This window comes from Styela clava, chromosome 6, assembly GCF_964204865.1.
Source record: "Styela clava chromosome 6, kaStyClav1.hap1.2, whole genome shotgun sequence".
In the NCBI taxonomy this organism is placed as follows: Eukaryota; Metazoa; Chordata; class Ascidiacea; order Stolidobranchia; family Styelidae; genus Styela; species Styela clava.
This window is the reverse complement of record NC_135255.1, coordinates 6,020,952-6,079,914: the sequence shown is the minus strand read 5'-3', so window position 1 is coordinate 6,079,914 and position 58,963 is coordinate 6,020,952. Positions and strand designations below refer to the sequence as shown.

The 58,963-nt window shown below is 33.9% G+C and overlaps 1 protein-coding gene and 1 long non-coding RNA gene across 3 annotated transcripts; both read left to right on the top strand.

Annotated features, from left to right (window-relative positions):
• Positions 1 to 22,538: 22,538 nt before the first annotated feature.
• Positions 22,539 to 28,973, top strand: LOC120332177 (uncharacterized). The gene has a single exon (XM_078113800.1). It carries the CDS (start codon positions 22,539 to 22,541, stop codon positions 28,971 to 28,973), a length of 6,435 nt encoding a protein of 2,144 aa, XP_077969926.1.
• Positions 28,974 to 30,211: 1,238 nt separating this feature from the next.
• Positions 30,212 to 37,050, top strand: LOC120331248 (uncharacterized). Of its 2 annotated transcripts, XR_013476598.1 has the most exons (7): positions 30,212 to 30,300; positions 31,025 to 31,086; positions 32,098 to 32,213; positions 34,430 to 34,469; positions 34,646 to 34,698; positions 35,067 to 35,208; positions 36,941 to 37,050. It is a non-coding gene; the product is annotated as an uncharacterized LOC120331248 (long non-coding RNA). The 2 variants fall into 2 exon arrangements; XR_013476599.1 differs by lacking the exon at positions 34,646 to 34,698.
• The last annotated feature ends 21,913 nt before the right edge of the window (positions 37,051 to 58,963 follow it).

Sequence of the window (58,963 nt, the reverse complement as noted above, 5' to 3'; positions counted from 1 at the left end):
ATATATTAATAAATGAATGACAGTGATCAATATGTGCAAATTTCGTTATTCGCAATAATATTACCTAATATATTTTTATCTGAATATGCGGTTATTGCGACTACATTCCTAAACATTACAGATCATAATACAGGCATGAAACATCAAATATTGTCTTAATTGAACAGGCGTTTCGTAATATTCCCAAAATATTAGAATCTAGAATGTCAAACAAGTATAGCTGGTCGAAAGGACGAAAATGAGGTTGGTTTTGTCCCATGACTGGGTAAGAAAGAATAGCTCAAATGTAAAATTTCGCGTCACAGACACTCCCGTGCGCACCCATGCTATTAATACATAAAACTATTGCATCTTGTCTATAAAGACGGGCCATACATACACAGCTTAAACATTGAGATGCCTATGTAAATATGATTTATTTATACTATCCACAGATGTTATGGGAGTATTGGTAATGTACGTAGAATCAATATTAATTAATATTCAATAAGAAGTGTCATTTGCTTACTAAATGTAGCATCATATGATGAGGTGACACTCCAAAGAATACTCCTATGTCAATTTAACCTCTAACCTTTTGGAAACGCATCAACGACAGGAACAGCTATGTATGATCAGCAACCAGCTTCATGAGGATATTAAATATGACCACATATAAAAAGTTCATTCAACGTCAACATTAAGTGCACTATTATATTCACTGTAACGTTAAAAAACACTTCAAAAGTGAAAATCTTAAATGGGCTATATTTCAATACTTTTACTATACAATATGAACTATAATTAGTTTCTGTAATTATTATATATTTCAGTATTAATTTAAATTCAATATTAAAAATAATTTAGGGATTTACAAACATCATATGATCATCATGACATGACAATAGTGATTTACCACCGTCCTGACAAATTCAAATTATTATTATTCTACCAAATTTGTTTATTCTTTTATTTCATCAGAATCACGATGATACTTAAATTCTCGAATTAAATCTATTAAATTCTCAACTTTAGTCTTTCGACACGAAAGTATTTTTAACATTTATATGTCGAAACATGGGAGTTTTGTCTTCGTCAACAACAGATCACTTTTCTACAAGTGAAGAGGGGATTTGAGATTTGTTTAGACTTTAGGATGATCTGATATCGCATCATGACGTTCAATTATGTCGTAATAGTATCTATAAATGTTCATTTTTATTTTTGAAGTATTAACTTCCATATATTATTTGTATTTCGTCTTGATGTAACCAAACATTTTCGTTTTAAGCAAATAACTAATAATCGAAACGTTTCAAATATCCAGACGATAGAAATCCCCATGTTTCGTAAAATTCACCATTTTCGCATGGACATCATAACTTATTTTTGACAATTTTTTTTATAGAACAATATGAATATGAATTAATGAAATAGTGAAGTGTCAAAAGTGCTTTTTTATTTACATTCGTCGTAGTATTATGTGCTAAATTTTGACTAAGCCCCTTGAATGTTAACAAAAAACATGTTATCGATAGTGAATCTTCTGAAAAATTTGTAAATGGCTTTTATTGTGGTGATCGATAGTGCAGATTTGATTTCAAACTACCCCATTAAAATTACTTTAGAAAATTAGGAAAATTTTCCTGTTCATAAAGACGGGACAGTTACAATTTAGAAAATTCACCATTTGACTTCGTAATAAATGTTTCAAATTGTGAAACTTTTTTATTAATATCCTGTAATATTATCTAGTCTAAATTGTTGTTGAGGTAAGACATCAGAAGTTAAAAATAAAACAAATACCGCAGCATTTGACGTCAAACAATATTGATGACAACATTCGAAAGTGAAATAAAACAGTATGTTCATCAAAAACGAGAAAAATCGGTAAACGGTTTTCGCGTGCGTGATTTGATAGTGATAGTATGCCACCCATATTGGGTCATCCCACTAACGTGAATAAATTAGTCTGACATCGTGTTTGAGATTTTACAATTCACAGTCATACATAATAGATGAAGCGTCATGAAACGATTTCAGTCTTCCTGTGGTGAATTCAAAAGGTTTTATCATTCAATCTTAAATTTTTATTATTCATGCTGCACTTATCGAACATTGAGATAAGTGCAGAAGCGAGGTAGTAACAAACATGTGGCACGTGGTTTCTACAGTATCACAGAGGGTAGCGAATATACACGCGTTGAATTATAATAATGCACTATCGGCATTGTCTTTTCCCATAAAAACTAGATCAGGTGAAAAAAAATGGCATCATTCAATACCTTTTTGTAATAAAATCTGAAATGGCTCCCCTATTGATTATTTCGTTGCCAATATGGTTAATCTCAAAAAATAATTTTTCCCAATTGAATCCAAAAAATTCAGTTGCAAGACACCGGACAAAAACACGAGTAATGAACCAAACAAATCCGCTCGTTTTATATACATTGTACTATTTTTAACCGTACCAACAAACAAGCACGTTAGATCTTCCTGCCTTCCAATTGTATTCCAGGTATATATCATGTTCTACGTCTTTGAAAAACTACAACTAATACACTTTTCACTCGACTGCTTTTGCCAAGCCCGCGTCGATCCAAGAGTAAAACCCAAATATGATATAATCCTAAAAATTCTAAATTCAACTGCGTCAACCTTGTCTTACTCGTGACACGTGAAATAGCAAAAGTAATGTACAAGAAATAAATACAAAACAACGCACCATGGATGAGTAACCATAACTGCACGACCGAGTTCGTACAAGTCGCAAACGCAATGCGGGCTGACCACGGTATCTATAAATAGCTGAGATACAAAACGATATACAGTGAGACACTTAACTATCAAAGCGTCTGAAACAGAAGCCGCAAGAACATCAGGAACGACGTCTGTCATTGGAACGTACGTAAACGAAAAATAGGCTATTTTTGATACAAGACGCGTGGAACATTTTTTATAACAGTTGGGAGTTTTTGCTTTCTACTGATATGCTATTCTCCCATGGCTGAAAAAATAATTCATATTAGCTGTCTGAACAAAACGAAAATAACGCATATAACCTGTATATGTAAATACGGTACTCCTGAAGTATGCGTACCAAGATGGCGGACACCGGAACGTAGTATGTGTACAAGGTTCGGGTTAGGCCATAATTTTATTCCAATTTTCCTTATTTTTGTTCTATTACGAGTTGGGGGACTAGCCAAGTGACTCCCGTAGTATTTGTACCTAAAATTATGGCCTAACCCTAACCTGGTAAACATACTACGTTCCGGTGTCCGCCATCTAGGTGCGCATACTTCAGGAGCGCCCAAAATAATACTAATTTGCAAGTCACAAACTATGACATAACGCGTTGACGCATAATTCTGCCGAAATTCTGAATACAGGTTTGCTGAGAGCTACGTCACAACCGCAATGATCTTTTTCTAATATGTAATCTGGGATACAGCTCATAACACAATGAAACTTGTTATGAAAATGTGGTTTTCACTCGAATTCGATGTTAATAAGGTGAAGTTCGGAGAACTAAACGCTTGGTTGGATACTACATAACCACTAGGACATTTTACAAATCGAAAACATTCCTGTCTTTCCGGTGATTGTAGCCCGTGGTAATACCCGTCAACTCTCATTGATGTCTTCAACCTTTACTTTTGGGTAAAACCATGTGAAGCACAATGAGTTTAAAACCAACGTTATCTTAAAACAATTAGAACTTTTTCAAACAATGCTCATGATTCACTCTATACGTGTGGTAGTTTTACAATGAAGAGGTCACTCACCTACTTACTACCTCGCAACTTCGTGTTATGAAATACGAATAAATTTCAGTTTTTAGTCTACTTCCTGATTTATACCGTAAGAAAGTTAACTAACTGCATTGACTCAGCGTGGTCGTGGAAGGTAATACGCTACAGTAGCTTACTCAACACAGCGCACAGAACACAGCGTATTTTATGCGCCACACTATATAACTATATACTATATAACTGCACTAATGATTATGACGGCGTCTACATAGATTATTAACGAACGATCGGACCGACTATTATATCTGGGAGCCGCGTATCAAATTCTGTGCGCTGACGTCATACAATAAAGAGTCATATCAACACAGAACTTAAAAATTTAGGCTGGAACTTCCAAATCTTAATAGGCAAAAGTTTCCTATTGATCAATAAATCGGATTGAACCGAAGTATTGAAGGTAAGAAACTCATCGACCAACACTGGATTTTTTTACTAAGATTAAACATACTCAGGCTTTTTATACTTGCTAAGTTCTATGACTCAACTGCGTCAATAGGACCAGTAGTTTAGGGAGTATTTTATATTATATCATTCAATGTTATGTACTGTATATCATTAATTTCCACAATATAAATTCCAATTTATTTTTTTTTCGATTCCCAGACTCACTGGTAACAAGCAAATAGCGTCTTCTTTCTTCTAACTACGCTTGCTACTGTTTAAATTGCGAGTTTAAGCCCCTAAATCACGCTTGTAGAAGAAAGATGTATTTGTAACATATTTCATCCTTGAATTTGTATATAAAGCATTAAAAATAGCACAAAAATTGGAGTGTGATGTGAATGGATATCAAAATGTCATTCCTCAGAATACGTTGATAATATTTGTCGTACTGACGTAACCTGTCTAGCCTAAATTATAATTAAAGATTACATGACGTTTTGATGAATTAAGATTGAATGTTAAAAATAGAAAGAAACTTGTAATTTTTTTGTTTTATAACTTATGAGTCTCTACGTCAAATTATTGTTTTATCAAGCCGATGCTTCCGTGCCTTGAATAGAATGGTGTAATATACCTGTTTCTAGAATATCTTATTGTTTGCTGTTGACCAATCAATATAGGTATTTCATAAGTCGTCAACAGAATGCGCGCACCGCCATAGTCTATCTATACCCATGTTATCTATAGAAAGTTTATAGTATTTCTGCATGTATATATATAATATATAGCATGTCCATTTTTCGGCTGTACAAAGCAAAATATTAAAACATATTTTGAAATTTTTCACTAAATAATATAAATCTTGTTCTGTAAAATTCCCGATTTGACACTTCACTGATGGCACATCTGGCATTGCACTGAGTAAAACAAGTAATCATTCCGCGAATTTCGTTTTTGAAGAATAGAAGCCGCGGCTGAGAACACTTATCCGTCAAAACGCATCGCATACAGGAAACAGTTTCAATTTGAGTGTTCTATTTCGGAAGAGCTTACCCCAAATTTAGCTATCAATGAATCATAAGAATCAGGTTAATATTTACCACAACAAAATTGAAATATTCGATAATAATGTAAAAATGGGATATGCTAAAGCTGGAGGGAAGTAATGTGTCTTCAAGCGAACATGATACGACTTTGCTTGCGCGTTTTATTCAACTTTTGATTTGAGCATATTTCTATATTAGTTGTTTAACCAGATTAGCAAGATATGCTTAAGATGTCTATTAGGTTTAGTATTTTTCGACATTCGAGTGAAAAGTACGGGAACAACAAACTATCAAATCATCAGTAATAGTATGTAGCAAAAAAACGTTCTAGAATCGATTTGCGCAAACTTTTGTATACCAGTTCCAAACATAAAGTATAAACCAAATCGACCAAAATGCCATTTGTAAATTGAACAGAATCCAAGCCGATTCATTGCAAATCATCATCAGGTCAGATATATAAAAACTGATCGGAGACCAAGAATTAAAAGCATGCTACACAAAAATTGACTGATAGACATGCCACGCCTCTTCGATACACGTCCCTCCCCTAAGAATCAAACTGGCCGACGTGTTTTTGTTCTTCATGATACGTAGAGTCATTGAAAGGAATAAGAAACGTATGAATATTGAATGAATATGCAGTCTTCTGTATTTATCTGCCACAAATCCGAAAATTTGTTTTGATGAATTTGATAACATCAAGCAACGTGGTGCAAAAACATACCTTGGCGTCCTCCCGCCAAATTGTTTGTGGTTGGCGTCGTCAGAATTACTGATCGAAAAATAATATGCTAGAAGGCATATTTATAAAGCCAAGATTGTGAGTCTGACAAGCTACCATAGTGTATTCATCGCGGGCCAAATCCGCGCCTATGATATTTCAATCTGACCCGCCCAATGCTGTCACAATCAAACTAGAACCAAAATTTGATGTTTTAGATAAGAAATAACTCAAGAAATTTGTTGAAATTGCGATTTAATTTAGTTTCGTCACGAGGATTATAGTTTTCCACTTTTGCTTTTGTAACACTGTAAATATTGTTCATAAAATGTAACTTTTTACGTCACACTTACATGGGCCTCCAGTCTAGATGGGCAAAATTTTTGTCCCCAGGTCCGAAAACCTTGCCCACCCCTGGACTAGAGTCACCTTTCCAAAAACTCGAATCGATTCGAGTAATCTACACGGAGTCAAGTTATTGTGACTCGGACTTGACTAACCGCCAAAGAAACTTGGGGCTCTTAGATGATTTTAAGCCAGTCTTTAAAATGAAAAAATAAAATTCAATTGAAATACCATTTTCATTGTTGCATTAAAAAAAATCGAAAATTAAAAAGCTTGTAACAGCACTGGTGGTTTGGTATCCGATACTGGATACCAACAACCATACTAAGAAAGATGTATTGAGAGTTATATACTAAAAAGAACAGGTGAATTGGGCATGACATGGTTTCACAGTCACAAACAACAGCATGTAGGCTAATTTGTATAAATGATGTTATGGAAGATGCGGCAATAATAGCTGCCAAACTTAATTCGTTAATCTAACTGGATGTTTTAGTGTAGCTGTCACGATAGTGGCTGTACCTATTTTTGTTAACGATCACTACATACATGGAATGAATACAAATTGACATTTGGAAAATCCAATTCAAATCGGATACAGTTGTCTGGAATCTACTTCACTACAGGTACTTTTAAGAAAATCAGCATACATTGGAACATTTTATAGTAATTAAGCTTCACATTGAAGTATTTGGAACAAACCATTTTATTTTTATTTTAATTGCTTTTTTCGTTTATTCAACAATGTAATTATACCTGGAAAATGCCATTCAAATTTATGTTTTCTTTCTACACACATTAACTAAATGTCTGTTGTTCTTATTTCCGAAAATTGAAAGCTTTGAGAGTAATTTTAAATTGCTGTAGACACTGGTATCGATTAACTAATAAGTCCTAATTGAAAGTGAATAAAAATTCTTGTAATTCCATAAATATTCGATTTCTAGACCAAAATGAACATTTACAGTATTGCTAAAATAGAAAATGATGAATGTAAGATGATTTTTAAAAAATGGTCCGATATTATTCGATGAGGAACGGATTCGGTATGTTATTACGCCGCATTGTTTTACTTCATCTAAACCCTTTTACATTTTTGTTTGATATACAAATATCTACATATAGTTATACATACCAATTGTTCAGAGTGTATCGACAATCACTCCGCGTGTTTAACGCGTTCACGCAATTAATTAATAACAATGACATGTTGTCAAACTCAAATGAACTACTCTCATAACCAACAGTGGTGCTGACAAGTTGAATATTAACGCTAATCTTCGTTATGTGTATTATATTAACTGTATATCTACCTCCCATTCACATTTAATAATATGTACTATTTCTTTGACATTGTGCATTCAATTGTACCAACTGACAGCGCTGTAAACTTACTTAAAATATAGACATGGGCAAAAAATTATTAAATTGCAATTCAATACTGAACTCGGCTAAGGTCTATCTACAATTATGTATGTTTCATCTATACCCTCCCTTGCTGTAAGATTTCGCATGGTGCATGTCTCATAGATTGACACATGCCAAGGCAGTCAAGCGTATATATCCCTTAGCGTTGTGAAGGACTTCAAACTTTACTCAAATACTACTATGCCTGGTTACCCTTGAATTCCCATCAAAGAGACTAACTTGCATTTCGGTCGCTATTTGTCAAGACGCGCTATGCAAACCGCTGCGGCTTAAACAGCTTCGACTCTCTTATTCCACGTATTAGACTTGTCAATGCAGAACAATAATAATTCGTTACTTAGGTATTTTACGCGCAGATCATTAGGCATACTTTGGGCTATACACGATTATGATTCTTTATGTTAGTCTAATCACATAATGACTCGAGGCGCTGTCGCCACGGTTCAAAAAGTACGCCGAGCCCCTGTTTGAAAGAGTAATGCCGCTTCGTATAATTTGTAGCCAAAGCCTATCAGTATTCTTGATATTATTTTCACAAAGTTGCTGCAAATCCAATCAAACCTTCCGGCATGAGAAGCAATGAAAGTATGTCATTTATGTATATGTTGGGACATTTTGAACGAAATTTAAATAGAATGCGGTCCGTGCTAGACATGTAGCAATGCCACATCTGTCGAGGCTGATATACCCTTGAAATGTACAAACTCTCTATCTTTCTGAAACGTACGTCGCATTATATAAGTGATATGATACTATCAAATCCTAGATACTTGGCTCAAAACGTATTATACCGTTATCTAAAAATCAACTCTAATTCTATTAACGTTCTTGAACATTCCAATGTGAATCTGGCATTCAATTTTATGATTTATTCTCCACTAATACGAATGGAAAATATTGGCAACAAGACGACTCAAAATTTCCGAAACGATGTTACTAACTTGCCGGTATTTCGCATAGCCGAGACTTCGCTTCATATGTATTTCTCACATTTTAATTTACTGTTGTTGATTGCGAAGTCAAGGCGGGTCAATACCGTAAATCAGCGTTCATTACTGCATTCGAAATTTACAATCTCTCATTTCAAAAGTTGTGACAAACCAGTATCATAGATAAGCATTGAAGGCAAAAAATATTAACCTATAGCTATCCCATGAAATACATATCAAGTATTTAGTAAAATTCCATACTTTAAATGAGCGCTTTCTAATGCAAATTTAGCTTCAGCTATGACTTTACTCATATTAGATATATGAAACACAGTTCTAAAAGAATAACACTGATAATATTATCTACAACGTCATTATAGCATCATTAGGAAAATGGACAGACAACTATTGCTACAAAAATAACCAACAATTGACGCACATCGAAATTGCCCATTGATTTTTAATAAAATCAAAAATAGCAACATTGAATTATAGCCTATTTTACAAATTTATTTTTCAAAAAGAAATAAACAGATTAGATCAAAAACGTGCCATTGAAATACAAATTTGCGATAAAATATCCCGCAAGCTATAAATACACTATCGCTATGCTGAAATTCCTTTCAATTTAATGTATTCGCTTAGAAAATGTCATTTCCGTGTCGTTCGCTATAAATGTTTAAACATATATTTAATTTTCACAATATATAACATTTACGTGATTTCTCTATCTTTATTCTGAAACACAAAATGTAAAATTCTCCATAAAAATTACAATAATTATAGTCAAACATTTGACATTTTACTGGTCCTGTTTTGATTTTAAATTTTCATACAAAATCTAGTATTATTCCAAAAATTGTATAAATACGTATACGACAAAATGAAACGAAAATTAGTTTATACATATTTTCCGAATAATAGGTTTTTCACGATTTCCAAATTTATTGTGTTACGAGATGTTGTTTTGGTTTTCATCTTTCCGGCAAAATAAAGCTTCCATCAAAATTGGGTTTTGAACATTACCCCGATGACCAAAAGAGTTCCCAGATCAAAATCAGCGAATGAATAAAGAAATAGTTGGGAAGAGAATTCCAAAATATTTATCTAGTTCTAGTTAAGAATTGACAGTCATATATGAATATGAATAGTTTATCACATTCGCTTAAAAATTAGTAACATCATTTTCATGTCGCTCTCTCAAACTACCGGCATTCAAAACATTCCTGCTTGATCAGTCGCAATGTCACGTCGAAAAATAATTCATTTAATTAAACCACACGGCAATTTATTTTTCACCCACTTCTCTTCTTTAAGTAGTCTGCGTGCACTATGTAAAACTAAATTTCGAGATTTGAGATAATATCACTAACGGTAAACAAATCCTTCAACAGCAGGCCTCTTTTCTGACTGAATTACGTCATGCGCGTCAGCGACGAAATACGGAGTAGGTGGGAAAACACTACAGCGGATGTAATTTAAACAGAATTTTAATGGTAAGTAAGTTGCGGTTTCGTAATCCCGTGGTATCCTATATTTACATATTTACAAGCAATTTTTGGATTTAAATAGTATATTTTGTTGTTTTCTAACGTTCAAAAACAGCGCAGTCGAAAGCATCCCTATTATATTCCTGTGGATTTATTTACCTGCAACCCAGTAAGTACATTTGAAAGCAGTTTGTGACTGCGGTGCTACGGCCTCTAACCTTACCTTGTCCTTTCTCAGACTTACGACCGAAGATACGAAGAGTGAGCGACTTTACATCCCAACCTGCCGGTAATTATCTGAAAATGTCTCAACGTCGCTCAATCACATTATAATCCGCAGGACTTTATTTTTAATTTTTGACGTCATGACGCAATTTACGTCTCGTCGTTCGAAAGTATCAGAATATATTTTACGACGATTAAGAACAAACCAAAAGAGACTTTAAACAACTAGATAATTACTTGAATAAATAGAAATAAACCTGACACGATTTGGTAAAATATAGTTCTTTCATTAAGTTTTTATAATGATAAACTGTTTTGGCTAATTACAAGCATTATCTGGTAGAAAAACATTATTTTGATATAACTAGAAGCAGTTTTGTCTTATGTGGTCCATACGTATATAATATATTCATACGTGTAATGTGCCGTTATGCGCATTCAGGAAATACGCACTCGAAATAATAATTTTTTAAATAATGCATCTGTAAATAAAGTATCCAAAATAATTTGACGAGTTCATTTAACCAATTATCCAAGGCTCTGCGTGAATAATCAATATCTGGATTTATATTTATTAGCCATTATAATTTAAAAACAAAGGAGCACTGCTAAATAGATAGGCACAGTCATATATACATTATTCACATTTGTTATAAAAAGTGTCATCGTGAATTGAAAAAAAAGCAATATTTTCGGTGAAATATCTGGTTCAATATTACTCTGTAAATTTATGAAAATAAAAGTACTAGTCTTATGGTGGCTTCTTTTAAGTACTGTACCTTTGGAATCGATCGATTGGTCCATTAGCTTCGGAGAAAGCGATTTATTGGCAACAATAACAACAAGTTAGCAACAAAATTTTACTTTTTTCGCAAACTAATGAATTCTATAAAGTATGTTTTTATACAAACTCAACTGTTTTGTTTACTTTACATCCACTACCCATATATGAATGGTATTTACCTTTATACAATTATTCACCAGCCTGTTGACGTCTGTTAATGTATTAAGACGAATAAAGTGCATTTGCGTCAGTCTTTATGGATAAGGTTCATAACATTCGGCACCTATCTGACTTCAAGTGCACCTCTTTAATTCAAGTCATCCATCATGTTACCCGGACAAGCAAATACACGATTCATCCAGTTGGTTTTTCTATTTTATGTAAACTGTTACCAGCAGAAGATCGTTTGATTTGAAGTAAATGTCTTGAAAATTGCCTCGGCGTTTTGTTAATACTCTCAATTAATAATATGACAATTACAGTGTATATTTATATAAGCCATGGGGCTTATTTATTCGGTTGCATTATTTCAGACTGGCTTCAAAAATGTATTTTTGAGTGTGATCTGAGATACTGAAGCTCATTTACCACTTTACACCATGTTAGGGACAAGGATTGAGATGGATAGATATATAGCAATAATTCAGTACTTCAAATTAATAGCACGGTATACAATATTTGTATATTCACAGTTTTTGAATTATATATTATCATATATAAAGTTTAAATAAAAGATTTCTACAGGAGTTACAAGAAATAAAAATCTTAACTTTTTCGTCCAATGCCATGAAGAATTAATGATTGAAATCAATAATCTGGAATTCAACACAACGAAGTATTAAATATCATATAATAATAAATTTTGTTACATGTACCATAGTATATTAGTTTGCAACGAAGTAGGAATTTTATCAAAGTTTAGTTTTTATTTCAATATAATCTTTAAATTTTGAGAATCCTTTCAAATCCACTAAGTGACTAAAACATAACAGAACCGAACAATTAGCTAACAAATGTATATATGTAGGCAAATATTTTTGTGGTGTTGTTACGCAATCGCTTCACACAAGCACTAGAAAAGCGTTCAGTACTGTTTTTTTTTTCGATAGGGAGCTACATTTTGGAAAGAGTCCGGTCTTATCAGATTCTGTCTGGCCGGCTTAATTTGTTTCCCCCGGTCTAAATGCAATGTAGCTGTTGTTTCCCCCGGTCTAAATGCAATGTAGCTGTTGTTTCCCCCGGTCTAAATGCAATGTAGCTTTGTGATCTGCAAACCCATAAACGGCACTGTAATTTGATAGCACTGAAAACTAACCATTTATGTTGGATGCCGTTATTAGTATATTCTATAGCTAAAATGTATTTACAGAGTGAAGTAGAATTAAATAAAAATAGCAATCTACATTCTCCTATCATTGAATTTCAAATAGATATCTGTTCTGTGTCCAGGACGTCGAGAATAATTTTAAAAGAGCCCATTTACACTTTAAAAATTCATTATTTAGTTGTCGTTTCCTTTTAAAAATTCATGAGCTACTGACCAAAATGCGGGACGTTAGTTTACTAATGAGCTTGATTAATTTTGCATAATTTTTTGCCATTGCATTGGTAGTTTAGTCCAGTGATTCCCAAAGTGGGCGATACCATACGCGAAAGGATTGCTGAAATCGTCTCCGCCGTAAGGTACGGTCGTTTGCGTATCCCAGTGGTCGGCAAAATACGGCCGGAGGAAAATAATCTGGCCCGGAACGCTTCACTGAATGGACCTTTTCCCGACCTTTGACCCCGGAAAATTCTTCCTACACTTAACCATTTTAAAATTTCCGGTTATTATTTTGAAAGTGGTTTGCGAGTTGTCGCCTGTAAAATGGGGTATTTGTTTCAAACTATCATTCTAATTCATACCATTCAACAATCTGTTTTTTTAAAATTACCGGTAAAGAATTTTAGCCTATAGTTCATCACAGCTATTTCTACACTATTTTTTGATTACTGCAATTAAACTGAAACTCTTAGGAAGACAAAGTGATCATTGAATTATTTGATTTATATTAATTTTCCGAAACACAACTAAAAACTAACGAATATAATTCAAAAACCGAGAAATTGAGGTAATGTTTACGACCACGCCTGGAAATTTATCTGGACGAGAAACTGTCTGAGCGGATGCGAAAAGGGGCATTGTTACGTTTATTTTTGCATCTTGCTGATTGGCCTATGTCCCGAAGTAAACAAGGAAGTTTATGCCCAAGAAAACATCCATTATACAGACAAAACGGCGGTTTTGACGATGAATTAATTTTATTTATAATCCTACGCTCGAGGAGTAAATTACATTTTTTACGTAACAGAATTTATCGTGAGACACGTTTCGACTAAATTATATTATATCCTAACAATTTAGTGAACAGCTACTCGTTTAACGAGCCTACAATTTAGCTATAAATAAACAAATGGCAACACGCAGAAAAGTTGATGCTGAGTGCAGGGGTTCAAAATCGCAGGAAATACTCAAATATATTACAATGCAATAGGGAAATAAAATTCACATTCTATTCGAGAGATTATCACTGCTCAAGTATTGTAAGGATGTATCTTCTTAAGGAGAATCTTTATCAAAATTTCACAAACCATGCGAAAATATTCACTCCGATGTTTGGAAGTACATATTTGTGCAAACAATTATTTTTGAAAATGAACATTACAAAGAACAGCAAAGAACTAGGATTAGTGATGCCCATTTATAGAAAATGTTCCTTGGTGTCATAAAGCAATCAAGCGTGATGCAGCAACAAGACAGTGTCACATTAAATGTCATTGTAATAATTTTTTGATAAGACGACTGAGTTGAGTTCATGAATTGTCACAGTTTTCGCTGCTGTTCCGTTTTTAATTTTCAAAAATATATGCGACCCGCAAAAGACTAGCAACACTTAATTTTGTCCCGCGAGCGACATGAAATTTGTCGATCCATATTCTATGGACTGGTGATCGGACTGGAAGCCGTGGTAGGATGGAGAATCGTCGAATCGAGGATGAATTTTTCCGAAGATCGTTATAATATATCATGTATTTTGATGCAGGTCATCAGGCTGTATAGGGATGAATGAGATGTACGAAAATCATTATTATAAGTTTGGAAAAATTCACTTTGTTTCCATTATTTTAATGTGAAATGGGGTGAATTTAGGGAGGTAAATGCTATAAGGCAAGTACACGGCGGTTTTTGAGGGGCTAGAATCTTGGATTCTTTCATTTCCGACCTCTTTTAAACGGGGCTAAAATGTGTAATTGCCAGGTCAGACCGCATCAGCTAGCGAATCCAGTAAACGTGCGTTCCCAATAGTCCTAATATGGTTTGAATAGAGTTTCAAGCTATGAAAATTGCTTTTTTCACATTTCAAAAGGCGGGTCCGACGCCGAAGCCTCTGCACGTATGGAATAATTTCTTCCGTAATAATTTTGACAGCGATTCAGAAGTGAAATGCTACAAATTTGAAAATAAATGGCAGATTATTACCGCATATTAGTTTCACAAACACTACCGAAACAACTATAATTACCGAGAATAACTATGACGTTCGAATATCTATTGCACCAGAACTTCGCTAACGGAAAACAAGGGATAATGAACAAGAACGAGAACTTTTCCCTTGACGGTACAGGTCAATTTTGTACTCTTAAATATTAGTACAAATACCAGAGACGTTCGTTTATCGAGCCATGTTTGTATTAAATGTTGGAAACAAATAGATCTACGTATCGCATCAAATGAGGTATGACAATACATGCAAATTTATATTGATTTCTGTGACCAAGAAAATCGGGTTTCACGTCATTGGCTATATGGTTTTGATCTTTGAGCATATTACTAACAAACACGCCTGTATCTCCGATTAACACGCGAGTGTTCGTGGGTTCGAATCCCGCAGGAATAATTATGTGCGAGAAGACGTCTGAATCATCCAAGACCATGCATTTGGAATAATTAACTGGTCCACTATTGCCATGGCCACACCCGACCTAACTGGTATAACTGAACTTGAACTTACTGTTTATTCGTCCTAACCCCTTTCCTCTCCCCAGGATGATATGAAATTTCTAATTCTATTCCATCCATTTTTAATGTAATGTAAGTTTACGTTTGTTTAAATAATAGACATATTGATCTCCATTTTATATCATGCCAAATAAAAAATTCTCGAAAGGAATTTGTGTTTATATAGTTAGAAATTTAGGTTTATCACTCCCTCTCGGCATAGCTAGCTGAGTTTCTTGAAGCCCTGGTGAGATGTTCAATATATAAGGGTATCACAAAAGATGAAAAATAAATTTTTTGCTAAAATCAGTAACACTCATATATTTATGCTCCACTCAGTTTAACTTTTAACAGCAACTTGTAACAAATAATCTTCTATGGCGAAAGGGCTTTTAATATCTGAACAAATTTTAAGAACTGTGTCTTATATATCGGTTGTATCTATTTTTTTTCTTTTCTGCACAAATCTTGAAGATAGTGTTTATATATTTGTGACAATAATTACACTTGAATAATATATATAACAGTGCTATACATTCCTGATTTTTTTTCCAAATTCTTCCTTATTTTCACAATATATATTCTCAATATTATGGCTACATACCAAAAAAGCTCATATAATCTGTATTCTGATCTACATTTATTCTCTGCGGTGGTTCGTTTGTAATCGTTGATAGAGTTGCCTGAATTATTTATTAGATATTACAGGTGAGTGACGTAAAACCTGAATTAAATCGAAAAGCCGTGAAATTCGGCTCAATTTTCCATTCTATTACGAACTACTTGACATCTGTTGATTCTCGGTGTTGACACAAACATGACAATTTTATTTGTAAAGTCTGTTGTTTTCGAATTGAGTTCATGAAAACGAAAATATACTTATTGTCAAGGGCTTTGTAGAAAATTATTTCCTAACAAATTTGTCCCAAGAGGTAAATCAGTGCAACATACTGAGAGACATAGAAAGATCTAGAGGTGTTCTATTTGTGGACGTTGTACCGAATGGAACCCTGCAGTTCATTAATATTAATGAGTTGATTGCAATAAACTGCTTATTATGATTCACGTTTTTGTTGCAAACAAGACATTTGGCAATGTGTACAATCCATTTTACAAAATTGATGTTTTGAACAACATAAGTAAAGTCTGTTTTTAAAATCATATACGATGACGACGCTTAAATCCGGGTCGACCTACAACTCTGAGGTTAACTATTCTTCATGTTCTATGCAGGGCTGCTATCGATATGAACCAAAAAATGACGACACCAGGGAAACATAATAATAAGATAACAAAGAACGAAATGTAATAAACAAAATGTGTTCATGCCAGGGTGACCCATGTATAATCATACTTAGCACTATAGGGGATTTGCTCCAGCATTTAGAAACTATCTATTCCATCTCACTTTTAAGTTGTATTTTGATTCAAGTTACACGAATTGATCTTGCCGGTAGGCTATTGTTTTGTCATTGTGACAATTAATTTGCTGAAATACGTCACGAATGAGCGTCTATAATCAATGAGCGTCTAATATCATTTCTAGCAAATCAATCATTCGAATTGGCCAATCTAAGTGCCCGGTATAAAACCTCTACCCCTAAAATAAAACAAAAATACAGACACAAGCCAAAATAAGGACGTTTCTTAGAAATAAGGACAAAAATATTTTTCAAGACAAGGACCTTTAAAAAATAGGGACAATTCTTATAAATAAGGACGTTATGGCAGCCTTGCATATAGGTCGAACAAGAATACTTCCTACATATTTCGCCAGAAAATATCATAAATGTTGTACACAGCAGTGACAAAAAACATGTTCCATGCCGGAAAGTAACGGGAAAATATCCCTGGCAGATAATTATAACCGACATTTGCAGGACAAACTATTTTTAGCTTATTATATTTATAACTTTAAAATTAAACTTGCTATTCTATACATTTAATAGCGATGCGATTAATTACGCCATATTGCTATTTTGGCATTGGCCTATTTAAAACTAATATTAAAATTAAACACATTGAGTAAATTTGTTTTGAAACCGAGTAGTATCGTAATCATGGTGTATAAAAAAGTCTATTTGTAACAGTATATTCCTTATAACAAACAAGTACAAAAGCTTCATGGTATTCATGTTATGAAATTAATATGTGAATTACCTCATATATATGTATTTCATGTATATATGTATTATTTTTCTGGTCGATAAATAAAATTAATCAGTATTTGTTAAAATTATTCAGTATATTCATACCATAAATTATCTCTCTCTCTATCCGTGCCTTTCACCCAGGGGCGGATTAAGCCCCTTTGGTGCCCTAAGCACTGAAGACTTTGGTGCCCCCTCATGTGTAATTTAATTATAAAAACAATAAACCACATAAGTGTATTATCCATTAAAAATAATCACAACCAACAGTAAATAAACAACTTTTACGAACATTTTTAGGTTTTTTAACTCTTATATATAGCCGATATATATATCGGTCGTTTACTGCCGATAATATATATATGCAAACACGCAATATCGGGCCGATATATCGGTTGAGCTCTAATTCTGAGGAAGTGTGACAATAAAGATTCATGCCTCCAGTCTCAACGTGAATCGAAATGCCATAGGATACAAGTCACAACTGTAGTTTGAAATGTTACCGGTACCTAGTAGTCTACCTCAGAGTGGTTCAAGGTTGCTAGGTTGAAGGACCGCAAAAACTTTTGAGGAGGTCTCGCGGGCCGCAAGTCGGAGAAAACCCAAAAGTGATCAAAATACCGCGAGTTTACTTACTTTAAATTTAATAAACAACGAGAGTTTACCGTTCTAATCAGACTATTATTATGTTGCATGGTTGGCGTCCGTTTAAAGAAGATATATAAAGCCTTCAGTTATTTTAAATTTAATTCCCGAGAATTACCGTTGTATTTTGCGCATCTCGCGTTTAATGTCGCTTCAAATTATATTCTTTCGTGACAGATATTACTTGAAATCAAACCAGACACTGCGTGATGGGCAAGGAAATACATTTCCGCCGTGTTCTCTTATGTCACCTTTCTTGCGACACTCATTTTGTTACGAATTGTTATATTGAGTAATTTAAAAACAGCGTGAGCAAGCTTAGTGACATCGTCAAATACCAACCAAGTCAGTCTAAGTTGGTTTTCGGGACCTAGCTAAAAAAAAATGGATTACGCAGCGTTATGTCGGCTCTGCGTTTCGTCACTACTGTCACATGGCCGACGCTTGTAAACAGAGGAGTGTTTTTACTAAAATAAAGGCACAAAGCGTTAGAAAAAGGGTTTGAATTTTGGGATCCCAACCCCAGTTGGAATATCTAAAAAAAAAAACTCAAAAACGTTACTCCATTAGATACAAATATACGCTAAAATTATTCTGTGAGCCGCACGGAATGTATCAGCATCACAGAGTTTGGACCACCCTGGTCTACCTTATCAAGAAACTCCCGACTTTGCTGACCAATATATCGTTGAAATGCGATCGTGGAACCGCCACATGTAAATAGTTCATTGGTCCGATTGTTGAAGAGAATAGAAATTTTTTCAAAATAAAAGTGTAACAATAAGGTGAATACTAAAAAGAAAAAACAACAACAATTTAAGAAAACGACTCATAGGCCCATTTCGTGTCCAATAAATAAGTTTCAGTGTTTATTTTTAGTAAAGAAGGGTAATATGATACTTGAAGACGAAAAATAAGCGAATATTTCGAAGTTTGAGTCGCCTGGTGAACTCGTAATATTTTAATAAACACCGATAAACTATATAAAATTCTTCTCTAAAATTTCTGTGGTGTCCCTCTTTGCTTGGTCCCAGCACGTGCTTATATTGTTTAATGGTTAATCCGGCGCTGCTTAGAGGTGATGTCACATTCAAATCAATTAAAGTATTCCTGGCGCCAAGAAGATCTTCCGCTGTTGGATATATGATGTTGGTGTATACACTCCGATTCATCGAATACCTGAAAAATTTGAGACTATGTTATAAATGCTTTGTATTTCGAAAATAATTATCATAGTGAATATTGGTATGAACTAATCACGGCGCCACGGTTTCAGTTTTGAGACCTTATTTTACACACTTTGGAATTATTTCATTTTATATGATTAGGGCATCATTTATTTTGTGCTGAAAAAGTACTATAGTTTTATTTCATTTAATGCGTTTGATGTTTCCGCTCTAAACTTGCGGTTGTATGCAAAGTAAAAGTTAATTTGTTTTCTGCACTTGTTACATTTCAAAAATTACCTTCAAATTTATTACAATCAACAGTCAGTATAAATAAACAAGAGAGCTATGCTCAAATATATAGACACGTTACGCTGAAATTCACTGTGGTACGGTACGGTAACTTACCAGCAGGCTTGACCACGGAACCTGTTCGTTGATCAAGTGATCGATATATGTTTGCGGAATCGCCACATGGTGGCAAATTCGGATGACGTCATAGCCCAAAATAAAAACAAATCTCATAAAGCTCACAGGAATATTTGAAATTAATAAAAGTAATAGCCTTCTAGAATAAAAATTCCATCATTAACTACTGAAAATTTCAAAGCAATTGGTCCAGTAATGAAAGAGAAAAGCGACTTTTTAAAAACGTGTCAAAGAACAAGAACAGGAACAATAAGAACAAGAGAGCTATGCTCAAATATATGGACACGTAGAGTCACATAATTTTGATGACGTCATAGCGAAAAAAAAAGTAATTGCCTTCTGGAGAAAATTTTTATCTTTAACCACTGAAAATTTCAAAGCAATTGGTCCAGTATTCGAAGAGAAAAGCGACTTTTTAAAAACGTGTGAAAGAGCAAGAACAAGAACAACAACAACAACAACATAATATTGAAACGATCGTTATGTCCACTACGTTATGTCCAATAACGACTATATTGCGGAAACTGGCTGTAATCCAATCACAATGTTTGGTTGCATTAAAAAGTACTCCTATTATAGCGTTACAATCCCAGTGTAACGAAATGCCTTTACATATTATACATTATAGAAAATGTTTACATTACAAATGCAGAACGATTCCTCATGACAGCGAAATTACAGCACAATTATTCAAACAGTCGTGGGAAGAATATTTTCCTGGCAAACCGTCATTTGCAACGTTTATTATGAAAACAACCAACAGCTTTTTTACCGACTTCTTTGTTGCAAAAGATGGCAATTTCAAGATTCCTCCCTGGCATCGTTAACGATTTATGGTACAACATGTTCACCAACAATACTTCAAACGTCATTTCTTGACCATATACACGAAAACTATCGAGACTATGTACAAGTATTTACTGACGGTTCGAAAAATCTATTTGGCGTAGGTGCTGCATATTATGTGCCTCAAGCGAAAGTAGAGAAAAAACTGAAATTACATCATAAAAAGTATTAATATTCCGTGGCGAAAAAAGTTTGGGAAGCGCTAGCTTAGATTAGGGATGGTGGGAAGAAGCCGCCAGCAATCATCTGGTACTAAATTATCCCCTACTGGATTTGAACCTGCGAATCCAAGCGGGGTAATCTTAGGTTAGAAATCAAGCGTAGTCCAAAGGCACAATGCGCCACTCAACGCGAACGTAGTCAACTGCAGTGCACTGGCTGACATAGATACTAAACACATCAATATACGTCTATACCCTTACGCTGGATTACGAAATCTCAGGATTGTTCTTTATGGCCGTACATACCTGTATCATATTCGCTTTTTACCAAGAGGTCTACTGTAGAGACAAACTCAAAGTGCTTCATACAGAACTAGAGTCTCCGTTAACTATTAGTTTACTCAAAATGACATTAATAAAATTTAAGAAGCAACAAATACATCCGAGTTATTAAATAGAGTAATTTCAAATTACTCATTAATATTAATCGGTAAGTAACAATTTGTTTTTGTTACGTTCTTATTGTGGGGCTCCGTAAATAACAGTCTACCCCTTCACGAGCTCCATAACACCAAATATGTGACTCAGTCGTTGTCGTCGGTATGCACTTGTCTTGAGCAGTCAATTATCGTATTTACTTCACATAGAACCGTGATTAATGCTGTTGCTGATGTTATGTCTCTGCCGTTTGGTTTGGGCGGAGAAATTATCTTTACTGTAGGGGTAGGCATCGAAACAACGTTAATTGTGACTCCACCTTAAGGACATCGCCGGCACGTTATTGTATGAAAACATTTTTGGCTGCGAAAGTCAATGAGCTAAGATTTGTACGTCAATTTAGAGAATGCATTGATATAACGCTAAACACGCCGTTATTCTTTCATTGAGTGGAAGGAAGGTTACATTTTTGATGACATCCACGTGCGCGTTTACTCGACAAATATGAAAAGACAAATATAATGGAAATGCTGGATTCTTTGTACCAAGCTCCCGTTACTGATGTAAAAATGTGAGATCTGAGATGAACGGTTCCATTACATTTGAACCCACGACAATTGCACCTGCGTACTATTGCACTTATGAATTTTTTTTGTTTTACGGTTATTTGAACCCATACTAACCCTAACCCATGGATTTTAGCACCCCCATATAGATTGAATCCGCGGATATACGCTTGGGTTCAAATGTACGGTCACCGAGAAAAACACCCCGAAAATACTATGAACTAGGTGTAAGAAATGTTTGCATGCATTTTATGGGACCTTGAGTCCTTCACTTTAAGCACCTTAAGTTAGTCACGCTTTGTGAGTTTATATTGCCCATCTTTACTGTGACGTAATAGTCACTTATTCCCCCGCGCTTTACGGCCTTCTAGAACTTTCCTTGCCACGAGGTAGACGCTTGTTGCGCTTTGCTTATTAGGGAGGATTCTGCGCGACTGCAGAAATTATAGCTTATAGGTTTTACTATTTTCTGGTTATATTACTAAATGATTATCAGGTAGGAATTCTAGAATTGAAATGATTATGTTTATCCATATATTGTCCGATAGGTTGTGAGGATTGCTGTATTTTTGTTGTATCGAATACGTCTGTCACTTATTGTTTTTTATTTGTATTATAGCATACTTATGGCTGTTCTTTGAGTCCTTGTCAAAAACAGTCAATTTATCACTAACACTAACGCCGACACTAACCCTAACACTGTTATCACTGACGTCAACATTAGATGTGTTTAAACAAGATAATAAAGTTTCTTTCAACACAAGTCTACGGAATTGTTGGTGTACAGGTTGCAGTGTGTGTTGGTCAGTTGGTGCATAGATTGAAGACATTATTTGGGGACCCAAGGGACAGGACGCGTCTCCAGTTACCCTGTATCTTTGAGTCGCAGTGGGACACATTAGGTACCGTACCCTACGCGTACTTATCCCACATCGAAATAAATTGACTGATGGCTTTAAATGATGAAATTCTTCAATCTGCTGTGTCTCACACCAGCACAGCATTGGAAATCCAGACACTGGAAACAGTTCGACTCGTTCATGATCGAAACATCACTACATTACTTACCAGTCTTGATAGACTGATGAATATTCCAAATAACCGAAAAAATGTAGTTGCTGCAAAAGATAGACTGGATAATGCAGTGGCTACTTGGGAGGAATATTTGAACAATTACATTACTTTGCATTCAGCAACAACAGAATCTGATGCCATGAATATTCAAAACGCTTCACAGTATTTAACTCAGCTAAATGATATGAAAAATTCATGTAATATGAAATATCGACATTATCAACAAGAATGCCTTGCTAGTGATCAATCCCAAGCAAGTTCCAGAAAATCAAAACGTTCACATTCAAAGACCGGTAGCACAACTTCTTCCACAAAAGCGAAGTTGCTGGAGCTGGAGGCGGCCGAAGAATTAGAAGAGGCACAAGCTGCACAAATTGAATCTCAACTTGCCAAACTTCAAGCTGAGAAAAAGATGAGAAAGGCACTTTATAAACAACAAAGAGCGAAGATCATAGCAGCCAGTAGTACAAAATCCTCAATAAGTTCATTGATCGAAGTACAAGCTCTTGATGAAACACTGTTTGAACCACCCCCAGCGTTGAAGTTGCGAAATTATGTGCCGGAATATCCTTGTAACGTCATGCAACCTTCTGTTCAAGTTTCAACAGGAGGTGGAATAACTGGCATTCTCAGCTCAGCAATTGGCACTTCTACAGGTATGGCCATTACAATGCCTTCTGCTAGTATTACTGAGCTTACGTTGTGTAATTCGACGCCTGTTATCAGTAGGAGCCAACAGCTGCATAGAATTATAAATACCACTGGCACCTTACCAATTGTACCTTCAGCTATACATGATAATATTGCACCATTGCAAAATTTGCCTGCTGTGACGACCTCAGGTATCTCTATGGGGCCGGCGTTATCATACCAAACGGCAAGAAGGAATTTGTCATATCCCACCGTCTCATCAAGTTACCATGATAATACGTTACCTGCATATCCCCCAATGGGGCCGGCATCTATAGGCACATCATTTTCGTATCCTGCTATTTGTGAACCAACTTTTACCTACCCACAAATTTTTCGCCCTGTGACTTATCCTGAGCCCCTTCCTACCTTGCCTACCCGACCCATTATGTCATCAATGGCCAGAGATGACTGTTGGATGCCACCGCCTTCAAGATCCTATCTTCCTCCTAGTCCTGCACTACCACCAGTGATTTCAAGACCTGATCCTCACACTTCAGTACTCCCCGAATATCCATCTCAACAATTGGATCATAATTATCCCAGCAGAGATGATTTGTATGTTTTGGCAAACACCATGAAACAAGGCTTCACACTGCCTAAACTTGACCCCATAACATTTGATGGTGACCCCAAAAGCTACCATGCATTCATGCGTGGATTTGACAACATTATTGGTCATCACGCCTATGAACCTGCGGTGAAATTAGCTCAACTTATACAGATGTGCACTGGTGAGGCCAAGGATGCTATTAAGCATCTTGTAATTGTCGATTCTCCAAACGAAGGATATCAAGCAGCACGAGACACCTTACTGTATCGATTTGGAAATCGTACACTAGTCATTGACGCTCACATCCGCCAACTGACGGAAGGACATAGAATAAGAGCCAATGATACTAAAGCACTGTGTCGACTTGCGTCTCAGATGAGAAACTGTTTCATTATTCTGACACAGTGGAAAGCTGAACAAATGCTGGATGCACAAGCTTATCTCAAAGATATATTTCGTCGTTTACCACCAACATTACAAGCGGATTATGTACATGACACTTCTTGGAAAAATCATCCGATTCCTTCATTCACTCATTTATTGGAATTTGTTGAACTGAGAGCCCATCTCAGTAATAATTTTTATGGACGTTTAATGGCAGAAAATGACAACAAGCCCAGGGCAGTACAAAATTTTAAACCTCGCTTTGGGAAAATGTCTGCCTATTCTACAATCAGTTCTTCAACATCACAGAAGAGGAATTCATCACCTGCTTACAGACCAACACATCACAATGGAAGACAACAAGCTCATGGTGCTAGCCAAAAGCACCCACAAACTTTATGTTTATGTTGCAAGAACGATCACTATTTATATCGTTGCGCAACATTCAAACAATATGACCTGCAACATCGTCGTGATTTCATTCGAGAGAACAATTTATGCTTCAACTGCATGAGATCCGGACACATCGTCAAGGAATGTCCGTCTCAGAAACGTTGCCAAGCTGATGGGTGTACACGGAAGCACCACACACTACTTCATCAGAATGAAATGCCAACCAGGCCACGATCACCTGTGACCGGAAATATACCCACGGACACTAATAGTAAGGTCAATTCAACAAATGTAAGTTCTTATTTTGCCAATGTTGTCAACTTTTGTGATACTGATTGTTTTGTAAGGCTCATGGTTGTCCCTGTTGAGGTAGAAGTTTGTGATTCAAACCACAAGTCATTGACATATGCCTTCCTAGATTATGGGGCAACTAGATCCTTGTGTTCCACTAAATTAGCTAGGGATTTGGCTCTCAATGGAGAGCCAGAGAGATGTACAATACGGACTGCCACTGGTCCAAAACTTCATGATGGCATGAAAGTTTCATTTACTATTAGGGGTGTCCTTGAACCACAGACCGTTGATGTTCACCATGCCCTGACCTTTGACTCGATACCCGATGTACGAGATTCAATACCAAACACTGAGGCCACACAGCGTTATCCTCACCTACGGGACTTAGAATTTCCCCTATTGAATAAACCAATTGATTTGCTTATTGGGGCTGATGTCCTGGGTCGTTACCCAATCACTGAAACCCGGGTGGGTGCAGCTGGATCCCCCACTGCATTACACACCATCCTGGGTTGGGCCCTTACTGGCCCAGATGTAAGCATTGCAGAGACCAATGCAGAAGTCAATTATTTGAATACTGTACAACCATTTGATTGTAATTTTACTGATTTTTCTAATTTTAATGAACCTATTTGTCATATGTGTGCTCATGATTTTGCTGATGTCAATGCTAACCCATGTATTACTCAGCCATCCCAAGATGATAGAAGGGCACTTAATTTTATGAACCAAACTGTGACCAAGGTTGATGGTCGGTTTCAAATTGGACTTCCATGGAAGTCAGACACTGTTAGCCTTCCCTATAATCGTAATATCGCTGAGAAGCGACTAACGTATTTGAAACGTAAATTCATGGGGGACCCCGAATTATTTCAGAAATATAAAGATAAAATTGAGGGTTATATTCAGAATGGTTACGCCGAAGTAATCCCATCACATGCACTCACACCCACAAACAAAACATGGTACATTCCACATCATGCCACACACCAATCTAAATTTAGAGTTGTTTTTGACAGTTCTGCTGAGTGTAAAGGAACTTCATTGAATAAAAATTTGCTTTCTGGTCCTGACAACAACAACATGCTAACAGGAGTGCTCATTCGATTCAGGCAAGAATTGACTGCATTTGTTTGTGACATAAAAGAAATGTTCCACAGGATTAAAGTCTCACCCAACGACACAGATGCTCAGCGGTTCCTATGGTGGAAAGACCATAATTTGGATAGTGTTCCCATTGACTTTAAAATGTTGTCCCACAACTTTGGGAACACTTCATCACCTTCTGTTGCCACATTTGCGCTACACAAAGTAGCCACAGACAATCTGTCGAATGCAGATGAGATGACAGTACGCACAGTTATGCGAAATTTTTATGTCGATGATGGACTGAAATCTGTCGATGATCCATCAGATGCTGTAAGACTAATCAAACAGCTCACTGAATTATTGGCAACTGGAGGATTTCACCTCACCAAATTTATGAGCAATGATATCAATGTTCTGCAATCAGTTCCAGAAAGTGACCGTGCTCCTGCAATTAAAGACCTCAATCTTGAACGTAATTCACTCAGTCGAACCCTAGGTGTTCAGTGGAACATGCACACTGATGAATTTGTAGTATATGTCAACATTGAACCAAAGGCGCTCACTAGAAGAGGCATTCTTTCAATGGTGAGTCAAATCTTCGATCCTTTGGGTTTCGTTCAACCATTCATCTTACCTGCCAAGCGAATTCTACAGGATCTTTGTATCGAAGGATACTCATGGGATGACCCCATTACTGGTTTACTAAAGGACCGTTGGGAAAAATGGATCGATAAATTACATGCATTGAATGGCCTGGCGATCCCTCGATGTTACAAACCACAAGAGTTCAAAAGCAACAATATCCAATTACATTGTTTTTGTGATGCCAGCACATCTGGCTATGGAGCATCAGCTTACTTACGACTTACTGGCGACAAAGGTGAAGTTCATTGTTCCTTTGTCAGGGGAGTCGCTAGAGTAACTCCTAAGCAGCCACTGACTATTCCACGACTGGAACTAACCGCTGCAGTTGTGGCTGCTGAACTTGCCAATTCAATTTTACAAGAACTGGACTATACAGTTGACAGCGTTATATATTGGTCAGATTCCATGTCAGTTATCCAGATGATCAATAATCGTTCTGAACGCTTCAAGACATTTGTGGCCAACAGAATAAACACAATTCATCTCTTGTCAAAACCACATCAATGGCACCATGTCGAATCTAAGCTGAATCCAGCTGACACTGCTTCTCGTGGTCTAATGCCAGATAAACTAAACAAGGCTGGTATTTGGTTCAAAGGCCCACAATTTATATGGGGAAGTGAAGATGCATGGACCATGGTTAATGATGGGATTCATAAAGTCCCATGCGACCCACAACTTGTTTCGGAGATGAAAGTTCATTATACTGAACCTATGGAAGATCTCGCAGATTCTTCTCCATTACATGAACTGTTATTGCGTTACTCATTATTCGAAAAGCTATGTAGAGCTGTTGCATGGCTACTACGTTTTCGTACATATGCAACTTGGAAATTCTCACATTCTGACAATTCACCAACTTTGGGATTTTTATCTGTGGAGGAATTAGATTGCGCCACCAAAGAAATTATGAAACTAGTACAACAATCATCCCTCTCAGAGGAGCTCAAATATTTTGAAGATAATACAGATGTTGAGGAAGTACCGTTGAATCGACAGAACAAAAAGAAACTCAAAACACAATTTTCGAAAACACTTCTCAAATGCAACCCTTTTGTACAAGATGGAGTCCTGCGTGTAGGTGGACGACTTCGAAACTCTGGTTTACCAGTTGATCAGAAGCATCCGATTATTCTTCCACCATACCATCATGTGACAAAACTGATTATTACCAAACATCATGAAATGACTGGACATTCTGGTACATTACACACACTTTCCTCTGTTCGTGGCAAATATTGGATTTTGAAGGGACAATCTGCTGTTGCTAAGGTTGTTCGTGACTGTGTTGCTTGCAACAGACGTTCTGCAAAAGTAGGAGAGCAGTGGATGGCAGATCTACCATTTTCTCGTGTTACTGCAGGTAACCCACCATTTTTCTACACTGCAGTTGATCTGTTTGGCCCTGTGAAAGTCAAATTGGGGCGAAGCGAACATAAACGATATGGCTGTATATTTTCATGCATGGCTACAAGGGCCATTCATATCGAAGTTGTGGAATCTTTGGATACTTCAGCGTTTTTGCAAGCTTTCTTCAGGTTTACATCCAGACGTGGGAAACCTGCTCATGTATATTCAGACAATGGATCCAACTTGGTGGCTGGAAGCAAAGCTATTGCAGATGGTATAAACAAATGGAATTCCAAACAAATTGACACATCTCTATCTCAAAGGGGTATACAATGGCATTTTTCGCCTCCTCTTTCTAGTCACCAAAATGGAGTGGTAGAAAGAATGGTACGAGAGGTGAAAAGAATTCTCCGAGCTCTTTTGGATGGCCAGTCTCTCAATGACTACTCATTATGGTCTCTTCTTACAGGAGTGGAGGGAATTCTCAATGATAGACCACTCACACCACTGAGTGATGATCCGAAAGACTTGAATGCCCTCTCTCCCAACTCAATTTTGATAAACAGATTAGAACCATCTTTACCACCTGATGTGTTTTTTCGAACGGATGAATATAGAAGAGGATACAGGCATGTTCAACGATTACTCGATTTATTTTGGCAGCGTTGGACAAAAGAATATCTTCCCCAATTACAGTGCCGACAGAAGTGGCTCAATGTTCAACGCAACTTTCAAATTGGAGATCTTGTGCTGATGTACGATGACAATTCACCAAGAGGATGTTGGCCCAAGGCAATTGTAGAAGAAACATACCCTGATGATCAAGGAGTTGTCAGACGAGTGAAGGTGCGCACATCCAATTCAACATATGTGCGTGACATAAGGAAGCTTTGTCTCCTTGAAGCTGTTTGATAACATTTACACATTACATATATAGCAATAGCATCCACACCACACATACACAGTTACACATACATAACATACATTCTCACTATGGGAGTATTAGGTGTCCATTTTGAATTTTTTTTGAGGGAGATAATTTTTTTTGGTTTTACCCCCCCCCTTTTATTTTCGGGGTCTTGCATTGACAATTTCGTTATCTTTATTGATTTGTTACTGTGTTTATCCTTTCAATTGTTTTTGGAACTCAAGCAAACCTTTCTTGTTTTTTGAAAATTATTTTCCTTGTTATCAATATAACATTTCATATAATTTTCGGGGCCGGTATGTAAGAAATGTTTGCATGCATTTTATGGGACCTTGAGTCCTTCACTTTAAGCACCTTAAGTTAGTCACGCTTTGTGAGTTTACATTGCCCATCTTTACTGTGACGTAATAGTCACTTATTCCCCCGCGCTTTACGGCCTTCTAGAACTTTCCTTGCCACGAGGTAGACGCTTGTTGCGCTTTGCTTATTAGGGAGGATTCTGCGCGACTGCAGAAATTATAGCTTATAGGTTTTACTATTTTCTGGTTATATTACTAAATGATTATCAGGTAGGAATTCTAGAATTGAAATGATTATGTTTATCCATATATTGTCCGATAGGTTGTGAGGATTGCTGTATTTTTGTTGTATCGAATACGTCTGTCACTTATTGTTTTTTATTTGTATTATAGCATACTTATGGCTGTTCTTTGAGTCCTTGTCAAAACAGTCAATTTATCACTAACACTAACGCCGACACTAACCCTAACACTGTTATCACTGACGTCAACATTAGATGTGTTTAAACAAGATAATAAAGTTTCTTTCAACACAAGTCTACGGAATTGTTGGTGTACAGGTTGCAGTGTGTGTTGGTCAGTTGGTGCATAGATTGAAGACATTATTTGGGGACCCAAGGGACAGGACGCGTCTCCAGTTACCCTGTATCTTTGAGTCGCAGTGGGACACATTAGGTACCGTACCCTACGCGTACTTATCCCACACTAGGTATTATGCGATCAGAAAATGTATGAAGCAAATCCGAACCGTCATCTTCATTCTGCAACTTTGAGATCATGCGTTAGAAGCGTGATCGGCTCGTAACGGCAACCTGGAGTAATTAAAGTAATCAGGTAAAACTATTTGATTACTAACAATCAGTTAGCTTTTTTCGTCAAATATTTGTGCGCGGGAAGCCACAAGCGACATCGCAGTCACAAATGTTCGTCGTAGGATGAGGTTCGATTTTGCGTAAGATGTATGGATAAGCTGACTGTTGGGTTATGACAGCGAGTTCGAAACGATATTCAGGTGAGCTAAATTCTATTGCTTTCATTTTTCTATTGTATAAGTGGTAAATTAGAGGTTTTCGGGCATATACGAAATGGAATTATTAACCTAATACAGACGTCTAGATTAGTGGGTGATTCTCTTTTGTATTGAACTCACTAACATCGGACTTATCATATTAGGAAACTTAAACGTAATATACTGATCTACGTAAGCTGCATTCAACAGGACAAGATTTACATGAATGTATTGCATAACTTTCAAAACTTTCGCAAATGTAGCGCAAAATCAATGGTTTATTAGAGATTCGCGTAGCCTTTTCACTTTTATATTTTATTGTGTATAGGGTGCTCCCATAGTATTCGTACCAAGATGGCGCACAACCTGAACACAGTATGTGTACATGGTTAGGGTTCAGGTTGTGCGCCATCTTGAATTTCCAGCACGATCTGCATTCCTAACTTAAACTACCAAGATGGCGCACAATCTGAACACAGTATGTGTACCTGGTCAGGGTTCAGGTTGTGCGCCATCTTGGTAGTTTAATTTAGGGATGCAGATTGTGCTGAAAATTCAAATTTTTAAATCATTCCTAACCCCAAATGGATAATTACTAATATGTCATTTTAAAACGTGGCGGGAGCTTTGTGCAAAAGATCCGATAGATTCAGCCCCGCTGTTCATTGAATATGCTTGCTACAGTTCTGCGACAGTTTATTTATCAATATTTTACCTTTTTTTTCAGATGCAAAACTATTAAAGGTTGGAGATTTAAAGACACAAAGCAACGAACGAGGAATATTACAAGTAAATATCATTTACACATTTTATTTGACTTTTGACGCCTATTTTATTCCTGTACACCACTGTTTTCGTTTAGAATGCTAAACAATTAGATGCGGGCGCACCGCGTCTCGGGTCTTGCGATCAAAGTCCGCATCGTTATGCCACATATTTGATCGTGTGTTTTCCCTTGAGATTCATATTTTTACAAGTTTTAATAATTGTCTTTCGAATCAAAATTTCAAAAAAGTAAGACCCACGTTCACGTTTAAAATGCTAAATAGTTCGATGCGAGCCAACATTGTTATTGCGCTCATTTTATCCTGTGCATTCTATCGAAATTTGAGATTTAGATTTTGCACATTTTTTAATAATTGTGTTTTGAGGTCCGAAATAGTACTATAAATATAGTACCTTGTATCAAATTGGTGTACTCTCTTGAGACCCCTAAAATTCGTTGCTCGCTTCTCTGCTGGATAGCGATCTCCAGTTTGCGATCCCCACCGTGAACAATGTGATAATTCTACAAGTTACTGATCAGAGGTAATTAGTCATATACTCCATGAAACAGTTATAAAAGTTCATTGGGTGTTTTACTGTTATTGTAATATTTGCAACTCGCGCAGTTTGAAAACTACACCTGATATGTTATAAAATATTAAGCTGAATTTATGAAATTGAATGATTACATATACCTGTAACTGTTGAGTTGATGAAAAGCAATTTCTATGGTAATCTATAATATTTGAAATTTTATGGCAATCGCTGAATAAAGTTTATTCGTTCAAATTTTCTTAGTTTTGTGTATTTTAAAAAAAATCGGAGAAAAGTTTGGGTTTTATGGAATCAAATGTCGAAATTTACCCCTTACGTATTTTATTGAAACTAACGTATATTTTTTGCTTTGCAGTGTCTTTGTCAAATAGCATTTGTGTGAATTAACTACCTAATGACCTAGTTGGCTCAACGAAATTTAGTTTGAATCAAATTTAGAATTGGCTTGCACAAAATCTTGACACATATATTGATTTTCAGCTTAAAACACTGCTTGAAAGTTGACAGGACAATTTATCAGTGTACCAAAAGAAATTCGTCAAGTGCCAGCTTTTCATCACTGAGTGAGATGGAGGCCTATCAAGTCTGAAGAGCAAGTATGTGCCCAAATCATTTGAAATCTTTTCAATTTAGATGTCTATAGTATAAATAGAATATATATGTTTTTTTTTTCGGGAAATCCACAGAGAAATATTACTTTCAATATATTGAGTATAAGCTCAGTTTTGGTTCGTGTGTCAAATGAAATTTTTTAAAAATTACAATCTCAAAATTTCAAAATAACATGATACGCACAACTACCGTTTTATTCTGGCTATTGAGTCGGCCCAGTGAATAAGGCTAGGGCCATGTTTTAGAAATAACAAAATTAACCTTTTTTTCGTTCCCGCCCAATAGTCGAGATACAGGAATGCATTAAATTGATCTTATTTTTGTCAGTTTGGGCACCCATGCGCGCTCATAATTGTTTATGGCAAAATCTGTTAAACCAAACCCATGCTCATTTCGTAGAATCGCGGAATTAAATATTCTGTCCTACGAATTAACTGTAGCAATATCCTGTGAATAATAACATAGTCAGTACAGCGCAGGGGCTAACTGCTGTGTTGTCCCATCTGCTGTCGTTTCGTTTAATCGTCCACACCGAGAGGCCAATTACTATCTTGGAATGTCAGTCTATTTAAAGGTTATTAGGCCAGCACAAATAGAAGGCGTTTCACCGCAATAGGGTGTCACGTTGTGATTACGACAAACAGTGAAATTTTTTCATAGTGATACTTTTAGTTCAGCAGTGTATATCTGCAGAGATACTGGAAGAGTTTGAACTATGCCTCGTTAAGTGCAATTCGGTTAAAACACAACCCAACTTAATAACCATAACCATGCGAATATTAAAACTTATTGTTTAACTTGTTGTTTATCCTAGGGTGCCTATATATACTAATATGTCTGACATTTTTGAAATCGTAGTCCTGGCATTTCATTAATCTGATGAGCGTTGTTGCCACAAATTATAGTTGACACTAACTAACATACTATATAAAGTAATCAGGCTAATTTTTTAAATGTAACTGTGGTTCATTGTGACCTGTACGCTCGGGTAGTTCACAGTTGATATTCATGCCAATGATGTTCCCAACTAGTTCAAACTGGAATCGCCCCAAATTTCCAATAATGATATTATAAGAGTGAGTCATACTATGTGAATTAAGATAGTCGTTAATCTTACACCTTAAAGAACTCGTGTTTCAACTAAATTTTTCAAAAACGATACTGTATAAATTATATTCAACCTAGTGTAAACTCCTTTTTGGTTCTTATCCCCTTGCTAAAAGTCCTATGTTATCATAGCATACATGTTCATAACTATTTAAAAATAGAGAAATAGAAATGCGTGTCCTATTTTCCCCATTGTTAGTGCGGGTCACGTCATGTTATGCCTAATCACGTGTATTGAAAAGAGCTTAATTAATATAAACTCTCCTATATAATTTCTACTGAATGGTCTCTTTCATATACGTCACTCACCGTCAATATAAGATATAGTAGTTTCAAAACTCTAGAATTCTTACTTTTTTAATTAGATATGTCACGTCATATTATGCCTAATCATGTGTATTGAAAAGAGCTTAATTAATATAAACTCTCCTATATAATTTCTACTGAATGGTCTCTTTCATATACGTCACTCACCGTCAATATAAGATATAGTAGTTTCAAAACTCTAGAATTCTTACTTTTTTAATTAGATATTAGGAACTTTGGTGTCGCTGCTCGATAACCAGTTTGGTTCCCCGCGACGTCCCTTCCCCAGTAAAACGGTGTAAATTTTATGGTTGTGATACTTTTCACTGGTTGGAAAAAAAAACTTTTAATCGTGTATCTTACCCCCTTTGGTACTAGTTAACCATGACATTCGTGTTCACATGTGTTTCGAACTAAAATTGCATTAAGTTTCCAATAACGATATTATATGAGTGAGTAGAATCAAGTGCGTCAATATGCATCAATATAACCGGGAATCGTACACCCTTTAGTACTGGTTAACAATGGGATTTGTGTCCAAAACTAAAATTTCGAAGGTTACTATATATATACATGAGATCCCACCAATTGTAAATCTACTATAGCCAGCCCTATTGCTAGTAGCCTTATGTTCATAAGCGTTTGAATCTGGGAATATATTCCTTATTTTGCTATCGTTTATTCCCTAGTTATGATCTGTCATGTTCTTATATTTATATATATAATGTCTAAAATGTCTTTGGCATTTATAGATGGCATCAAGTTATTTATAGATGTATATTTTCAGGTCTCTGGGATGGGAAGAAAAGACTAAAGAGAACTTGAAGGTAAAATATAACACACTAATAAATAATTTACTAGTTAAGATTCAGATAATGAGATACAACATAGCACACTGACAGATCATTCCGAATAAGTAATATTTATAATATTGAAAATCTGCAAATAATATAGAATGAACGTAAATGAATATCAGTACAAGTTGTCGTCCTTGTATCTTTAGGATAAGCATAGCATATCACAAGAGCGTGGACAATTTTTTTGAGAGGCGTAAAGGTAATTAGAAAAAGGAATATTTGTTAAATTTTATATTTTTTGCCTTATTTTTGATATTTACATTTCTTAATAGCCGTATTTTCAACGTGCTTTTGAATGAATATAAATATAATTTATATTATGTGTTGCAATATTATAAACTGACAGATCATTCCAAAGTAATGTTAGTAAATAAGGGGGAAATCTGAATAATTTGTCAATGAACTGATAATTAATATTTTTATTTTATGTACCCAAAGTATAAGTATAGCTTCTCTGTGCTCCTGTCAAATTACATTTTCCGTAACTTATAAATCTAAAAATTATCAATGACTTAGTTCGAACAACTATATTTATTCAAATCAATATTATACAAAATTTACTTGCAGTTCATTATCTCGCATAAAGTTCAGCTTTCTGAAACTTGAAAGCGGAAAAGACAGTTTATCATTATACATCAAAAGACATGCGGAGTTATTTGTCCGATTATGCATCACTGAGAGAGGTGGATGATTCGAGTCTAAAGAGCAGGTAGGTTTTTAAAATCTTCTGAATCTTTCTAATTTACATTAATCACAAACAAGTTAGAATACTATATTATAAAAATCGGTGAAGAAATAAATGATAAAGAGGTGAATCCGCAACCCAATTTCATGATTGCGGCATTATAAAATATTAAAATTAAAATATAAAACGGAAGATATCACCATAAGTTTTGTTTTAGCAGTCTCGCAGCAGATTGAAAACGCTTTTTAGACATTGTAAACCACAAAATTTGGTGTTATGTTAGGATTTCTTTAAAATATATGCCATAATAGTAACTGAAATCGAAACACAGTAAATTGTCACGCGATTTAAATTACAATCGTTCGTATTTTGTCTATATCTTGGGATATTTCAAACGGTGAAACCTTAAAAAGAATCAGAGTGACAGGCCTGCGGCGGGGCGGATTCAGTGTTGTTACACTTGGTTTCATTGTTCTTCATTTCAAGTCCACTGATTGACGCGGTAATTTTGAGTTGTAATGATTTTATATTGTCGTAAGACGTAAGTCGTCGCAACTGCAGGTTTCATTGAACACAATTAAGCCAATAAATACCGCATTTTAAATATTGTCGCATCCAGGGGTGCAGCCAGGATTTTACAATGGGGGTTACGTTGTAGCCCGTCTCTCTTTGCCTGATGGTGTTGGTGAACATTTTACAAGTCGTATTTTAAACGTCGACTATTAATCCGTAGTCAGCGGGTACCCGCATTTGGAAATAAAACATCAAAAATTCGGGAAAATTAATTTCAGAGAGAACTAAAACTCGCAGATGTTAGTAGTGTCATAATGGTTTATATGTACAAAAATACGCTCGCATGTAGCGCCGATCAAATGCATGAAATGTGAAACTATTACTTGGAATTTATGAAGTTTTATTTCCATTCAATGATTATGTACTTGCGCCGTGATCACTGGCGGGCAAAATCGTATTTTTTAATCGAGTTAATCGAATATTTTTAACGGACACTGAATAATCAGTATTGTCATTTTGAACGACATCAATTGGGATAGCGGCCGCGAAACCATCGCCGTGGCAATACTTTTTTTTTCGGATTTTACTTGAACAGTGTGGCTTTTTTATTTCATAATTTTGTCGTAATCGAAGGCCTCAGTGAATTATTTGTCACCGCGATCGTTTTGGCGGCCGACAATCCAATTAATGTTGTTAGACTATATTTAAAGCACTTTTTTATTCACTAGTAAATATTAATTATCACGGCGGATATCGTAGTTTTTATATTTCGGACATGATTGTGAGTTCACATCGGCAAAGAGGGACAACAAGTGCATTCACAACACAAATTAATCTTATTCTGATTTCTATCATTACGGTCCATATTTTAGGCGAACAATACCATCATTATTGACCCCGGGGTGCGATATTTTTGAAGCGGATAGTTGGACATTTCTATGCGTTTAATTTTAGATCGTGTCGGTGTTACTTTTGTGTTAAATAATAATTAAAGAACTTCGTAAATTGGTAATCACTACAATACTCACTGTTGAATGTTCACGTAACTCAACTTTGTTAAAACACTTTTTTAATTGATACTGACCCATGAATAAATCGGCAATAATGGCATTTGCACGTGGTTAAAATAATATTGTTTATGTATTTTTAATATAAGCTTACCTTTGCTTTACCTCTGTTAATAAGCATTTTTTGTGATTTGTAACTCCAAAACTTGATAATGAAACTACATATTTATTTTCAGTTTTCTAAGTCACTGCTTGAAAGAGTCATTGCATCAAACGGACATTGGTATTAGTCTGGTGCCTCACGGAGTGAGATGGAAGCCTATATAGTGTAAAGAGTAAAGAGCAAGTATGAAATCTTATAAATCTTTCAATTCATATTTTGTGAGGTATAAACTGATATATCATGTTAAATCCCGCTAGTAAGGAAGAACTGCAAATATTTGAATTATCCTCACAAGATGTCCATAATATTCCGCCCAATTTTATTTATATAATTTCGTAAAGTCATATAATGCAATGGTTTCCACCCGCTAGTTCACGGAAGGTGTGCAGTTTTTAGCTGGTATGCAATAAATGTTCCTGCTTTGTTAGTTTCGTATGCACAATTCCCGAAAAGACGCCGGTTATGCTTCTTTTCGGCGTTCTCCCATCGTTTGACAAGTATCGAAGTATGCGGCAGTCCGCCAGCAATCGGGTTATATTACTGGTAATGGGGCAATTGCGGCTGCATCAAAATACAATTAGTCGGGCCTCATTTTATAGTATTTATTGTATTCGTACTTTATGGGTTTATTTCGTTGCCATAGCGTTTTGTTAGTTTTTCAATAGTCTAGAAGAGTAGTTTTTAACCAGGGTTCAATCGACTTTTTGTTTTTTTGTTGGAGTAACAGGGGTTCGACGAGCTTCCTTCAAATTAAAGCAAGTTTTCTATTATGGGAATTTCTATCCCAGCGTCTACTAATTATGCAAATTTAACTACAATTCATCTCAGATATTTTAACTTACACTTTCAACAACTTATAAATTAGCGTTGCTGTTTGTATAACGTTGCGCAGTTGTAAGTTTTAGTGAACCCGTCATCTCCACGGATGTCGCGAGCTTTGGTGTTTGTGCTTATATGATAGTGCCCTTTGATGCTTTCTGCTTATGACTTTGAAACATCTTCGATTGCTATGGCAAACTAAGAATTTTCAACCTGAGTCCTTTCATATTCTATAACCTTGCACGAAATTATGCTTCCCCTTTTTAAAGTCTTAATTGGGCACCTAATTTCAACCATCTGGTACAATGGGGTTTGGCGGGAGCTTTTAGGATAGCGCAGGAGTTCGACAGGCTTGGAATGGTTAGGGTTTAGAATTTGGAAAATCTACGGTGTATTATTTTATTTGATGTTGCCATATCGCTAGAGTAGACAGGTACAAATAGATTTGTTTGAATATATATCCAATTCATATCTAATTTATCAAATTACATTTTCGGTCATTCATAAACCCAAAACCTGACATAGTTCATATAGTTCACATAATGTCATAGTTCGAAAAATTATTGGTACATTCAAATTTTAACCCCCAAGCCGAAATTAGATCGAAATAATTAAATATTTTTCTGAAATCAATCAATTTTTGTAAAATTTACCATCTTCGAATACCACATTGTGCCACCGCAAGTTTTTGTTGAATCAAGTTTTTGGACACGTCAGTGTACATAACGATCGTTTCAATATTATGTTGTTGTTCTTGTTACTTTTTATTGTTGTTTGTTGCTTGCTATTACTTTTACTTATTTCAATAATTTCTGTGGACCTCAAAGATTCGCGTTTTTTATGTGTCGGAATAAAAAATAGCGACACCTTGTGACGTGTCCAAATATTTGAGCACAGCTCTCTTGTTTATATTAGACCTCGATTTAATGGAATATTCAAATATTACCCCGCTAGATCGGAAAAGTTTCTTTGAAAAATGAGAGATTTGATTTAAAATTAATGCTTTCATTGAATTGAATTTAAATCTGTCGTTAACAAATTAGTGGTTGTCCGGCTTGGGTTAGGTTTCGGGTTAGGAGAAATTGAAAAATTTGAAATCTGCATTCAGGGGTGTTTTTTGAAATAAATGCTTTCGTTGAATTGAATTTAAATCTGTTGTTGACTTAAATGCCCAAGCCAGATTTGTATTTGGTAAATTTTTATTTAAATACAAAAAATTCTGATAAATAATAATTTATTTCTAAGTCATTGTCGCGTGAATGTCTTAGTCGTACAAAAATACATTTGTGAATGCTAAATGATGTGAATTGTATTTTACTTTGAGTTAAACAGTAAAGATGCAAAGTAAGAATGTTAAGCTAAATAGTGGGGTAATGAAAGAAAATGTATTAACAAAAAAGCGCTGGATGTTTCCACGAATTTAAGAAATAAATGAAATGGTCACTAATTCTCCGATGAAGCGTAATAAATTGGTAGATTCGAAAACACGCAACATGAGGACTTTTTATCAGATTTTCAGAATTTTCTGATTTTGTCGCAACGACACTGATCAGTTTGTTCTTCATTAGGGATTGCGAATACTTTAAAATAGTTCTGTTTTATTAGCTGAATTGTTATTTATCCGACGCTGACACTGAATATTCATAGTTTCTAATATGTGTGTTGAAATGGTTTATTTTTGAACGAAAAATTGAAATGTTTTAAACAAGCTGACAAGCTAGAAAAATCTTAGTTACACTGCACGCTTGCCAGGTCATATTTATTAATTCCTCGCTCAATCGTATGTTTTTCTTTTTTAGCTGATTCTCTGCTAATAAGTGCTAATACAATACAATGCAGCAATAATCGCGAAAGTCGTTCAGGTTCATTCTTGAGCCGTTTTTCCAGAGTTTCTAACATTTCAAATTTTTCATTTTGTCAAGGCTAGTTTTTTATTTCACATTTTGTTTTGTCTCTGTACAAAATATTTCATATAGTTTATAATTGTTATCAAATTGCTGTGTTTGATTATTGCTCGATCTGTTTATCCTCGGTTTGTGCGCTCGATATTCCAACGGTTGTTGTTCTGACTCCTTTTCAGAAGGTGCAGTATGGTTGTCGGGTATTCAATGTAGTAAAAAAAAAGATTTCCTGTGATTGGTTGCTAAATCTGTTCTAGGCTGCACTGTTGTATATTTTACGCTTACACTGGATATTCATATTTTCCAGCACATAGAAAACAGTCCCAAACAGGCTGGCAAGGCAGAAAATATCCAATTTACATTGCACCCATGCCGAGTCATATTATTTAAGCCTTCGCTTAATCGTTTGTTCTTCTATTTTAGGACATTTATAAACTCGTTTTTCCCTCTCAACTTGCTTCTAATTTTGAAGATGGAGAGTGTTAGAATATTTTAGGATAAAACACGTCCAATCAACTGTTAACTGAAGGCGCTTGTTGGATGTAATTGTGACAAAATTATACAAGTTTGAGCTTTTAAAAAAAAAAAAATGCGAATTCTACTGATGGCTTTCATGTAGGTACATATTAAAACTCTTATTTTTAGTGCGATTGCTTTAATTAAAATCATATTTTAAAATATGTTGACGTGACTATAAATATTATAGAAAACGAATCTCCCAAATCAAATAAACCCTCTTTGGGTTTAGTACAAAATATAGAACGCCGTTAACATTATAAAGAGGAAAATATGGGATACCTGTAAAGAAGAAAAATGTCCGTCCATTTTATATTTCTACGAACATTTTCTGCAGTTCTTTGCGTTTCATACTTTTTGATTTCTTTTTGTTGTCAAGACTTTATGATTTTTTTTACAGTTTTTTGCTCTTGTTTTAAAAAAGACCATAATATTATAGTGTGAATTTTTACACGCATTTTCTACTCTCGCTTATCGTTTGTTCTCCTTTTCCCCCCTAATAATAGGTCATCTATAAACTTGTTTTGGTATCACGATGCCATGAAAATATAATGTCATTTGAACTTACGGGTTATGTTCTGATATTCGCGTTTTTTTACTGTAACTTGGTTCTAATTTTATTGCTCGATTCAAATTAGAAGGATTTTAAGTCGAATCACGTCCAAATATTAACTGAGGACAGCTAAACTAACCCAATATGATATGTTCATTTTGCAATATTATTTTTTGCCTTGAATAGTAATTTTTTATCAAATGTTCATATAACTATCGTGTATTATTTACTTGTTTTATTATATCATTAATTGCGGTAAATTGACTTTTCATTTATTTCAATTTCGGTTTGGAATGATTAAAATGAGTGTTTTACCTTCTGCTTAAAACAAACATCAGTGTCGTTATACAGTCAGTGCTTGTCAAAACTAATTTAAAAAGCTTTCGGTAAAAGGTATCGGGTATCGGTAATATCGGCAATTTTTTGGTATCGGCATTCGTATCGATATCGGCTAAATGTAGACTGATATTTTCAAGATAATTAACTTTTATTCTATTTCAGAATGTTTTAAAAAGTAGGTTGAAATACTGACATGAATATTATTTTTTGCTTGGAGTGATCGTGTTCGCGGTATTAGCCTCGCTAGGTAGGAACAATGTTGTTTCCCAACCGCGCGAATGGGAACGGGAATATGATTATGACATGATTTTAGCCATTTATCACCTCAACTAATTTGGCTATTTTTGCAGCCAATTTTTTATATTGACATTTTTAACATTGCACGGGAATTATGAAGAAATATATCGAATGGGAATTTTTCGATGTGCAAAATACAAAATACGACGTTATAATGGCTTAAATTCTGTGCACGCAACTCAGTATGTATCAGTTAGATAAAATGAGTGAACATTTATTTATTTTACCACCCACAGTAGCCAAACCCGAATAGCCAAAGACATAGTTCGAACAACTATATCTCTTCTCTGTATTTCTGTCTTGTGAATTAAATAACTTGATAATGTCTTAGGTCAACGAAATTTAGTTCCATTTAAAGTAAGATGGACTCGGTATGCACATAATATGGCATTAAATTGATATTTTTATGTATTTTTATTATAAGATTACCTTTGCTTTACCTCTGTCAAACAGCATTTTTTGGGGATTTATGACTCCAAAACTTGATAATGAAACCATATATTTATTTTCAGTTTTCTAAAACACTGCTTGAAAAAGTCATTGCATCAAACGAAATCGACAGTGTTAATAGTTTGGTGCATCACAGAGTTAGATGGAAGCCTATTTAGTCTAGCTAGAGAGTAAAGAGCAAGTATGTAATCTTATAAATCTTTCAATTCATATTTTGTCCGGTATAAACTAATATATGATGTTAAATCCCGCTAGTCATGAAGAGCTGCAAATATGTGAATTATTCTCACAAGATGTCCAAAATATTTCGCCCATTTTTTTTTTATAATTTCGTAGAGTCATGTAATGCAATGGTTTCCACCCTCTAGTTCACGGGCGAGTGTGCAGTTTTTAGCTGGTATGCGATAAATTTTGCTAATTGGTTAATTTCGTATACATAATTCCCGGAAAGACGCGGGTTATGTTCCCTTTTGGGCGTTCTTCCATCGTTTGACAAGTATCGGCGTATGCGCCAGTCGCCAACAATGGGGTTATAATACAGGCAATGAGGGCATTTGCAGCTGCATTAATACAATTGGTCGGGCCTCATTTCATAGTATTTATTGTATTCGTACTTCATGGGTTTATTTCGTTGCCATAGCGTTTTGTCAGTTTTTCAATAGTCTAGAACAGTAGTTTTTAATTAACCAGGGTTAAATCGAATTTTTGGTGTTTGTTGGTGTTGTTCCAGGGATTCGACGAGGTTCCTTTAAATTAAAACAGTTTTATATTATGGGACTTTTCTATCACATTGTCTATTAATTATGAAAATTTAACTACAGTTCATCCCAGATATTCAAAGTTACACTTTCAACAACTAATAAATTAGCGTTGCTGTTTGTATAGCGTTGCACAGTTGTAAGTTTTAGTGAACCCGTCATCTCCATGGATGTCGCGCGCTCTGGTGTTTCTGACTATATGATAGTGCCCTTAGATGCTTTCTGATTATGACTTTGAAACATCTTGGGTTGTCATGGCAAATCAAGGATTTTCAACCTGAATCTTTTAATTTTCTATAACCTTGCACGAAATTATGCTTCCCCTTTATAAAGTCGGGAATTGGGCTCCCAATTACAACCATTTGGTACAATGGGACTTGGCGGGAGCTTTCAGGATAGCGCAGGAGTTCGACAGGCTTGGAATGGTTAGGGTTTAGAATTTGGAAAATCTACGGAGTGTTGTTTTATTTGATGTTGCCTTTTCGCTAGAGCAGACAGGTACAAATAGATTTGTTGAAATATGTATCCAATTCATATCTAATTTATCAAATTACATTTTCTGTCATTCATAAACTCAAAACTTGACATAGTTCATATAGTTCACATAATGCCATAGTTCGAAAAATTATTGGTACATTCAAATTTTAACCCCCAAGCCGAAATTAGATCAAAATAATTAAATATTTTTCTGAAATCAATCAATTTTTGTAAAATTTATCATTTTCGAATACCACATTGTCCCACCACAACTTTTTGTTGAATTAAGTTATTTATTCAATCCTCGATTTGATGAAATATTCAAATTTTTCCCCGCTGGGTCGGAAAAGTTCGAAATAATTCAATATTTTTGAAAAAACGTATAGTGCAATATACTAATTATTTAGGCATATTACCACAGTTGTAAATGTTTCTTTGAAAAATGATAGATTTGATTTGAAAAAAAAAGCCTCCATTGAATTGAACTTAAAACCTAAAGCTTTAAAATAACAAATTAGTAGTTGTCCAGCTTGGGTTAGGATTCGGGTTAGGATTAATTAGAAAAATTGAAATCTGCATTCGGTGGTGTTTTTTGAAATTAATGCTTTCGTTGAATTGAATTGAATTCTGTTGTTAACTTGAATGCCCGACCCAGATTTGTCTCTGGTAATTTTTTATTTAAATACAAAAAATTCTAATAAATAATAATAATTTATTTTTAAGTCATTGTCGCGTTAATGTCTTAGCCGTACAAAAATACATTTGTGAATGCTAAATGATGTTTATTGTAAGAGTAAAACAATAAAGATGCAAAGTAAGAATGTTAAGCTAAATAGTGGGGAAATGAAAGAAAACGTATCAACAAAAAGGCGTTGGACGTTTCCACAAATTTAAGAAAGAAATGAAGTGGTCACTTCTAATTCTCTGATGAAGCGTAATAAATTGGTAGATTTGAAAGCACGCAACATGAGGACTTTTAGGATGTAAATTTTCAGAATTTTCTGATTTTGTCGCAACGACCATGATCAGTTTGTTTTTCATTAGGGATTGCGAGTACTTTTGCAGAGCAATGCTGTATTATATATTGATATTTTGCGAAAATCTTAATCTATGTAATGAAGAGAGGTAAATGAACTGCAAAATTCTTGTTTCTAACATCCTTTTTTACACAAAATTCCTCACACTATATCTCCGCCATAACAAAAACGCTTGATCAGATGTTTGAAAGCTGCACAGCAACAGATTCATAAAAAAACGCAAGTTACTTTTCGGATTTTGTCTCCCTTATATTCTTCATTAGACACGACTTAGTTTTGGTGGTAAAAAATGTAAATCAAACAGCAGGGTTGTACAAATTATAATACAGGAAGATCAGAAAGAAATAACTGGGTGAAAAGTAATTACTTAGTATCTCACGAGCCAACATTGAGTTTCTCGTGGAATTTAATCGTATTTTCAACCCTGAATATTAACTTTTTAATATGCTTGTAGGAAGTAAAATGATATTTTCTGTTGTTTGCTGTCTAGTTCAGTTTTATTAGCTGAATTGTTATTTATCCGACGCTGACACTAAATATTCATAGTTTCTAATATGTGTATTGAAATGGTTTATTTTTGAACGAAAAGTTAACAAGTTAAGTTGTTTTAAGCAAGCTGACAAGCTATAAAAATCTTAGTTACACTGCACGCATGCCAGGTCATATTTATTAATCCCTCCTCGCTTAATCTTATGTTTTTCTTTTTAGCTCATCCTCTGCTAATAGGTGGTCATTTTGTACACGAAACTGGAAGTAATGAAATACAATAATATGCAGCAATAATTGCGAAAGTCGTTCGGGTTCATTCGCGGGCCGTTTTTCCGGAGTTCCTAACATTTCAAATTTTTCATTTTGTCAAGACTAGTTTTTTCTTTTACATTTTGTTTTGTCTCTGTACAAAATATTTCATATAGTTTTTGATTGTGATTAAATTGATGTGTTTGATTATTGCTCGATCTGTTTATAATCGGTTTGTGCGCTTGATATTCCAACGGTCGTTGTTCCGACTCCTTTTCAGAAGGTGCACTCTGGCTGTCGGGTATCCAATGTAGTAAAAAAAAAATGATTTCATGTGATTGGTTGCTAAATATGTAGTAGGCTGCACTGTTGTATACTTGACGCTTACATAGAATATTCATATTTTCCAGCGCATAGAAAACAGTCCCAAACAGGCTGGCAAGGCAGAAAATATCCCATTTACATTGCACACATGCCGAGCCATATTATTTGAGCCTTTGCTTAATCGTTTGTTCTTCTATTTTAGCTGATCCTCTGCTAATAAGTGGGCATTTATAAACTCATTTTACTACTTTAACTTGCTTCTAATTTTAATGTTGGAGAGTGTTAGAATATTTTAGAATAAAACACGTCCGGCTAACTGTTAACTGAAGGCGCGTGTTGGATGTAATTGTGACAAAATCATATTAAAATATTAAAAAAATAAAAATGCGGATTCTACTGGCTTTCATGTAGGTACATCCTGAAACTCCTATTTGTAGTGCAATTGTTTTAAAATCAAATTCTAAAATATGTTAACGTGACTATAAATATTAAAGAAAACAAATCTCCCAAATCAAATAAACCCTCTTTTAGTTTAGTACAAAATATAAAACGCCGTTAACAATATAAAGAGGAAAATATGGGATACCTGTAAAGAAGAAAAATGTCTGTCCATTACATACTTCTACGAACATTTGTTTCTGTAGTTCTTTGCGTTTCATACTTTTTCATTTTTCTTGTTGTCAAGACTTTACAGTTACTTTGATTTTACAGTTTTTTGCTCTTGGTTTAAAAAAGAACATAATATTATAGTGTGAATTCAAAAAGTAGGTTGAAATACGGATATAAAAATTATTTTTTGCTTGGAGTGATCGTGTTCGCGGTATTAGCCTCGTTAGATAGGAGCAATGCTGTTTCCCAACCGCGCGAATAGAAACGGGAATATGATTATGAACTGATTTTAGCCATTTAACAGCCCAACTAGCTCAACTAATTTGACTATCTTTGCAACCTATTTTTTATATTAACAATTTTAACATTACATGGAAATTATGAAGAAGTTTATCGAATATGAATTTTTCGATGTGCAAAATACAAAATACGATGTTGGCATGGCATAAAATTCTGCACACACAACTCGATTTATCAGTTGGATAGATTGAGTGAACATTTATTTTTTTTACCACCTACAGTAGCCAAACCCGTTGAGTTTTCTAACCGAACACCGATATAATTAACATCAGTGTACAATGTATTTAAATCAAAAAACGTAGCAGGACCCAAAACATTAATTTCTTTTTATCTGAAATATGGCTTTTTCAAATTTGAAAAATTGTGTGGCATGAATAATGCTTGCAAACTGTTACTTTAACTTGTTTGGACTGAACACTTGAGATAATAATTACATAGCATGTAAATGTCGGCAATTTCTGCTTTAAAATATTAATATCGTCGTTTTATCGTTGTTGTCGGATTGGTATCGGCGACAAAAGGTATCGGTACATCTCTTAGTTGGAATCTCTAGTATAATGTAATGGACGTTAATGTATTGTTTAAAATAGATATACACTTCATGCGTTATTGTATCAAATAATATGTTGTAAAACAATGTTCTCTTTTACTGCAAACCTCGTATGATATCAAATACCATCTTTTTTAAGCCATCTCAAGCATGTAATAGTATGTTACACATACTACTACTAAGATTTATTTCCTCAGCAACAGACAAAGTTTAATTGTTTTCTTCCGTATATATATTTGACCCGGGGTTATTTCAAAAGTTATCGGGCGTTGTACTTTCAGTGAATGACGCTCATAGACTTCTCTCTTTAAGGCAATTCATCTTCTGTTCGTGGGGAGAAAAGAGGCATGTTGACTTCCACAAAATCTTGTATCGGTTTTGTCTCCTCATATTCTTGTTTGTTTATAGTTATTTCGGATCATTGCAGGTCGGCTATTTAAAAGTTTTTGCATTGGAAGTTTGTCGTTCAAGTAGTGTTAATTTAATTGCTGTAATAATCGGATTGTTTGCTTGTTTTATATTTTGGTTAAATGATAGGGTTTATTCAAATTGCATAAATTAATGTTGCTATTGTTTGCATCTTTTGGAATTAAGTATGTTGTAGACATACTTAGGTTGGTCGTAAACTTTAGCAACCCAATACATTATGACCGAGTATGACAGATGTCCCAATATATTGGCTTATGTAAAAAGTAGGGTTAATTGTTTTGGCTTATACATTATGCGTTTCGACCTCTACAATAATCATTTTTATCAGCACACTATTTGACGTTTTTCATCACATATTATTCGTTTCTCGTACTTTGGTTCATGTAGACTGGATATTTCATTGCCAGTAACAGACTTCAATCATATTCAAAGATGTTTAGTTGTTAATATCGAGAAAACTGGCAGGTTATAAGTCTTAAGGCAGTTGATGTCGCGCAGCGTCACCGCCCAACACTTTATAGGCGTCTTGTAGAGCCTCATCATACGTAATAAGTTGCTCATAATTTACTTCCTCTACTATAAAAGTGCATAAGAAATAAATGTATATATATTTTTACAGGATTCTTCAATTATGGAACTTGACGAATCTTTCTGTTTTTCAAAAAAAATACAACTCAATTATTTGAATAATAAGAAGAGTTTTATTAAACATAACTGAGATGTGCTAGCCAACAAATGCATCGAGTCCACACACAAGACTTTGATATAGAAAAATAGACTGATGTTTGAGACTGTATTTCATTGCCATACGTACTTTAAGCTCGTATGTATGTGCACTGATTACTAATATGTGATCGCAAACAAATGCATTGGGAAGCACATACACATGTCTTTTATATCAAATAAGACTGTTGTTTAAACTATACCAAAATGTCATACACACTGTAAAAGAATTATATGCGGAAGTTTAACATGGGTCGACCCGTGAGGAACTAACTATTTATGTAATTTGAATAATTGCAAACGGATTTTTGATTGTATATTTATTAATGAATTGAATCATAGCTCAGAAAAATAAATACAATTGTTATTTCTATTCTAACACCCTGCAATGCAATCCTGTGTTTGATGTCCTGTTATGATAAGTTTAAAATGATTCTTTCGTTTTACATATTTTTATATTTTTATTACTGTTATTGTATATTACTGATTTATTAATTATATTGTCGTTTATTACTGATATTGTATATTTTTTAATAAGCTTTTTTTGTAATATGCTGTTTCTATATTTAGCTATCTTCTTTGTCATATTCATTATTTTATATTGTATTTTTGGAGATATTTTCAACAGGTAAACAAGATATCGTGACAACGACAAAGGAAGAAAAGTATTAACAGGGCTCGCCATCTATAGTGTTAATTTTGATTTTAGTCGGTATAATAATTTTCTGAAGATATTAATACTGATACAATAATGCACGAAGTGTTATGTTTATTGCTGATATTGAATATTTATTAATAAAGCTTTTTTAGTAATATGCTTTATCCATATTTTCCTATTTTTGTTTGTCATAATCATTAATTTCTCTTCTATTTTTAAGATATTTTCAACAGGAACCAGGATATCGTGACACCGACCAAGGAAGAAAAGTATTAACAAGTCTTACCATGGCTTTTTTGGTTTTTATATTTTATTTGGTACAGATAGATTTAGACCCGTTCCCGCCATTAGGAATAATAGGGTTTTTATTAGGCTGAGATACTTAATGTTGTTCTAGCTTTTCAGGCACAGAACTATGAAGGGACTGGGAAAATTAGGAAAAGACGGACGCAAGGAAAATCTACAAATTACATGTAAATATTTTTACAAATTTTATTAGGCTTACATATTATTATTATTATCTTAGCTTCTCAGGCTCAAAATTTTGAAGGCACTGGAGAAATTGAAAAAAGACGGAATCAGAGACAAATCTGAAATTCCGGTAAGTATGTTGCAAGTGTTTCATTAGTCAGGCTTACTCCTTCTATCTAGTGTTCATTTTGATTTTAGTTCGATATAATACTTTTTTGATTATATTAATACTGATACAGTAATGCACGAAGTACGATGTTTATTGCTGATATTGAATATTTAATATTATTTAATAAAGCTTTTTTCGTAATATGCTGTATTCATATTTTCCTATCTGTGTTTGTCATAATCATTAATTTCTCTTCTACTTTTAAGATATTTTCAACAGGAACCAGGATATCGTGACAGCGACAAAAGAAGAAAAGTATTAACAGGGTTGCCATGGCTTTTTTTTTAATATTTTATTTGGTATAGATAGATTTAGACCCATTCCCGCCATTAGGAATAATAGGGTTTTTATTAGGCTCAGATATTTTTAATGGTATTCTAGATTCTCAGGCAAAGAATTATGAAGGCAATAGGGAAATTAGGAAAAGACTGACACAAGGAAACAATGAAGAAAATAGGAAAAGACTGATACAAGGAAAATCTACAAATTGAATGTAAATATTCTTACAAATTTTATTAGGCTTAGATATTATTAATGTTATCTAAGCTTCACAGGCACAAAATTTTGAAGACACTGAAGAAATTAAAAGAAGACGAAATCAGAGACAAATCTGAAATTCCAGTAAGTATATTGCAAGTGTTTCATTAGTCAGGCTTACCCGTTCATTTCAATTTTAGTTTGATATATTATTTTTTTGATTATATTAATACTGATACAGTAATGCACGAAGTACTATGTTTATTGCTGATATTGAATAATTTAATAAAGCTTTTTTCGTAATATGCTGTATCCATATTTTCCTATCTGTGTTTGTCATAATCATTAATTTCTCTTCTATTTTTAAGATATTTTCAACAGGAACCAGGATATCGTGACACCGACAAAAGAAGAAAAGTATTAACAGGGTTGCCATGGCTTTTTTGTTTTTAATATTTTATTTGGTATAGATAGATTTAGACCCATTCCCGCCATTAGGAATAATAGGGTTTTTATTAGGCTTAGATACTTTTAATGTTATTCTAGCTTCTCAGGCACAGAACTATGAAGGGACTGGGAAAATTAGAAAAAGACGGATGCAAGCTTCTCAGGCTCAAAATTTTGAAGGCACTGGAGAAATTGAAAAAAGACGGTATCAGAGACAAATCTGAAATTCCGGTAAGTATGTTGCAAGTGTTTCATTAGTCAGGCTTACTCCTATCTAGTGTTCATTTTGATTTTAGTTCGATATAATACTTTTTGATTATATTAATACTGATACAGTAATGCACGAAGTACTATGTTCATTGCTGATATTGAATATTTCATAATAAAGCTTTTTTAGTAATATGCTCTATTCATATTTGCCTATCTTATTTGTCTTAATCATTATTTTCTCTTCTATTTTCAAAATATTTTCAACAGGAACCAGGATATCGTGACACCGACCAAAGAAGAAAAGTATTAACAGAGCTTGCCATGGCTTTTTTGTTTTTAATATTTTATTTGGTATAGATAGATTTAGACCCATTCCCGCCATTAGGAATAATAGGGTTTTTATTAGGCTCAGATATTTTTAATGGTATTCTAGATTCTCAGGCAAAGAATTATGAAGGCAATAGGGAAATTAGGAAAAGACTGACACAAGGAAACAATGAAGAAAATAGGAAAAGACTGATACAAGGAAAATCTACAAATTGAATGTAAATATTCTTACAAATTTCATTAGGCTTAGATATTATTAATGTTATCTAAGCTTCACAGCACAAAATTTTGAAGACACTGAAGAAATTAAAAGAAGACGAAATCAGAGACAAATCTGAAATTCCAGTAAGTATATTGCAAGTGTTTCATTAGTCAGGCTTACCCGTTCATTTCAATTTTAGTTCGATATATTATTTTTTTGATTATAATAATACTGATACAGTAATGCAAGAAGTACTATGTTTATTGCTGATATTGAATAATTTAATAAAGCTTTTTTCGTAATATGCTGTATCCATATTTTCCTATCTGTGTTTGTCATAATCATTAATTTCTCTTCTATTTTTAAGATATTTTCAACAGGAACCAGGATATCGTGACACCGACAAAAGAAGAAAAGTATTAACAGGGTTGCCATGGCTTTTTTTGTTTTTAATATTTTATTTGGTATAGATAGATTAAGACCCATTCCCGCCATTAGGAATAATAGGGTTTTTATTAGGCTTAGATACTTTTAATGTTATTCTAGCTTCTCAGGCACAGAACTATGAAGGGACTGGGAAAATAAGAAAAAGACGGATGCAAGGAAAATCTACAAATTACATGTGAATATTTTTACAAATTTTATTAGGCTTAGATATTGTTATTAATATCTTAGCTTCTCAGGCTCAAAATTTTGAGGACACTGAAGAAATTGAAAAAAGACGGAACCAGAGACAAATCTAAAATACCGGTAAATATGTTACATGTGTTTCATTAGACAGGATTACTCTTTCCACCTGGTGTTCATTAATACTGATACAATAATGCACGAAGTATTATGTTTATTGCTGATATTGAATATTTATTAATAAAGCATATTTAGTAATATGCTGTATCCATATTTTCCTATTTTTGTTTGACATAATCATTAATTTCTCTTCTATTTTTAAGATATTTTCAACAGGAACCAAGATATTGTGACACCGACAAAAGAAGAAAAGTATTAACAAGGATCGCCATGGCTTTTTTACTATAAACATTTTATTTGTTATAGATAGATTTAGACCCATTCCCGCCATTAGGAAAAATAGGGTTTTTATTAGGCTTAGATCTTTTTAATGTTATTCTAGCTTCTCAGGCACAGAACTATGAAGGGACTGGAAAAACTAAGAAAAGACGGATACAAGAAAAATCTACAAATTACATGTAAATATTTTTACCAATTTTATTAGGCTTAGATATTGTAAATATTATCTTAGCTTCTCAGGCACAGAATTTTGAAGGCACTGAAGAAATTGAAAAAAGACGGAACCTGAGACAAATCTAAAATACCGGTAAATATGTTATTATTATTATTGAATATTTATTAATAAAGCTTTTCTTGATAATATGCTGTATCCATATTTGCCTATCTTATTTGTCATAATCATTATTTTCTCTAATATTTTTACTAATTTTATTAGGCTTAGATATTGTTAATATTATCTTAGCTTCTCAGGCACAGAATTTTGAAGGCACTGAAGAAATTGAAAAAAGACGGAACCAGAGACAAATCTAACATACCGGTAAATATGTTATTATTATTATTGAATATTTATTAAAAAAGCTTTTTTCGATAATATGCTGTATCCATATTTGCCTATCTTATTTGTCATAATCATTATTTTCTCTTCTATTTTAGAGATCTTTTCAACAGGAAACAAGATATTGTGACACCGACAAAAGAAGAATAGTATTAACAAGGATCGCCATGGCTTTTTTACTATAAACATTTTATTTGTTATAGATAGATTTAGACCCATTCCCGCCATTAGGAAAAATAGGGTTTTTATTAGGCTTAGACCTTTTTAATGTTATTCTAGTTTCTCAGGCACAGAACTATGAAGGGACTGGAAAAACTAAGAAAAGACGGATACAAGGAAAATCTACAAATTACATGTAAATATTTTTACCAATTTTATTAGGCTTAGATATTGTAAATATTATCTTAGCTTCTCAGGCACAGAATTTTGAAGGCACTGAAGAAATTGAAAAAAGACGGAACCTGAGACAAATCTAAAATACCGGTAAATATGTTATTATTATTATTGAATATTTATTAATAAAGCTTTTCTTGATAATATGCTGTATCCATATTTGCCTATCTTATTTGTCATAATCATTATTTTCTCTTCTATTTTAGAGATATTTTCAACAGGAAAAAAGATATTGTGACACCGACAAAAGAAGAAAAGTATTAACAAGGATCGCCATGGCTTTTTTACTATAAACATTTTATTTGTTAAAGATAGATTTAGACCCATTCCCGCCATTAGGAAAAATAGGTTTTTTTTAGGCTTGGATATTTTTAATGTTATTCTAGCTTCTCAGGCACAGAACTATAAAGGGACTGGAAAACCTAAGAGAAGACGGATCCAAGGAAAATCTACAAATTACATGTAAATATTCTTACAAATTTCATTAGGCTTAGATATTATTAATGTTATCTAAGCTTCACAGCACAAAATTTTGAAGACACTGAAGAAATTAAAAGAAGACGAAATCAGAGACAAATCTGAAATTCCAGTAAGTATATTGCAAGTGTTTCATTAGTCAGGCTTACCCGTTCATTTCAATTTTAGTTCGATATATTATTTTTTTGATTATAATAATACTGATACAGTAATGCAAGAAGTACTATGTTTATTGCTGATATTGAATAATTTAATAAAGCTTTTTTCGTAATATGCTGTATCCATATTTTCCTATCTGTGTTTGTCGTAATCATTAATTTCTCTTCTATTTTTAAGATATTTTCAACAGGAACCAGGATATCGTGACACCGACAAAAGAAGAAAAGTATTAACAGGGTTGCCATGGCTTTTTTTGATTTTAATATTTTATTTGGTATAGATAGATTAAGACCCATTCCCGCCATTAGGAATAATAGGGTTTTTATTAGGCTTAGATACTTTTAATGTTATTCTAGCTTCTCAGGCACAGAACTATGAAGGGACTGGGAAAATTAGAAAAAGACGGATGCAAGGAAAATCTACAAATTACATGTGAATATTTTTACAAATTTTATTAGGCTTAGATATTGTTATTAATATCTTAGCTTCTCAGGCTCAAAATTTTGAGGACACTGAAGAAATTGAAAAAAGACGGAACCAGAGACAAATCTAAAATACCGGTAAATATGTTACATGTGTTTCATTAGACAGGATTACTCTTTCCACCTGGTGTTCATTAATACTGATACAATAATGCAAGTATTATGTTTATTGCTGATATTGAATATTTATTAATAAAGCATATTTAGTAATATGCTGTATCCATATTTTCCTATTTTTGTTTGACATAATCATTAATTTCTCTTCTATTTTTAAGATATTTTCAACAGGAACCAAGATATCGAGACACCGAAAAAAGAAGAAAAGTATTAACAAGAATCGCCATGGCTTTTTTACTATAAACATTTTATTTGTTAAAGATAGATTTAGACCCATTCCCGCCATTAGGAAAAATAGGTTTTTTTTAAGCTTAGATATTTTTAATGTTATTCTAGCTTCTCAGGCACAGACCTATAAAGGGACTGGAAAAACTAAGAGAAGACGGATCCAAGGAAAATCTACAAATTACATGTAAATATTTTTACTAATTTTATTAGTCTTAGATATTGTTAATATTATCTTAGCTTCTCAGGCACAGAATTTTGAAGGCACTGAAGAAATTGAAAAAAGACGGAACCAGAGACAAATCTAAAATACCGGTAAATATGTTATTATTATTATTGAATATTTATTAAAAAAGCTTTTTTCGATAATATGCTGTATCCATATTTGCCTATCTTATTTGTCATAATCATTATTTTCTCTTCTATTTTAGAGATATTTTCAACAGGAAACAAGATATTGTGACACCGACAAAAGAAGAAAAGTATTAACAAGGATCGCCATGGCTTTTTTACTATAAACATTTTATTTGTTATAGATAGATTTAGACCCATTCCCGCCATTAGGAAAAATAGGGTTTTTATTAGGCTTAGATCTTTTTAATGTTATTCTAGCTTCTCAGGCACAGAACTATGAAGGGACTGGAAAAACTAAGAAATGACGGATGCAAGAAAAATCTACAAATTACATGTAAATATTTTTACCAATTTTATTAGGCTTAGATATTGTAAATACTATCTTAGCTTCTCAGGCACAGAATTTTGAAGGCACTGAAGAAATTGAAAAAAGACGGAACCTGAGACAAATCTAAAATACCGGTAAATATGTTATTATTATTATTGAATATTTATTAATAAAGCTTTTCTTGATAATATGCTGTATCCATATTTGCCTATCTTATTTGTCATAATCATTATTTTCTCTTCTATTTTAGATATATTTTCAACAGGAAACAAGATATTGTGACACCGACAAAAGAAGAAAAGTATTAACAAGGATCGCCATGGCTTTTTTACTATAAACATTTTATTTGTTATAGATAGATTTAGACCCATTCCCGCCATTAGGAAAAATAGGGTTTTTATTAGGCTTAGATGTTTTTAATGTTATTCTAGCTTCTCAGGCACAGAACTATAAAGGGACTGGAAAAACTAAGAGAAGACGGATCCAAGGAAAATCTACAAATTACATGTAAATATTTTTACTAATTTTATTAGGCTTAGATATTGTTAATATTATCTTAGCTTCTCAGGCACAGAATTTTGAAGGCACTGAAGAAATTGAAAAAAGACGGAAGCAGAGACAAATCTAACATACCGGTAAATATGTTATTATTATTATTGAATATTTATTAAAAAAGCTTTTTTCGATAATATGCTGTATCCATATTTGCCTATCTTATTTGTCATAATCATTATTTTCTCTTCTATTTTAGAGATATTTTCAACAGGAAAAAAGATATTGTGACACCGACAAAAGAAGAAAAGTATTAACAAGGATCGCCATGGCTTTTTTACTATAAACATTTTATTTGTTAAAGATAGATTTAGACCCATTCCCGCCATTAGGAAAAATAGGTTTTTTTTAGGCTTGGATATTTTTAATGTTATTCTAGCTTCTCAGGCACAGAACTATAAAGGGACTGGAAAACCTAAGAGAAGACGGATCCAAGGAAAATCTACAAATTACATGTAAATATTTTTACTAATTTTATTAGGCTTAGATATTGTTAATATTATCTTAGCTTCTCAGGCACAGAATTTTGAAGGCACTGAAGAAATTGAAAAAAGACGGAAGCAGAGACAAATCTAACATACCGGTAAATATGTTATTATTATTATTGAATATTTATTAAAAAAGCTTTTTTCGATAATATGCTGTATCCATATTTGCCTATCTTATTTGTCATAATCATTATTTTCTCTTCTATTTTAGAGATATTTTCAACAGGAAACAAGATATTGTGACACCGACAAAAGAAGAAAAGTATTAACAAGGATCGCCATGGCTTTTTTACTATAAACATTTTATTTGTTATAGATAGATTTAGACCCATTCCCGCCATTAGGAAAAATAGGGTTTTTATTAGGCTTAGACCTTTTTAATGTTATTCTAGCTTCTCAGGCACAGAACTATGAAGGGACTGGAAAAACTAGGAAATGACGGATACAAGGAAAATCTACAAATTACATGTAAATATTTTTACCAATTTTATTAGGCTTAGATATTGTAAATAATATCTTAGCTTCTCAGGCACAGAATTGTGGAGGCACTGAAGAAATTGAAAAAAGACGGAACCTGAGACAAATCTAAAATACCGGTAAATATGTTATTATTATTATTGAATATTTATTAATAAAGCTTTTCTTGATAATATGCTGTATCCATATTTGCCTATCTTATTGGTCATAATCAATATTTTCTCTTCTATTTTAGATATATTTTCAACAGGAAACAAGATATTGTGACACCGACAAAAGAAGAAAAGTATTAACAAGGATCGCCATGGTTTTTTTACTATAAACATCTTATTTGTTATAGATAGATTTAGACCCATTCCCGCCATTAGGAAAAATAGGGTTTTTATTAGGCTTAGACCTTTTTAATGTTATTCTAGCTTCTCAGGCACAGAACTATGAAGGGACTGGAAAAACTAAGAAAAGACGGATACAAGGAAAATCTACAAATTACATTTAAATATTTTTACCAATTTTATTAGGCTTAGATATTGTAAATATTATCTTAGCTTCTCAGGCACAGAATTTTGAAGGCACTGAAGAAATTGAAAAAAGACGGAACCTGAGACAAATCTAAAATACCGGTAAATATGTTATTATTATTATTGAATATTTTTTAATAAAGCTTTTCTTGATAATATGCTGTATCCATATTTGCCTATCTTATTTGTCATAATCATTATTTTCTCTTCTATTTTAGATATATTTTCAACAGGAAACAAGATATTGTTACACCGACAAAAGAAGAAAAGTATTAACAAGGATCGCCATGGCTTTTTTACTATAAACATTTTATTTGTTATAGATAGATTTAGACCCATTCCCGCCATTAGGAAAAATAGGGTTTTTATTAGGCTTAGATTTTTTTAATGTTGTTCTAGCTTCTCAGGCACAGAACTATGAAGGGACTGGAAAAATTAAGAAAAGACGGATACAAGGAAAATCTACAAATTACATGTAAATATTTTTACCAATTTTATTAGGCTTAGATATCGTAAATATCATCTTGGCTTCTCAGGCACAGAATTTTGAAGGCACTGAAGAAATTGAAAAAAGACGGAACCTGAGACAAATCTAAAATACCGGTAAATATGTTATTATTATTATTGAATATTTATTAATAAAGCTTTTCTTGATAATATGCTGTATCCATATTTGCCTATCTTATTTGTCATAATCATTATTTTCTCTTCTATTTTAGAGATATTTTCAACAGGAAACAAGATATTGTGACACCGAAAGAAGAAGAAAAGTATTAACAGGGCTTGCCATGTTTTTTGTTTTGTTTTCAATATTTTATTTGGTATAGATAGATTTAGACCCATTCCCGCCATTAGGAATAATAGAGTTTTTATTAGGCTTAGATATTTTTAATGTTATTCTAGCTTCTCAGGCACAGAACTATGAAGGGACTGGAAAAATCAAGAAAAGACGGATACAAGGAAAATCTACAAATTACATGTAAATATTTTTACCAATTTTATTAGGCTTAGATATTGTTAATATTATCTTTGCTTCTCAGGCACAGAATTTTGAAGGCACTGAAAAAATTGAAAAAAGACGGAACCAGAGACAAATCTAAAATACCGGTAAATATGTTATTATTATTATTGAATATTTATTAATGAAGCTTTTTTTGATAATATGCTGTATCCATATTTGCCTATCTTATTTGTCATAATCATTATTTTCTCTTCTATTTTAGAGATATTTTCAACAGGAAACAAGATATTGTGACACCGACAGAAGAAGAAAAGTATTAACAGGGCTTGTCATGTTTTTTGTTTTGTTTTCAATATTTTATTTGGTATAGATAGATTTAGACCCATTCCCGCCATTAGGAATATTAGAGTTTTTATTAGGGTTAGATATTTTTAATGTTGTTCTAGCTTCTCAGGCACAGAACTATGAAGGGACTGGAAGAATCAAAAAAAGACGGATACAAGGAAAATCTACAAATTACATGTAAATATTTTTACTAATTTTATTAGGCTTAGATATTGTTAATATTATCTTAGCTTCTCAGGCACAGAATTTTGAAGGCACTGAAAAAATTGAAAAAAGACGGAACCAGAGACAAATCTAAAATACCGGAAATTATTATTATTATTATTCAATATTTATTAATAAAGCTTTTTTCGATAATATGCTGTATCCATATTCGCCTATCTTATTTGTCATAATCATTATTTTCTCTTCTATTTTAGAGATATTTTCAACAGGAAACAAGATATTGTGACACCGACAAAAGAAGAAAAGTTTTAACAGGGATCGCCATGGCTTTTTCACTATTAACATTTTATTTGTTATAGATAGATTTAGACCCATTCCCGCCATTAGGAAAAATAGGGTTTTTATTAGGCTTAGATATTTTTAATGTTATTCTAGCTTCTCAGGCACAGAACTATGAAGGGACTGGAAAAATTAAGAAAAGACGGATACAAGGAAAATCTACAAATTACATGTAAATATTTTTACCAAATTTATTAGGCTTAGATATTTTTTTATGATAAGAAGTTCAATTAGGTGAATTTTATTAATAAGTTCGATTTTATTGAATATTTTATTATATGATATTTTTTTCAGATACTTACCAAGAAATAGAAGAAGCCGAACAATATCTGTGAAGACAATCACGATAAGGT

What these genes read in the sequence shown, in the direction of transcription:
- LOC120332177 (XM_078113800.1), top strand. Translation starts at nt 22,539, where the DNA reads ATGGCTTTAAATGATGAAATTCTTCAATCTGCTGTGTCTCACACCAGC.